The sequence below is a fragment of the Canis lupus genome, chromosome 3, assembly GCF_048164855.1.
Source record: "Canis lupus baileyi chromosome 3, mCanLup2.hap1, whole genome shotgun sequence".
Lineage (NCBI taxonomy): Eukaryota > Metazoa > Chordata > Mammalia > Carnivora > Canidae > Canis > Canis lupus.
This window is the reverse complement of record NC_132840.1, coordinates 26,502,271-26,556,692: the sequence shown is the minus strand read 5'-3', so window position 1 is coordinate 26,556,692 and position 54,422 is coordinate 26,502,271. Positions and strand designations below refer to the sequence as shown.

The 54,422-nt window shown below is 49.7% G+C and overlaps 1 protein-coding gene across 2 annotated transcripts; it reads right to left on the bottom strand.

Annotated features, from left to right (window-relative positions):
- Positions 1-20,037: 20,037 nt before the first annotated feature.
- On the bottom strand, positions 20,038-39,872 carry LOC140630131 (solute carrier family 2, facilitated glucose transporter member 5). 2 transcript variants are annotated; one of them, XM_072819766.1, is made up of 12 exons: positions 39,507-39,872; positions 33,087-33,185; positions 32,345-32,505; positions 30,258-30,382; positions 26,011-26,163; positions 23,014-23,139; positions 22,719-22,906; positions 22,489-22,599; positions 21,905-22,006; positions 21,480-21,555; positions 20,884-21,011; positions 20,038-20,790 (listed from the first exon to the last, which is right to left on the bottom strand). In XM_072819766.1, the coding sequence occupies exons 1-12, from the start codon at positions 39,537-39,539 to the stop codon at positions 20,587-20,589; spliced, it is 1,506 nt and encodes a 501-aa protein (XP_072675867.1). In that variant the 5' UTR covers positions 39,540-39,872; the 3' UTR covers positions 20,038-20,586. The 2 variants fall into 2 exon arrangements, with proteins under 2 accessions (XP_072675867.1, XP_072675868.1); XM_072819767.1 differs by lacking the exon at positions 22,489-22,599 and having other exon boundaries at positions 39,507-39,863.
- Between the last annotated feature and the right edge of the window lie 14,550 nt (positions 39,873-54,422).

The window sequence follows — 54,422 nt, the reverse complement described above, 5'->3', positions numbered from 1 at the left end:
TGGGATCACGCCCTGAGCCAAACGCAGACGCTCAACCACTGACTCACCAGGAGTCCCCTTTTCCAGCATTCTCCTTACCAGTTCCATCGGTCACTGTCTCCCCACCGGTTGCTCCACCGGCCTCCCTGTCTTGATATTCCCTGCGCACAACCAGCTTTGTGCCCCTGAAACTTGTTGTACCGCCTAGGAATGAAGGAAGGAGCCCTTCTGGGGAGAGGCCAGCAGGGAGAAAACAAAGAGCGAAGACCTTGTCCTTAACAGAACAATTTTGCACGTTCTGGCGTTAACAAGGGTTCCTGACTGTGGGCAGGATGGCGAAGAAGTAGCGAGGATGTATGAGATACTGCTTGTTTGTAGCTGTTTCATATTATGGCCACCCTGTGCATTTTCATCTTTTTTTTTTGAAGATTTTATTTATTCATTCATGAGAGACACAGAGACACACACACAGAGAGGCAGACAGACACAGGCAGAGGGAGAAGCAGGCTCCATCCTGGGAGCCTGATGTGGGACTCGATCCCCGGTCTCTAGGATCACGCCCTGGGCTGAAAGCAGGTGCTAAACTGCTGAGCCACCCAGGGATCCCGTCCTGTGCATTTTCAAAATGCTTGTGGAGCACAGGTAATAAACGAAGGCCAGGAGAGTTACAAATTAAAAGAACGTGCAGGTCTCCCCCGCTCTCTGAAAGCAGAGCACCCTATGAAAGATTTCATCAGCTGAAATCATGGGAAGCGGAGGAGCCATTATTATTAATTTCAACAGGCAAAAATTTGAACGTTCCCAGACCCCAAAATAACCTCTCTTAGGCTTTTCTGATACCTTAGGACACATCTTGCGTATGATGCGGGAAATAAATAGACCTAAAAAGCACAGATGTTCACGGATGTGGTTCAAAGCTCCAGCAGCTGGATGCTGAGCTGCTGAGACTATTTCCCAGGCGGAGGAGGCGGGGTGGCAGTGGGATGGGGGATGGGGGGTTCGTCCCACTAGCTGCTGCGGAGGGTGGGGTGCTGCTTCTCCAAGGGCCGGCTGCAAAACAAATACTTTTTCATAAAAGTGGATCTCTTTTGATTAGTGAAAACACATACTAATGCAGGTCTTTGGTAAAACAGAAGTGGCATAACTGGAACTTTCAAAAAGTGGGACACCTGCATTTCTTGTTTGGGGAGCCGATTATGTTTTAGTCTTACTCTGACACCACAGCTGGCCCTTGAGCAACACGGGTTTGAACTGAGTGGGTCCACGCACAGATGAACTTTTTTTGATAAACACGGTCCAGTGTTGTAAATATATTTTCTTCCTTATGACTTTCTTAATGACATTCCTTCCTCTAGCTGACTTTACCACTAGAATACAGCATGTAATACATGTAACACACAAAATATGTGTTAACCGACTGTTTCTGTTGTTGATAAGGCTTCTGGTCAATGGTAGGCTGTTAGGTTTTGAGAGTCAGAAGTTACGCTTGAATTTTTGACTGTGTGTGGGGGGTCGAGCCCACTGTAACCCCACATTGTGCGAGGGCCGACTGTAATCCCAACGACTTTTCAGCTTCTACGAGGTTCATTTCCCATTTCATTCCGATCTGGTCCCCGGGATGTTTTTAATGTTGCAGACGGTACATGGCTTGATGTGCTGCAGGATTTCGAGACGAGAGCACGGCCTCACTTTATAGCCTGGGGGTTCTTTGACCGACGCGTCTCTAAATCAGACCAAGCTCATTTGCTAGAACATCACGTCCTTCCTCACGTGCTCTGTCCTAACCTTCTCGGGTGCCCGAGTATCCTTTCCCCTCTCTCTCATCACAGATCCCGACACTTGCTCGTTTTGCTGTCCACGTCGGCTGCCACGCTCGCCCTCTAGTTCTGCTTGCGTGGACCAACTTCAGACCTGTCTTCTCCTGAGTCTACCCCAGTCCATCCCAGGGGATTCTTTCTTTCTTCTTTCTTCTTTCTTTCTTTCTTTCTTTCTTTCTTTCTTTCTTTCTTTCTTTCTTTCTTCTTTCTTTCTTTTCTTTCTTTCTTTCTTTCTTTCTTTCTTTCTCTCTTTTCTTTCTTCTTTCTTTCCTTTCTTTCTTTCTTTCTTTCTTTCTTTCTTTCTTTCTTTCTTTCTTTCTTTCTTTCTTCCTCTCTTTTTTTCTTTCTTTCTGAATTTATTTATTTATTTATGAGACACACACACAGAGAGGCAGAGACATAGGCAGAGGGAAAAGCAGCCTCCCTGCGGGGAGCCTGATGCAGGACTCGATCACAGGACCCCAGGATCACGACTTGAGCTGAAGGCTGGTGCTCAACCACTGAGCCACCCAGGTGCCCCCGGGCAGGTAATTTCTGGTAACTTGGTGCCTGAGTATTTAGCTATTGAAATTTCTGTTTTATGGAAAGCTCTTCTGTTGTGCCTTCATGTGATGGCCGAGCATCAAATGTCCCCACTTGTTCTCCTGTATGTGTGTAGGTGAGTGAAACTCCCACCGGCTTCCCTTCAGGACGGGGCATTACAGAGGACTTGTCTATGAGGGGCAGGGGGGCCCAGGGCTGAGGACCACCTGGTCTAGCGGTGCTCCAGGGACCCTCCCCACCTTGCTCCGTGCTCCCCCACAAATCCCATGGAGCAGGAAAATGGAGGTGAGCCCTGGAAGAGGAGCATCAGTGTCAGCAGAAGGCAGGCCAAGCCACAGATGTCAGAGCCCAGCAGCAGGAGAGGCCGTTTCCTCAGCCGGCCTGCAGGAGAAGGGAGGATGGTGAGGAGCCTCCATGGCCTGACCCCTGGCATTCTTGGGTCTAGGAGTGGCTTCTGGCTCCACTCCCTCCGCCAGGACCTCCTAAGTGACCACTGCCCAAAGGGGATGGTAGCTGCTTATCTTGGCAGGAGTGTGACGGTCATGTGGTCAGACTGTACACTGCTGCCCTCCCTTGTTCCCATCATCCACAGAGCCCAGATCTCCACTCCCTGACCCCCATGACCTCCCCACGGAGGAACACATGGGAAGGCAGAGGGAGTGGCAGGAATGTGGGCAAGAGCCTTTAGTGTGGTTTCTAGGGGAAGGCAGGCTGAGGACTGGCTGGCTTGAATGACCTCAGCAGGTTCTGGGGGTGCAGAGGCCCGCCCCTAGCTGTCTGGTACCTGCCCTGGGGCGGTTAGGGCTGAGGGAGAGAGGCTCAGAGTGTGAGATTCTGCAGATGTGCCTGGGTGTGTGGGCTCTGGATTGGCTGATTTCACGTGAAAGGTACACTTGCCAGTGAAGCTGTTTGCTCTTTCTAGAAATTGGCTAATCGTGGGAGGCAGGGCGCAGTCCCTCCAAAGTCAGGAAGGCCCCAAGGTGTCAAAGCATCATAACATCAAATACAGAAACTAGAACACGTCCCCTCCCTAGGGAGCTGTGACAAACTGTCCTTTCAGTGGCGGTCATCTTCCCATACCCAAATAGTCATAAAACTTGTATTTAAAAATAGCTCCCTGGGGCACGTGAGTGGCTTAGTGGTTGAGCATCTGCCTTTGGCTCAGGGCGCGATCACAGGCTCCCGGGATCGAGTCCCACATCAGGCTTCTTGCAGGGAGCCTGCTTCTCCCTCTGCCTGTGTCTCTGCCTCTCTCTTTATCTCTCATGAATAAATAAATAAGGTCTTTAAAATAAAAATAAATAAATAAAATCACACCCCCCCCCCCACCCCTCAATACCTGCTGCTTGGATTCAGTGTGGCCGTCTGGAGTCTGGCCTCCCATGAGGCCCCACTCACCTTGCACACTGCCCTTTCCACTCCCTGGACATGCATATTCCTTCTTGAATATTCCAATCTTGAGCCACGCTCTTTCCAACTAACTTTCCCTACATCCTTCTGGTTCCCATAACACTTCCAGTTCTACTCCGTACCTGCCACCAGCACCAACAGCAGTGCCCCACGGAGGGCCGACCTGGTGCCAGACCCTGTGTGGTCACTTCTAATCCTCCCAGCAGCCCTATGGACAAGGATTATTGCTGCCATTCAGTGAGGGCCCAACATGAGCAAAAAAGCAGCCTTGGTTTGTACAAAAAATTAGAGGAAGAAGACCAACCTCACGGTGTGGGCCTGGCACCCGAGGCTATTTCTCCATGTAGGTGTGGGTCCTGGGCAGGACGGTGGGCAGAGGGTCCTAGAGGGCAGGGTTCCCAGGAGGGGTCAGGCCCGCCCAGAAGAAGGGAACATGAAGGAGGGAGTCAGCGGGAGGTCAGTGGACAGGACTCCACGCAGGAAGGGTGGGGGCCGGGCCTGGGCTTACCCTTCCCATCACCCTCCTGCTCTCACCTCCTTAAATCCCCTGGAAGTTGGCTGGGGCTTAAACTGGCTCTGGGGAAAGTATGAGCAAATAATAAATGACTTTCTAAAATATCTTCAGCCTCACAGCTAACTCAAGAAACAGTAACCAAAACAATAGTACAACCCCTGGAGAGGTTCTACAGAAAGGAACTCTGGGGTCACGGCCACCTGATCTCGTGAACGAGCATTCCTCTGTTGATTTACTTTCTTAACGTGGCATATATAGCAAGGTGTGAGTGCTTCACATGTTAAATATAAAACTCTGAGATAAGTTTTACAGCAACAATAACTCCCACATCAGCACACTGGGTAGCGCAACCCCCACGACCACTTTACAAAGGAAGAAACTTGATTTGAAGGTAGCTAAGTGGCCTGGTGGAGGTCACACGAGTGGTCCGTCAGTATGTGGACATCCAGGAGTCTACGCCCCCCTAGTGACCCCAGGACCAGTACCACTGCACCTCTCAGCAGCCCCTTGGGGCTCCTGTGTGCCTGCCTCGCCCCTACAAGGGGAAGGGCACTTCCCCGTCACTCACCGAGGTGATGATCACCACTGTGTGGGTCCTGCCAACACCCACTGTTGCATACCGGGAGTGAGAGGCCTCCATGCCCACAGACACGTAAATCATGTCTTTGAAGGGCACCGGGGCAGTGAGGAGTGGCCCAAGGGCCCAGGCCCCTGGCTTACCCTTCCTGACTTGACAACAAAGAGTCCTGAAAGCCTAGGGGCCCCCTTGGATGGGAAGGAGTCAGTGGGTGGCAGGCAAGAAGAGCTGTGATCTGGAGTCCAGAGGCCTGGGGTTGAGCCTGGCTCTGTCTGGGCTTCCAGGTGCCAGCGGTGTCCCCTCTGAGCCCCTGGATCTGCCTCTCCTGGCCCTGCCCCCAGGACATGGGCACACACCGCACTTCCGAAATCCACAGGTGCTGTTGTGGCTTCGGTGGCTCGTGCCTGGGCTGTCCCCCACTCCTAACATCCCATGAGTCCCTGAAACCTGATGCCCCCTCTTCCTGACACGTTCCTCGAACACTAACTGGGCTAGCCGAGCACCCTGCGATGTTTCTGGGAGCGGCCCCCTTCCCCCCACTCCCTCCCTCCTGCTTTTTCTCGGATCTCCACCCTTCCAGCTGCGCGTGATAGTTACAGCAGAAGAACCATGTTCGCAGACAGTGAGGCTGCCATCGGCCCCACTGAGCAAGTCCAAGCTGGGCTCCTGACCCAAGCTGTGTCAACCAGTCCCCGCCCCTGGGAGCCTGACATGGGGTTGACCCCCAGCCCATTCCAGCCTAGGCTGGCCTTCTGCAGCGGAGGGGAGAGGACTGTTGGTAGGAGACTGGGGGGCTCTCGGGGACTGGGCAGCAAAGAAAAAGGGTCTGTAGCAAGAGAAGAGCAAGGCAGGCACGTGGGGAGAGGCAGATCTGGAGACAGAACCTCCCCCCGGGCTTCCTCCGTCCAGGGCCGACAGCGCGGCATGCTGGCACCCTCGTATTTCCAGGACACCGCACTAGAGCGTAGAACCCTGCCGCTCAGGGGGGCGCAGGAAATGTTTGGTGGGTGTGGTGAAATCAAGTGGCTTTCGGGGGACCGGAAGTTCTGAGGGACCAGAAGTTCATGGACAGGCCAGCAGCCCCCGAAGGCCTCATCCTTGCTGCTTGCCCACCCCCACCTGCTGCTGGGCACACAAGCCGCCCCTCGCAGCCCAGGTCCCACCTTGGTCCCAGGAGCTGCAGAGGCCAAAATGGGAAGAGGTTGGGCACCAAGAGGAGGCCTGGGCCTTCCTGAGGCTGACGGCAGCTCACCGGCCTCAGGGAGGCAGGGGGAGCTCCCCGCCAGCTCGGCCCACCTCCGGCCACAGCCCACTGTTGTCCTGGTGTGCTACTTGACCACAACGGGGTCCCCGACCCTGTGATGGTGCCCCCGTCACCACCACACCCACCGGGCCCAGCTCCCAGCTCCCAGCTCCCAGCCCTCAACATCCATCAATCATGAGGCTGACTCTGACCTTGACCGTGTTCTCCACCGGCCGCGCCCGAGCTGCCGGGGATGCACCCCCAGCCCCCCAACCCGCCATCATCCTGTCCCACTGGCGCCTGCATCTCCCGTCTTGGCAGCGGCCCGGCCTCTGGTGGGCACCGTCCAGGGCCACCTGCAGGCGCGGGAGGGGCGGTAGCCCACAGCGCCTGAATCTTCCCTCCCTCGCCAGCTGTTTCTTCCTCACCCTCGTGAACCAAGGTAAACGCGGGCTCTCGGGGAAGAAGGGCAGAGAGAGGAGCTGGAGCAGCGAGGGGCCCCGAGTGCCAGCGTCCGGGCCGGCCTGGAGGGAGCCAGCGCTCCGAGCTGAGGGGTGGGGGTCCCGGGGAGCTGGGGCACCCTCCGCGGGCCTCCCCGTGTCCTGACTCCCTCCTCTCACCCCCCATGAGAGTCACCCCCCATGAGAGCGAGGACAGCAGGGGCAAGTCCTTGCAGAGATGGGGCTGCCTGGGACCAGCCACAGAGGGGGGCCACACTCAAAATTGGAGAAAATCATCCTAATTTTAAAAAGACAGGGTATTCATTCACTTTGCAGGAAGAGCATCGTTTTTCTTAACAGGCCTGTGATTTAAAAGCATGAGCCCTGGAGGGAAGGAAGCTGCGCCTTGTTCCTACTGTTGTGGCTAGAGACAGCATCCACTCCCCCACGGGAGGCGGGGCCCAGCGCTGGGCCTATGGGAGCCCCTTCTGGAAGGTTCGGGGCCTGGGGTGCTGCCAAGGCTCAGGGAAGCCCCGCTAGCCAGGATGGAGAACGTGGTAGCCACCATGTTCGTCAGCCTCACTGAGCAGGGGATCCCATCACCGGAGCAAAGGGGACAGGCTGCTGCTGAGTGCCATGTGAGGGCACGGAGGGTGGGCGGATGGACGGATGGACAGACGGCACAGCCTGGGCACCGGGGCAGGCAGCCTCTTCCCAGTTTCCTGCTGAAGTTCAGCTGCACTTGGGAACCCTCACTGCCAATGGCCTTTCACTGAGCACCTGCTGGGCTCTGAGTCTCTTCAAGGTCCCTGGTGGTGAATCTACCCCGTGGAATTTGGGTAATTTGGAAATGTTTATGAACAAAACAAAAACAATCCCACGCTGTTCCTTTTTTTTTTTTTTTTAAGATTTTATTTATTTATTTACTTGAGAGAGAGAGAGCAGCACAAGCAGGGAGAGGAGCAGAGGGAAAGGGAGAAGCAGGCTCTCCACTGAGCAGGGAGCAGGGCTCAATCCCAGGACCCCGGGATCGCAACCCCAGCAAAAGGCAGCCACTTAACTGACTGAACCCCCAGACACTCCCCCTCCATGCTCTTGTAGGCTTGTTGTCCCTCCGCCCCACCTGCGATGGCCTGGCCTTCTGTTTTCCTGAGGCAATAGAAGCAACCAGAAGACAATGTCCAAGGGCCCCTCCACCACTGCTGGCTCCTGCACCCTCTGCCCTGCCCGGGTCATTCTGTCAGCAGTCAAGCACGCTGCATAGTGCCCTCTGGGAAACCCTTTTCCCTCTAGGCCCCCCCGCATCTTCTCTATAGCAGAATCCCCGAGCTGTGCGCCCCTTGTCTCTGAGGCTCTCCCTTCCATACCGGGGAACCATCTGTCCCCATCACCCACCAAAGCTGCCCTCCCCACCCACGTCCCCCGAGCTGCTCGTCACCCAACCACAGGTCACCTTTCGGCCTCACCTGACCATGTCGTCCAGTAATGTGGCAGAGCTGAGGGCTTTGGCCACCCACATTGCCTTTGACTTTGGCGATCTGCGGGACCTGTAGCCCTGCCCAAGGTGGCCAGCGGCCTGAAGATCTGTGCTAGGGAGAGTCCCGAGATGCTAAGGATGTCCACCATTGTTCCCAGAGTGGCCCTAAGGTCCTTGGGAGGCCGCCACTCCCAGGGGCATGGGAAGGGCGTGTGCAGGAGATGCCTGGTTCCAGCAAGACAGGAGTCGGAGGGGGAAGCAGTCCCAGCCTCCTGCGGTTCAGAGCCCAGAGCCCGGGATGTAATCCAGTCCCATCTGCTGCTCCCGGAGTCAGCCGCCCCGCCAGGCAGCTCGAGCACCCCCCCCCACCCTCCGCGGAGATGGGACTAGGCCCTGTGGCCTGCACTTATAAGGCAAGCCTTGCAGGATCCTCAGACCAGGGTGTCGCGAGGGTACCCTCCCCTTCCTAACTGCAGAGCTGGGGCTGCTGGCTACACACCAGGTGTGTGTCCCTGGGGAGCAGAACTTGAGGACAACTCCTGCTTTGACTTGCTTTCTGATTTTTCTAAAGCATGGATTACTTCTATCACTTTTTTTCTAAATAGAAAAAAATTCACTGGAGTTGAGAAACCTCGCTCCCCTGCTGATCGAGGCTTCAAATTCAGTATTCCTTTTGCTTGAAGCCCTTCCTCCTCAGGGTAAACGGTACAGCTGCCTCGGAAGATGCCTTGTAAAACCTTATCAGTTGTGTTTCCAGGTAAAAGTTGTGTTTTTTTTTTTTTTTAAGATTTTATTTATTGGGGATCCCTGGGTGGCGCAGCGGTTTAGCGCCTGCCTTTGGCCCAGGGCGCGATCCTGGAGACCCGGGATCGAGTCCCACGTCGGGCTCCCGGTGCATGGAGCCTGCTTCTCCCTCTGCCTGTGTCTCTGCCTCTCTCTCTCTCTCTCTCTCTTTCTGTGACTATCATAATAAATAAAATAAAATAAAATTAAATTAAATTAAAAAAAAAGATTTTTTTTATTTATTCATGAGAGACACACAGAGAGAGGCAGAGACACAGGCAGAGGGAGAAGTAGGTTCCCTGAGGGGAGCCCAGTGTGAGACTATCCCTGGACCCTGGTATCACACCCTGAGCCTAAAGCAGACTCTCAATTCCTGAGCCATCCAGGTGCCCTAAAAGTGTGTTTTTAAAGATACTTCCCTGGGATGCCTGGGTGGCTCAGTGGTTGAGCGTCTGCCTTTGGCTCAGGGTGTGATCCTGGAGTTCCAGGATCGAGTCCCACATCAGGCTCCCTGCATGGAGCCTGCTTCTCCCTCCTCCTGTGTCTCTGCTCTCTCTTTGTGTCTCTCATGAATAAATAAATAAAATAAAATCTTAAAAAAAAAAAGATAAGAAAAACAGAACTGCCCTGGATGTACCTTACCTACCCCCCAGGATCCACCACTACTTTCCAGAACGCTCCATGCTGACTTGCAACAATGGCTCCTTTGCCTACCTGCCCCCACTTTGGCGCGGGCCTTGCCAAAGGAGGTGAGAGAGAGCACCAGCTGTGGGGGGGGCTGCAGACTCTGCACCACCACCCTTTGTGGTGTCCCCGCTCTCTGCCCACCTTTGAGAACCATTAGGCCCCTGACTGACACAGTCAGCAGCGGGGTACCGGGGGAGGGGAGCTCTGCTGCCAGGAATGGGTGTGTGTGCATGTGTGGGTGTCTCCAAACAGAAACCCAGAAACCCCTCCTGACAGGTAGCCATAGGAGTTCTACGAAAACCATCTGCTAGGCAACGGTGAGGGCTCACCAGGTATGCACACGGGTTTTCTCAGCCACCTGGGGTGGCCACACCCCCCGAGAGAACTGCCACCAGAGCTGGAACTCTGAGAGCAGATGATCAGCCAGGTCTGGGGCCCGAAGAGAACAAACAGCGCACACATGGCTGCCCCACCTCCAGCCTCCTGAGGCCCGGAAAGCCTTAGCTTAGCTCAGGGCTGCCCAGATCCCACTTGGACAGGCTGGCTCCACCGAACCTCCTGGGCTCAGGGTCCTCATCTGAAGGCAGTGATGAGACCATCACTGAGGTCCCAAGGTCTGGGGCTGTGGGGTTCAGGCAAGAGAGTGGTGGCCCAGCCTGGGCTTCTAGAACAGCCCAATCACTGTTGGTGAAACTGAGAACAGCACAGTCTGAATTACAAAGAAGCCTGTGTTGTGAATCATTCCAATATGCTGAATGTTTTCTTCATTCAAATGTACAACATCTGGCAGATTGTTAATCAAGTACCTAGAGGAGGAGGTCCTGTGGTCCTGCTTTAATAAATAAGTAATTTTCACCAGCAATGTTTTCTTTAATGTGTGAAAATTGAATGGATATGGTTTTTTAAATGTTAGTTTTCTTTAGAGGGCTTTCCACTACCTCCTACAAACTGCCAACCTTGGCACATCAAGTGCTAAGTGTAATAATGAACTTTGAAGAGTGAGATCTAGGGGCGCCTGGCCAGCTCAGTCAGTAGAGTATGTGATCTTGATCTTAAGAGTTATCGGTTTGAGCCCCACATTGGGTTTTAAGAGATTACTTAAAAATAAAATATTAAGAAAACAAAAAGAAAGAGTGAGATCTGGTCAAATGGAATGCCATGGTGCCTTCCCTGAGACCTCGGCTCACACCCTTCCTTCTGGGAACCTTGACCTAGGCATCCTTCCTTATCTGCAGAGTCATGTCCTTGCAGCACCCGGGCTTGGGCATGAAGATTGCTGGGTAAACCAAGCAAAGTACAAAGAACTATATTCTTCTTTCTTGCACAAGGCACGAGACAGGAGCATGTGCAGTGACTCAGTCTGAACCCCAAACCTCAGAACAACAGTGGTGCCGAGGCCACCCAGGGAGGGGCTGCAGCTGTTATAACCTGGAGCCCTGGGTCACCTGGCTGTAACTAAACCCAGTGAACAAGCAAAGCACTTACTGCACTGCTGAGGCATATGCTAAGTGCCATCAAGCACTCTTCTTTCAAAGGCTGTGCCCCCTCCATGGGGTAGATGATGGAGGGAATGTTGTTCTGTGCAATGGACATGGGAAGAAGTCCCGAGAAATTCAGGGGCTTATTTCCAGGGCATGGCGTCTGTGGCCAAGTGGGAACTGGACTTCAAGCCTCTTGATTTTCAAGATCATACCAATTCCCACCACATGCACAATCTAGAGACAATGTGGTTTAAGTGAGGGCAACACATCTCCTTTACCTGCAACACCTGTCAAACAGCAGGCCAACTATCAGCGACCCCGGTAAGCCACTGAGAGGAAACAAGGATAGAGTGCAAGACCACAGGAGCAGCATGAGCATCTTGTCCATGAGTGTTCTGTGTCTTCCAAGTAGGTTTTCTAATGGAACCTATAATGACTTTAAGACATGGAAACCATTCTCTATCTGCAGCCAAGAACACTGGGCATCTCATGAGAGATGATGATGTAATGTTCTCAGCTGCCCCTTGTCATTGTACTGAAGGGTGTTTCTGCCGGTACCCCTGGGACACAATGGATTCTCTGCTGTCATCTGAGAATAAAAAAGCCTACTGTAGTGTGGAGTGAGATGAGGAACCAGACTGCACAAAAGGTTGCTAAAAAGTCACCCAGGGGCATCTGGGTGGCTCAGTCTGTTGAACATCTCACTCTTGGTTTTGGCTCAGGTCATGATCGCAGGGCTGTGAGATCGAGCCCCACATTGGGCTCCACATTCATTGGAGAGTCTGCTTGGGATTCTCTCTCTTCTTCTATCCCTACCCCGCCGCTCTCTCTCTCACTCTCTCTCTAAATAAATAAATAAAATTGTAAAAAAGAAAAGAAAAGAAATGTGCTTCAGAAGAAAGAAAGAAAGAAAGAAAGAAAGAAAGAAAGAAAGAAAGAAAGAAAGAAAATTACTGATTGTGTGACCTTGGGCAAGTGATCTTAACCTCCATAAGCCTTAGTTTCCTCATAGGTTATAGAGATAATATATGTCTAATAGAGAACTCGTGAGCATGCAGTATGATATGGTGATGGTACATTCATGACTGAAAAAAGATCATTGTAAGTATATTAACACACACTATGAGCAACTAGTACAGTGTCTCCTATAAAACAGTTGTGAATAAAATATAATTATAAACGAATGACATCATAAAGGTACAACAGAACTCATACCCAAATGAATGGTAATAGACCATGGGTCCTGTCCTTGATCTTTATGGGGCTTTCTCCCTGCAGTTGTCCCCTGTGTGTCCTGCATCATAGCTCCTTCCTTTTTTTATTGCCTACTCCCTCTCAGTACACAAACAAGACTCCTGCCCTATAAAAACCTAATATGACTCCCTCATCTCCCTTCACTGAGTTTCATTTTTTGTTCCCTTGTGCAATAAAACTCCTGCAAATAGCTAGCTGCCTGTCTTTGCTGTCTCTCCTCCATCCCACCCACTGGCCCTTGAACCCACTCCAGTCAAATGTTTGCCTCCAGCTCTCATCTCAGCTGTTCTTGTAAAGGTCATTCATGCCCTCCATGAGGTCAAAGCCATGGTCAGTTCTCCATCCTCAACTTGACTGATCAGAGGGGGCTGTCCCTCTCTCTTGACTCATATGCCTTACGAGGCCTTGGGGACACTCTGCCCTCAGGATCCTCTCCACCTAACAAGGACCCCTTCTCCTTTTCCTTTGCTTGCCTTCACCCCATCCTGATCCTTAGATGCTCCATGGTTCAGGGAGGAACCTGAACCTCCTTGACCCCAGTCTCTCTCAAGTGGTCTTCCCAGGGGAAGGGCAGTGGGACTGAGGCTCAAAGCCACAGGCAGGGAACTCAGGTGTACTTCTACCCCACCCCTCTGTCCCAGTATGCCTGGAAAGGATGGGGAAATGATTCTAAAATCATTCCCTGGTCTCCAGACAGAGGTGGGCATCCAGGCGGAGTACAAGGGGAAGGACCATGGTGGCAGCCTCCCACCTCCCACCTCCCACCTCGTTGGGCCTGTTAACCACAGCGATGTTGTAACTATACTGGAAGGTCAAGCCAAAGGCTGCGCTCAGGCTCACCAACAGCAGCGTGGGCTGGAGTCTTGGTGGGAGATGGGGCTATGGTCAGGAGCTCTGGGGGGTCACCCTCGGCCCCCGGAAATGGGGAGCAGGGAACCTACGCTGAGTCCAGCTGGAGGTGGCAGATGGCTAGGGGCAAGGATGGCCACCCAAACACTCATTCCCTCTGGAAGACCTGTCTATGCATGTCCTCTGTGCCTGGCCCTGGACCAAGTGGGGGCAGCTTCAAAGGTCCTCATGGAGCATGAGGGAGCCACCCTCAAAATTGTACACATATGCGAAATCCAAATAACAATAATGTGAGGACAGTAAGACGGAGTGATGGGTTGGAAGCCAATGGGGGCTGAGGGGCTGGGTTCGGTAGGGTGGATGGGGAATGTGCCTCTGAGGAGGAGCCTTTGGGCTGAGATCTGAATGGATGAGATGAGGCAGCCTGTGAGCTTCTGCAGAAAGAAAGTTCCAGAAGGAGGGAGCAACAAACTGACGCCCTGAGAACATACATGACTTGTCTTTTACTGCAGGACAGGCTCTCAGGAAAACCAAGACAATCACACTTCGCTGCTTGCTACAGCATCCAGGATAGCTCAGGGGTGGCTGAATTGGGGCAGGCTCTGTGGCTGCCGCCCAGGGCTCTAAAACAGCAGCTGGAGGGATCCCTGGGTGGCTCGGCGGTTTAGCGCCTGCCTTCAGCTCAGGGCATGATCCTGGAGACCCGAGATTGAGTCCCACATAGGACTCCCTGCGTGGGGCCTGCTTCTCCCTCTGCCTGTGTCTCTGCCTCTCCCTCCCTCTCTCTCTCTCATGAATAAATAAATAAAATCTTAAAAAAAAAAAAAAAAGGTAGCTGGACCATCCCCCCAAAACTTTGCTTGCCTTGCTGCTCCCCCGAGACCCACCATCCCCATCAGCTGCCTGGCCTGGCGCCCCTGGGAGTCAGCCTGGCAGACAAGAGCAAGATGAGGCACCTTCAGGGACCGGGGTGTGGGTATGGGGGGAGAACAGGACCGGGCAGAGGCTGGAGGGCAGGTGGCATCTCTGAAGTGCCCCAGCCTCCCACAGTTCACTAGCTCTGACTCAGCCCCCTGTGCTGCATCTGAGCTGAGATGTTAGGGGAAGCTACTTGCTCACCACCCCCAACCCCACTCTCTCAGAGCTGGCAACTCCCCAGGCAAGGCAGGAGCAGAGCTGTCCTCTCCTTGCTGGAAGCATTTCTGGAGCCTTCCTCTTCCCCCACAGGTTCCCTCTTCCCATAGGACAGAGATGGTGACAGTAGTCTCAGCACTTACCCCTCCTTGGGTGGAGTGGGTGGAGGAGTCCCTGTCTCCTTTATTCTCCAACCCTGTTCAGGTGAAAAACAGTGCACCCTGCTTCCGAAGCGGCACCTGGGTCCTGCTTCGCCCTGACAGCTTGTAGCACCACCCGTTTCTCCCCCGGGGCCTGCATGGCTTTATAACCCTCTGGCCTCTGGACGCTGCTGAGGGAGTGCATTTTCCTTGGACATGTTGACTGATAAGATAAGACTCACATGCTGCGTGAATTTTGTCTGTGCCTCTGCCAAGAGCCAAACCAGAAGCTCCGCAGGTGCGCCAAGGAGGGGAAAACACCATGTGCCATCGTCCCTAGAAATGAGGAGTCTTGGAAACCAGGTCGGGCCTGATGGCCTGGATGTGTTATGCTTCTCCTGTGTTATTTCTCCGTCTGCGCCTCCTCTTATGAACCTGGACTAATTGTCCATTTAGAGGAAAGAGCAAAGTAAATTAAAAAAAAATACAGTCTATTTATTTCTAATTACGCTTAGTAGTATTAAGCCATTAGAATTTTGAACAAAGGTTCATTTCAGATTCACTCTATCAGCTAAATAAAAAAAGCGGGGGTTGCCTGGCTGGCTCAATGTGTAGAGTGCACAAGTCTTGATCTCGGGGTGGTGAGTTCAAGCTCCGCGATGGGTGTAGAGATCACTTAAAAATAAAACTTTTGAAAAAAAGAGAGTGACTGAATAGCTTATGACAGCATCACCTGACTGGAAGGCCAGGCTGCTGTTTCAAAACAGAATTATGAGCATTACGTAGGAATGTGGACGCATACTGTGGACGTTATATGAAATGACCCAAGCAGAACACACGGGTGTGCGCAGGTCATGGTGTACCGAGGACATGTCACAGGGTAGAGGGGATCCTGAGTCCCTATTTCCCCTAATGCTCTGCTCATGACAATTTAGGTATTCTCTAAAGGACCAGGCTATGTTTTCTCTGCTGCAGCCCCTGCTCCTCCCAAGGCCTGGAGTCCTGATCCATTAGGAAGGCATGTATCTTTGGTCCCTGCTCTCTCAGCTGCCTAAGAACGGGCCCTGAGCCCTGGACATTTCCTTAGCGAGATCACACGGCAAGTCCAGCTGATGGCAAGACCAAGCTCCTTCCTGCTGCTCCTCCCGCTTAAAACATGCCTTCTCCCGATCGCAGGACGAATGTTGCCTCCCGGGAACATCTTCTCTGGGACCACCCTTCCAAAAGTAAGCCCCACTCATCACCTGGCACGCTCTGAACACTATCTTGAGTATTCTCTGCGATAACCTTAAGTATTTATTTACTTGTATTTTTGGCCACTAGATCCGTTATAGCCAATGCCTGACACATAGTAGGTGCTCAACAAATATTTGTTGAATGAATATCCTTGATTGACAATGTTCATCATCATGCTGCTCCCTCTTCCACTAGGTGCAAACACCTTTTCCACCGCACCTGTACAGATCTCGCCCATTCTTTTTTTTTTTTTTTTAAAGATTTTATTTATTTATTCACGATAGACAGAGAGAGACAGAGACACAGGCAGAGGGAGAAGCAGGCTCCATGTAGGGAGCCCAACGCGGGACTCGATCCTGGGACTTCAGGATCGCGCCCTGGGCCAAAGGCAGGCGCCAAACCGCTGAGCCACCCAGGGATCCCCCAGATCTCGCCCATTCTTGAAGGCTTGGCCCACTGTTGATCTTTTCTTCAAAGACCGTTCCAGAAAAAAAAAAAACAAAACAAAGACCGTTCCAGTTCACATTCATTCATTCATTCAACATCTGTGAGATGTCAGCAAGGGCCAAGCTCCCTGCTCAGATGATTAAGTCAGTGCTGAGAGCAGGCTCGGAACGAGACACACAGGTCTCCCATTCTGTCCTCTCTTATTGCCACTCCAGGGCAATGCGGTTTTCAGATCACCGGCTAGACTGTAGACTCTTCGCAGACAGAATATGCCCCACATGCGTCACCGCCGTGTTGCTCAGTCAACAGGCTGGGGAACAGCAGGAGGAGGACGAAGATGAAGCATTTGCGGGTAAGAGAGCCGAATCTCATGTGTTTCCACGGCAGCTCCCTGTCTCCTCATTCTTCCTCCAGGAACCCAGGAACCAGCCCTGGAGGGGGCAGATTTCAGATGGCAAGATCCTGTCCCACTCCCATGCCCGAGCAGGACTTTTTTCTTTTATTTTTTTTTTTAAGATTTTATTTATTTATTTATGAGAGACATACACAGAGAGAGGCAGAGACATAGGCAGAGGGAGAAGTAGGCTCCCTGCGGGGAGCCAGATGTGAGACTCGATCCCAGGACTCCGGGATCACGACCTGAGCCAAAGGCAGATGCTCATCCACTGAGCCACCCAGGCGCCCCCAAAGTGGGACTTTAGACACAGTCCACAAGCCCTTTTATAAGAAAAAGGGCCAATGTCACTGCCCTCCTGGTCCTGAAGCCTGCCTCCCAGGGGGGAGAGGGCAGTGTAGTGAGGCTTCTACAAAGAAACCTCTGCTCAGTTGATAGTTGATTTTGTGATCACGTCTTTTCTGTAAATTACATGAAATAATGCGCTTTCTTTTAAATGGTCTCTTTCTCATTATAATAGTAGTCTGGAGTTTCTCCTCCTTCTTTGTCATGTTTTTGCTTGCAAAAAAAAAAAAAAAAAAGGTGGGGGGGGAGTCCAGTCCAACGCAGTCCACTGAATCTTGTTTCTAAAGATTTTATTTTTAAGTAATCTCTATGCCCTCGAGGGGGACTTGAATGTGGGACTCGAACTGACAACCCGGGGATCAAGAGTCACATACTCCACCAACTGAGCCAGCCAGGTGCCCCTAGTCCACTGCATTTTCATCTATGAAATCTAGAAGCGTGGAACCCACTGGTGAAAGCCACCTGCCACCCGCCTGATGGGGTGATGAATGTGCTCGTTGCCTTGGGGCTGGTGACCTCTCTCAGGTATACTCTTTGCAGTGTCACCTCAGCCTCGCTCTGTTCTGCCTTTATTCACCTGAACTGCTCCCAGCAATACTCAGCCACTCAGAAAACATTCAGTGAGCCCCCGCCATGTGCCAGCCCCTGCACTTGGCACTGTGCACATTGCAGTGAGTAAACAGGGTCCGTAGCCCCCCTCTCCTCCTCCTCCTCTCTCACTTGCTAATTGCCCTGACCTTGACTGACCTTGGTCAGCATCCAAAGAACCTCCAACCTCCTGACACTTTGCAATTCTCCCAAACTATCTTTTCTCCTCCATCTTCACGTATCTTTGTTGCCACCTTGGCCCCCAGTGGTCTCCAAACCTTTTCTGTAGTACTATTCCATCAGTAATAAAGTTTTGAACACAAACCTCCAGTGTATGTGTATTTATTTTTTATAAGTTATGTACATGGACATGTCATGTGATAAAGCACACACTCAAATAGGAATCGTAAAAGGAGGAAGCAAGAAATACAGTAGCCCCCCATTATCCATGGGGGATCCACTCCCAGACCCCCCATGAAACTGTGGATAGCACCGGACCCTGGGTACACTGCTTTCTCCTATACACACATACCTGTGATCAAGTTTAATTTATAAATTAGGTACAGCAAGAAATCAACAATAAAACACAATAGTTTCACCATTATACTGTAATAGAAGTTATGTGAATGTGGTATCTGTCTTCTGAGCCCCAGAGCCACGTGTCTGATGTCCTTCTGGACATTTCTTCCATATGTCATGAGCTTTTCCATCACAACATGTCCAAAAATGTTACTATCTTCTCCCCAAACTTGCCAGTCTGTTCCCCACACCCTTCACCACTGGCATGTCAGAAACCGGGCAGGGCACCAGGTGCCTCACCTGTGAGGGCCAAGTGGTTCCTAAATCCTACAGGTCTCTCTCTGAATTCTCTCATATCTCAGCCCAACCACTGCTGGCTCTGGAGGGCCCCCCATCTCTTACCCACTGCCCCCCCCCTTTTATTACTGCCACAGCCCTCCCTCAGACCCAGTGATCACCCAACACCCAGGATGTGTGGAGGGCCCCAGACTCACTTTGACTCCCAAGGACACACACCTTTCTGGCTTCATTTCAGACAGACACGTAGGTCCCCTGAACACCTCCACAGTGCCATGTGGCTCTCACCTGGAACACCCATCCTCCACTTTCCTACTGCATCTTCTGCACTGGAGCGATCCTGTGGTCTTCCCTGGTTCTACACCTTCCTTGTGCAACCACAAGACCAAGCCCAATCCTCTCTCTTGTGTTTTCTGACCCATTAAACACATCTGTAAGTGGCTCTTTTTCTCTTTCTTTCTTTCTTTCTTTCTTTCTTTCTTTCTTTCTTTCCTTTCTTTCTTCTTTCTTTCTCTCTTTCTTTCTCTCTTTCTTTCTCTCTTTCTTTCTCTCTTTCTTTCTTTCTTTCTTTCTTTCTTTCTTTCTTTCTTTCTTTCGAGAGGGGTTGGGGAGGAGAGGGAGAAAATCTTAAGCAGGCTCCAGGACGTAGGGCTTGATCTCGACTCTGAGATCATGACCTGAGCCTAAATCAAGAGTCAGATGCTTAATTGACTGAGCCACCCAGGCGCCCCAGTATTTCTGTATGTAGCAATCTGTGTTTATATTAAGCTGAACGTGAGCTCATACTAGTATCTCCAACATTCATCTAGGGCCACATGGATCGTCCTAGGCTCCCTGTCTTGGCTTATTTGCACCAGTGAGATGGCTCCCACCATCTGTCATTCTTTTGCTTAATTGCTTAATCCCAGTTATACATGCACAGTGGTCTCTCACTGCATATTTACCTGTGGGTTTATTTGTCTTCAAGATCAATGCTCATTATCAAGCTCTTAAAAATAACTAAATACATAACGCATGCCAGCCGCTGATCTAAACACCATAAACATATTCTTTCATCCTCGTAACCATGTGAGACATCTGCTATTAGCTCTAACAGAGGAGGAAACTGACATACAGAAAAGCCGAGCAAGGAGCCCCTGTTGCACCATAACTGAGAGGCAGGACCAAGGACTTAAGCTCCAGTTTCCTGGATTCTGGAATCCCGGAGGGACCACTCCTCCATGCTAAAAGCTCCCGCGTGTGTGGCTGTTTCCTGTGCCCCCTTGCACACGGTGTGTCCCTGCAGCAGGAGGTCAAGGGTGGTCCAACCACAGTGGGGTACTATTCACTTCTGGACTCTCGCTACTCTTATAAGTTATTTAATTCATCACCTGTGGGATCCCCATCCCACCCCTACGAAAGCTGCTCCTAATTCCACCTCTGATCCACGTGGCCCCTGGCTCTGCCTCCCTCATGCGTGGGAGCAGGTCTCCATTCTATTCTCCACCCCCCTTGAGCCCCTACATCTCTAAGAAGAGCCTCTAGCTCTGCCTCATGTGTGGGGGCAGGGGCATTCCTCCTTCTCCTGACCCCTCACTTCCAGGGCCCCTTGGTGTTTGCTATGCACCTGAAGACATGCAGAGGAGCCCCAATCTTAAATTTTTAAAAATCACAACTTTGTAACCACCTCATCTCTTGCTTCTCCCCTTCTTCCTCCAAATACTGTCTGAGTGACTCCTCCACCCCAGGCTCTGTTCTAGGCAGAGGGATTCCAGGACAAGCAAAACTGGCCAAACTTACATCCTCGAGGGGCTGGTGCCGTAGCATATTTAATCTGCCTGAAGGAACAGGGAGCACCCAACCCCATGCCTTCTACCTGCTTTTAGGAAAGAAGTATGTATTGGTGAGAAGTGATCATACGTGTTTTATTGAGCATACAGAGGCAATGCCATTGTCCATCAGCGATATAATTCAGGATTAATCATCTCTGACTAAAGTCTCCACAGGGACCTGCCCCAGCTTCTCAGACATCACACTTTGTAGGACTGGTATTTCTGAAGATGGACCTGGCAAGAGGAAGGATCCCTCTGAATACAGGCCTCTGGCCCTGAGAAGACCCATGGGATTGCAGAAGAGTTCCTTTCTCTGGCCAGAGGCAGTTCCTTCCATCCCATCACTGTAGTGATGATTTTCTTTGTAAGAGCAGCTGTTATCGGGAGCTACTAACCCAGGGCTAGCCCAGCACAGCTAGACGCACCTGCTCACAGTGAATCGGGAATGGTGGGTCAGTCTGGAGAGAGACACCACAGAAGCCCTTTGGACAGTCCCAGTGGGGCCTGCATTCCACCCTGGGCTGGTCCTCATTCTGGATGCTCGCAGACAACTACTGGTCAGGAATAAAAGCCCAGAGGGAAGCTCCACACAGACCCGCTTGGCAGGCTCCTCTTCTGGAGTTACTGCCCCAAAGTAGAGAGCGGGAAGTCCTTTAGTTCCTCCTTTTCTGGGTGCACCTCTGACACCTTATTCATCTTGGTGAAAATCTGATTGATTTCCATGAATGTCTTGGCCTTGGTCTCGGGGACAACCAGGAAGATGTAGATGGTGGTGAGGAGACATATCACAGCAAAAATGATGAAGCTGTAAGCTCCAAGGCCCACCTGAGGGAAGGGGATCAGGGTTCACTTTCTCGAAAAGGTTCTCCCTTTCCCCCTTGGGGATTCGTGCATCTGGGTCCCCTGGGTCCCACTCACCTGAATGAACGGGAAGATCAAGCCCACAGTAAAGTTGGAAAGCCAGTGGACACTGCCGCCCACCATGAAGGCCGACGGCCGGGAGGACTGCAGGAAGATCTCCGTGATGAGCAGCGCGGGGATGGGACCTTGGGGGGTAGAGTGAGAGAAGAGGAAGAGCTGCCTCCTCTGAAAGCAGAGCAAGACCACACAGGGTCTTGGAGCCCCTACTGGTCAGGGCACCCAAGGCAACGGGCCCAAGGGCCAGTATGTCTCCAGTACCCCAGGGCTTGTGGAGAAGCAGGGTAAGACCAACAGCAAGAATTTGGCACCACAGGTGACACTCTGTGACGTCCCTAAAAGGGGCCATGACCACCCTCAAGGCTCTCTACGCTAATCATATGGCCCATTTCAACGCACACAGTCCAGGCTGCTTTACCACTTTAACTCTAATTATGCTCTGTCCAAACCCCTTTGCAATAAGAAGGCAGGGGGAGAAGCCTTTTGGGGGCTGTATCCGGTCTCCAAGGAGCCTCTTCCAGGGAACAGAGGTTTGTAGGGCTGATGGTGCAGGGGAAGAGATGCAGAAAGCATAGAGCCGGCTCTGGGGTACATACTGGGCCCAAGGGCGTGTCCTACGACGTAGCAGATGACACAGGCAATGCTGACATAAGGCATCCAGGATATTGTGTCCTGTGGGGAGAGAACAGAGTTGGATCACACCTGCAAAGCAGGGACAACCAGGGATGGGGAACGTCGGGGATTTGGGTCCTCAGAGGGCCAGCCGCTCTGCAAGGGCTGGAGGAGGAGGGCACCTGGCTCCTCCAACAGGCAGCACCCCCCAGAGGCCTCCAGAAAATCGGCCATCAGTGGCAGTGGGCTGCTTTGGGGTGGGGGCCCCGGGGGCTTGCAGATGGTCCCCAGGCATCTGATTCGTCGTAGCTGCTAAAAGACCATTTTGGTCTTCCCCCTCATACTGCAGTCGTGGGCTCAGGGGGTGGACAGAAGACTCCTGCCTCCGCCCGAGCCCCAGCTGCCTCACCTGCAGGGCCAGAGCGACCGTCAGCACGCAGCAGGCCGTGAAGCAGACAGAGAAGCCCAGAAGGAGCAGGAACCTGCGTCCCAGGAGCTCCACCACGAACGCCTGCAAGGGAGGGGGCGCAGGATGAGCAGAGAGGCTCAGAGCCCTGCGGACAGGAGGCCGCACCTCTGCCTGGAGCTGCCTTCCTGGGAAGCCCCCGCTCGTCCCACACACCCCTTCTGGAGGGACAGCTGTGAGGAGACGCGGGCAGGTCGTGTGCCCACTTGCCCATGTGTGTGCCCCCCAGTAGGCCCCCACGCTCTCCAGTCCAGGGGTCCCACGCATTCCTGGCACAGGTAGCAACCCTGAATGCCAGACATTGGGGAAGAGCCACTTCACGCAGTGGAAGCTTCCAGACTCGGGAGCAGGGGTCTCCACCTTGGGGGTGTTGCACAGGCTGCCTCCTAAGAGACAGGCTGTCATCTGACAAGAGCCAGAGGCTGCAGATGAGGAGACCAAGAGGCACCTCGGATCCGGCTCTTTCCTTGGCTAGGACCCTCCCCCCGCAAGATGTCCTCCATCCGTGGTGGCTGTCGCAGACTCACGGCACAGATGGTCATCAGCACGTTGACAGCCCCGGTGCCCACTGTCACATACTGGACATCATGATCGTTCACCCCGGCACTCAGGTAGATCTGGTCTGCATAGTAGTAGATCTGGAAGGTACCCAGAGGCTGGTGGGGCCCTCAGGGCAATGCCTGTGATGCCGCCACCCCCCTGATGACACCGCCCCCTGGCCCCCGAGCCCCCCAGCCCCCCAGCCCAGCCCCCATACCGCGTTCACTCCCGACAGCTGCTGGCCGCCCATGAGGATGATGATGGAGATGACCTGCCACCGCAGGGACCTCATGCTGAACAGCTTCAGCACGGAGATGAAGCCTGCCGCCTTCTCGGCCTCGTCCTCCTGCTGGATCTCCTCCATCTCCCAGTCCACGTTGTCCCAGCCTCGCAGCCTCTTCAGCGCTAACGGCAGGGAGCAGGGCGTCGGCTCAGGGTGCCCCAACTTCCCACAGCCAAGACGCTGCGGCCTCTGTCCCCTGCCCATTCTGCCCCACACAGTAAAGTCTCACCATTTCTGGCAGCTTCTTCATCCTTCTTCTGGATCAGCAGGTACCGGGGGCTCTCGGGGAAGAAGGGCAAGAAGAGGAGCTGCAGAGCCGCCGGGATGCCAGTCAGCCCGAGGAGGATCGGCCAGCCTGCAGGAGTGCCGGTGTCCACGTGAGAGCCGGCTCCAGCCAGGTCACCTGCCCTCTGCGCCCCCAGCACCTGCTCTCCCAGGTGCCACTCTGTCCCGAGACCTGGACTGGTTTCCTTAAGGGTTGGACACAGAGCTGGTGACACTGGATGCCCTCCCATGCTCTGATGCAGCATGCCACTCAGGACTCTGCTGGGGCCACCAGGACATCTGAACTAGAATGGCCTGAGCAGCACTGACCATCAGAATGAAAACCACAAACAATGCAAATGTCCGTGATGGTAGAATGGATGCACGAAACACGGTGTATTCACAGAACAGAACTCTACACTGTGCTGAAAACCTCCACAGAAGCCAAACTTGGTGGTGGGGGCAGTGGTCCACACAATGGTCCAAAACTGGATGAAGTCCAGGAATGGAAAATTAGCTTGATCTTTGCAAAAGGTGACAAAAAACTATAGGGAGATGCAAGGATGAGATGGTAAACGTCAGCACAGTTGGCTCCCCGTGGGGGTGGGAAGGCCATGGTTGAGGGGCATGCAGAAAGCTTCCAGTGGGGTGAGGTGTCTGGGAGGCCAAGTCGGTGAAGTGTCTGCCTTTGGTCCTGATTTTAGGGTCCTGGGATCAAGCCCCATGTTGGGGCTCCTTGCTCGGGGGGAGCCTGCCTCTCCCTTTGCCTCTGCCCTTCCCCTTGCTTGTGCTCAATCTCTCACTAACTCTTTGTCAAATAAATAAATAAAATATTTTTTAAAAAGCAAGCAAGCAAGCAAGCTTCTAGGGGACTGGCCTGGTTCTAGTTCCAGATCTGTGTCCAGACTGAGCACCGGTGTTTGATCTCTGACAGAGTGAAGATATGTCCATTTATGTCTTATGTGCTTCTCCTTTCTTATGTTATTTTGCACAATAAAAATGGTCCAATGAGTGAATGAGTCGTTCAGGCCCCTTCTAGGAGCTCTTAACACCTTGACTCTCCCCCGTTTCTCTTAGGGCTTGCAGTCAGTGACGATGGTGGACATCTGCATACCAGGCACTGTCCTAATGGCTCTCCGTGTGTTAATTCACTTCCCCATCACAGCCACGTCGTGAGGCAGGTGCCAGGACCAACCCCACCCCATGCCTACAAATGCAGGCACAGAGGCCACAGGCCCCGTGCCCAAGATCAGGGGCAAAGCTCAGAGCCAGACCCAGGCATGCTGAGCCCTGGGGACTCTTCACCACCTGTTATACAGACTGAGGCTCAGACTTAGGTGACAGCCTTGTGACAACCAGCGAGTCTCACTCCTGAAATGGAAGAGGAGTAAACAAAGAACACCCACATTTAGACGTCATCTTTTTCTCTCTCTCTCTTTTTAAGATTTTATTTCTTTGAGAGAGTGAGAGCAGAGAGAGCCAGCAGGGGAAGGGGCAGAGGGAGAGGGCAAAGCAGACTCCCCGCGGATTAGGGAGACCAACGTGGGGCTCAATCCCACACCCCAAGATCATGACCTGTGCTGAAGGCAGACGCTCAACTGGCTGAGCCACCCAGGCACCCCGACATCATCTTTTTCAAGTCCCATTTCAACCCCTGAACCTTCCCCCTAAGAAAATGATCCCGTGCAGTAGGTTCAGCTTCTGCCCTGCCCACTGCTCTGCTGGATGGCTCATCGTTTTCCCAACCTCCTCCCTTCCCTTTTCCTGAATCCAGGGCTCCGCTAATCCCAGACTCTGACTCAGTTGCCCTGTATAGCCCACCACACATATGGACTCATCTCCGATTTGGGCCACTGCCATCTGACTCTGGCCCCCACCCCACCCCCTACATGGAAACTCCTCTTGGAGACCCCAAACTGCCAAATCCAGACACCCTGTTGCAATCTTTTCAAGAAGATTGTCAGATCTCTTCACAACCACTGCACCGTGACTGCCTGCCTCCTGCACTGCTACTCTCATCTGGGCTTCCTTCCCTCCTTCCTTGTTCTTGAGCATCTGTTACGTGCCAGGAATTGTGCTGGAGATTCAATGATGAATAAGGCCAAAGTTCTGTCCAGAGGAAGGGCCCCAACAGGGAAATAGCCTCAAAAAAGGATGCAGGGACAAATGCAGTCCACACAACACTTGTAGTGCCCTGAACACACAGAGACTTTCTGCACTTCTGCCCCCATGCCCGTCAGGAATGCCTGTCCTCCTCTCCCGCCCGCCACAATCCTGGCTCCCAGCTGTACACTGGCAAACACTTCATGGGACACCAGGGCTCTGCACATTGCCCTGCATCCTGCTGATCATTTACGTGCCATCACTGGGAGACAGGAAGTTAGCCCTGTGACCCCTGGTCCCTGCTCCTTATGAGGGGCATTGAAAGGGGGATCAGTGTTTAACATGGACCTAGGCCCAAGTCACCTGAAGTGCATCCTAATGAGACTTCGGACATGTTATCCAATCTCTCTATGCTTCAGGTTCCACATCTGTAAAATGGGCATAATAAGTATCTGCCTTATAGAGTTATTTGGAGGGTTGAATGGAATTAAGATAAAGACATAGTGCCTGGCCCCCAATAAGCATGTTATACATTTTGGTTGGTGTGACTTTTTTTTTAAGGATTTTATTTATTTATTTGACACAGAAAGAGAGAGAGAGAAAGAGAGAGAGCACAAGTAGGAGAGCATCAGGCAGAGGGAGAGAGAGAAGCAGACTCCTCGCTGAGCAGGGAGCCCCATGCAGGGCTGGGATCATGACCTGGGATCATGACCCGAGCTGAAGGCAGACACCTAACCCACTGAGCCACCCAGGCACCCTGCAACTATCACTGCCTTTGCCTGTTACTGAGCACTTACTATATGCTGGGCTTGGGCCCTCGAGGAGGGAAGCGTGGGGTCTGCAGCCATCCTGAGCTTACCTTCTTTGTTTGCAAGGAGGTTCCGAAGACCAAAGATCTGGGCCACAAGAATGCCGACAGTGATGAAAACCTGAGGTACCACCCCGAGGGCCCCCCTCAGATTTTTAGGAGCCAGCTCCCCCAAGTACATGGGGACAACGTTGGAAGACAGACCTGTCAGGGGATGGAAGTAAAAACACCATCAGGAAACATTAGTCTGAGAGAGATCAGCTGCATCTCCAAACACACTTGTTCTTATCCAGTAATCACATTAGTTGGGCTGAAACTTTTGTCTCAAGGAGGCAAGAGTAAGCAAACACCTCTTTTAATTCTTCATCCTTTAAGCAATGGGGAAAAGAGAAAATAGTCTGAACCAAGGAAGTTCACAGACAAGCACCCTTGGTTTTCAACACGTGTCACCAGGGGCAGGGGACATGGGTGGCCTGACCTCTGGGCTGCCCTCCTACCTGGCTTCATGTCAGGGAAGAAAAGCCCAGGTGTGGTCTGGCACCTTGTCCTCTCTGGCTCCTTGGGAGAGTCTGTTCAGATGAGGCCAAGGACCCCTGCCCACCGGCTCCACCTTCTGAGAAGGTATATCACGTAACAAACTGATGCACAGATGCCCACATAGACACCGAAGCACTAACTCTATTTATTAGTAAGCATGACAAATGTAAATATATATCGTAAAATAATTGCTACCTCAGATTTCTGGAATCCCCACTATTTAAACTTTTAAGTTTTCTCATCTTACTGAAACAAGAAAGAATAGGTGGAACTTAATTTTATAGGCTCTAAAGTATTTTCACATATATCATCCCATTTAATTCTCCCAAAAGCCCAACAAGAGGCTGAGAATCTTGGATGGAGGTCAGCTGGGTTGTTAGTACCCCAAGGATGGGACACCCAGTCACGAGTCAGGCTGGGTCTCCAAGGGATGAGGGTCTAAGAGGAGGCTCCAGCCACAGGGAGGCCAAGGGGAACCGTGTAGGGCTCATGGAGATTGGAGCTGCTGGCAGCGGGTGGGTATTTGATGACATCCATACAGGAAGGAATCTTTTGAGAGCCAAGTGTTCAAGCCTTGCGATTCTGCCCAAGGATATCTGCTTAGTGTTTTAAAAGAGGCTTGCTGTTCATTCACATTGGCTCGTCCCAGTTGTCGGAGCAAAGAGGGGCAGCCTTTGCAGCAGCTCTGAGAAGTCTGGTGGGGTGTGCTGTGGGGAGACCCTTGCCGGCCTAGTGCCCAAAGGGCTGGGAGGAGGCAGGGGCCCTTGACGGGTGGGCTCCTTGGTCACCACTCAGAGCCCAGGGTGGGGAAGCCCACATCTCAGCAGCAAGTCACTTAATTAGGGACAAAATCAAAGAAGCAAACATCAAGAGGTTTGTGAAGAGATGGGTCCTCTTCATGCTCGTGCGAAGCAGTCTCTATTCTGAGACTCCACTGGGCAATCCCAGCTGGCCCATTCGGACAGAGTCCGGGAAAGTGGCTTTTACATTTGAAATTCCTTCGGTGAATGTGCCTGGCGCTCTTGCCACGCGACTTGGCCAACAGTGAGCCGGTGAACTGAGCATCTCAAGTCCCACTGTCTGTCCCTGCACTGCCGTTGTCCCATACCCCCTTTGGCAGAGCAGCTGTTCACTTCCTTTTTAGGAAGTCTGAGTAGCATGCTGCTGGCTCACACACCTTCCTGACTTTTTCCAGAGCCATGTGAAAGAATTAACTACAAATGCATTATGACCTCAGATCCAAACATGATCTGAGGACCCAGGAAACTCCTGACACCTTTTCAGGGGGCTTGTGAGATCAAAACTATTTTCCAACCATCCTAGATAGTGCCCTGTTCACTCTTGTCCTCGTGAGCACACAGTGGAGCATTCCAGCGTCTACACAACCAGCAGGGCACAGAAGCAGGTCTGAGAAGCCAGCTGTCTTCTATGAAGCCAGACGTTAAAGAGATTTGCAAAAAATGTAAAGCAATGCCACTCTTCTCACTAAGTTTTTTGTTGTTTTGTTGTTGTTTTGGCATACACAACTCTTCTCATAGAGACGTGTAATGGCTTTCTGTTGCCATTTAAGTCAATTAAATGAATATTTGTTGGTTGCAATTTCTAAATGGCAAATATTGACCAATACAACCCACATGAGAAAGAAGCTCTTTGGAACCCTCAATAATTTTAAGAGTGTAAGAAGGGCCTGAGGCCAACACGTTTGAGAACTGCTGACTTCAAAGTCATGCTTATTTAAGAGTAAAGGTTGGGAGTTTTGTGATTTGTTCTCTTTTGGAGTCTAACATTTCCCTGTTGGGACCAACTCTGAAGTGCCGGATGGTCAACAGAAAAGGGCCTGCCTGCACCTGCCCACTGCTGACACCTGCCAGAAATCAGCCCTGTTTCATTAGCTGAGTTCCAGCAGGGGTGGCAGGAGGCAGGAACAGGGCCAGGCACCCTCAGGGCTCAGGCCTCAGGCCATCCAGCGCTCTCAGGGAAAGCTGTACCAGAGTAGCTTGTCATGGGGCTTATCACTTTCCTTGACAGGACCTCTTCTCTCTTCAGGGATCTTATTTTCCTCTTCTCCTGGACTCCACAGTTCCTCAACATTTCCCCTAACACTACCTCCTCACCATCTCCCCCATTGTCCACTAGCACCAGCTGAGGGACTTGCTGGCTTCCAGCCAGCTCAATCATTTATCCTCATTCCCATACTTGAAGGAGAAGATGAGAGCTGCTGGCACTGCCAGGACCAGGTGCAAGGTTGCTGGCAAGGCACCCAGGATGCAGCATTTTGGGGGCGCCCACCCTGGATGCCCACCCTGAAGGCAGGCACACGGCCCCGAAAGTAGGTGTCCTGCTCACTCCCACCAGCCCTGGGAAGTACAGTCTACAAAAGAATGTCAGGTTGGGGAAAGGCCCCACACATAGATTTAACCCCATCTCTTCAGTCTGAAGCAATTATGGGGGAGCTTCCTATGACCACCAAAGGATGGCCTCCAAGGATAGCTTTGGAGGGTTTGCAAAATAGCTCTGGGACTTATGAAGCGAGAGACCCCAGTGAGTCATTGCCTTGGAGGAGTAAATGAAAACAAACCCCTGAAAAGCCCATCGCAAACATCACATAAAAGTTGTGATCACATTCCCCATAAAAGTTGAAAGGCTGCTCTCATTAAGAAGGATTCATGGGGGCAGCCCCAGTGGCCCAGTGGTTTAGCGCCGCCTTCGGCCCGTGGCATGATCCTGGAGACCCAAGATCGAGTTCTGCATCGGGCTCCCTGCATGGAGCCTGCTTCTCCCTCTGCCTGTGTCTCTGCCTCTCTCTCTGTGTTTCTCATGAATAAATAAATAGAATCTTTAAAAAAAAATAAAAGAAGGATTCGTATGTTGGATTGTTAGTCAACATGCTTTTTTTGACCAAGACCCACTAAAAAAACAGAAACCTGTTTTATATTGCAACCTGATTTTCACACCCGTATAGATAACCAAAACGAAAGTTGCAGAAGACAAGTCTTATCTCTACAGCACACGACACAGTCTACTCTGCCTAGAACAAGAAAATGCAGCTCACTAATCAAGGGTCACCACCCACTCACCGTCCCTCCTGCAGTTGAGAAAACACAAAGATAAAGGACCAGACGGGAAGCGAGCTTCTGAACAGAATTCTGTATTTCTGACTTTCACAGAACGGCTCTCTTCACCAGAAGCGGCACAGGGATGCTCTGCCCTTGGCCACCCCTGAGACTAAGTCCCCGATCCAGAGTCTGGTTCAGGGCAGAGGCAGAGGAGCAGCCTCCATCTCCATCCTTCAGGGGTCCCAGAATGGTCTGGACCCTGGTGCCTGCCCCTCCTCATTGATTATCCTTTTTTTTTTTTTTTTTTTTTTTTTTTTTAAGTATTTTGTGTATTCATAGGATACCTTAAACTTAAAGTCATATGAATGACATGAGGGTTGGGAAGGAGGAATTGGAAATATAAGGTTGCAAGTTCTTTTATGTAATGTGTGAAGCCGTTTATTATTGATTGAAAAGTACACTCTAACCATTTGTAAATGTACATTTTAAATCCTACGCTGACCACTAAAAAAATCTTTAAAATAAGATATAGAAAAAAATAAAATAAGACATAGAAATAATATACCAATAGAGGAGATAAGATGGAATTGTTTTAAAATTTTAAATAATTATTTTAAATTAAATTAAATAATTGTTTTAAAATTTCAACTCAGGTTCTCGATCATCCTAAATTACAGAGTGGTAGCACAGGGTAGTATCATTTACCTGCACATATTCCCACCAAAAGTCTGGACAAAATGATCATCTCAAACGACCGGGCGACCTCACTGCACCCCATTAAGATGGCGGGAACTATGGAAAAGATGTTGTTGAAGAGCAAGGTCCCTTTCCTGCAGAGGAGGAAATCTCAGTTAGCCTGGGTGCAGGATTCACTTATTCATTTAAAAGATAGATGTTCACCAACTGTCCGCCCAGTTACAGCATCAGGCTCTGTGGCTGCTTTATGCTCTCTGCAGTCGAAGACTGACAGGTCAAGTGCACAGCCTGGTGTGGGAACATTCTCTCTGTGAGACAGTGGAAATGACCACAGTGCACAGCACATCAGTGGTGGGGAGCAGAAGGAAAGAGCCACATAGTACAATACACTCAAGGGTTTTTGAAATCATTAACTCTCATGATGTTAGTGTAATCTTGAAACCAGATCGGATAAGGACATTAGACGGAATGGGTAGGCCAACCTCACTTATATCACATAGATGGAAAAATTGTGCATGAAATATTAGCAGACTGAATTCAACAGCATATATAAAAATCTTTTAATGTTTTAAAAGGCCAAACAAGGAATGCCTGGGTGGCTCAGTGGTTGAGCATCTGCCTTTGTCTCAGGGTATAATCCCGAGGTCCTAGGATCGAGTCCCACATCGGGGTTCCCAAATGGAGCCTGCTTCTCCCTCTGCCTATGCCTCTGCCTCCCTCTCTCTATGTCTCTCATAAATGAATAAATAAAATCTTAAAACAGAAAAACACCAAACAAAATAAAATGCCAAATCTGGGAAAAGCAAAATTGTAATATTTTACAAATTACAGACAATCATTGTGACTCCAGATAGATAGGGAAGGCTGTCATCAGACACAAAAAGCAAAAACCGTAAAGGAGAATTAAGTCTGTCCACTCGAACATTTAAACATCTTGTATGAAAAAGATGCTATGTGTGTGATTAAGCAATAAAGCAAGAGATCAAGAAAATACTTGCCTGATACAACAGTATTATTTGGACATGCCCAGAGATGGAATTTCCTCCTGGCTGTATAATCTTGGCTAAGTTACAGCATAGGAAAATGTTTTCCTATTTTGAAAAAGGAGACGGGGCTTTTGTATGGATTGGAAGAATTAATAACCCTAAAAGTGTTCAGGATAGAGCCTGGCACAGAGGAACCCATCAATAAATTGTTGGTTGCTACTGTTATATAAGGAACAGATCCTTAGGAAAACCACAAACAACTGAATAGCATTTATCATCTTCTCAGGCAGACAGCTGGACAAGCAACTGTCTGCTCCATCTGTGGACCAAAAGGACCAACGGACCAAAGTCCTTTCCTTAAAAGACTCATCCTTCAAACCTGTGATTGATTAACGTCCTGGCCCCCAGGGAAAACTGCTCAGTTCAACACCAAACTCCCAGGAAGACCTTAGGATTTTAGATCCCAAAGCAGAGGTTGTATGTTTCTAATCTCATACTCTTTTTGAAAAATATTGGAGAAGGCACTGGGTTCTGGTCTTGACTCTTGAGCTAAAGAGATCTGTGGCCAGGAAGACAATTTGACCTTACCTAGCCTCTGAGCTTGTCTGCCAAGGGAAAAAGCTGGTGGGGTGGGACTCTTAAATACTCTTAATAACAAAACCACTTTTTCATGCCCATGGAATTTACACCAGGGAGTGTGATGTCTTAAGGACCTTTTTTTTGGAATCAAACATTAGAGATCAAGAATCTCTAATGTCTCTAGAATTAGTGGCAAAAATTGAGTCTCAGTCAGTTAAGCATCTGTCTGCCTTTGGCTAGGGTCATGATCCCAGAATCCTGGGATCGAGTCCTGCATTAGGCTCCCTGCTCAGCTGGGGGCCTGCTTTCCTCACTCTCTCTCTCTGCTGCTCCCCCTGCTGTACTCTCTCATTCTGTCAAATAAATAAAATCTTAAAAAAAAGAAAAGAAAAGAAAAGAAAACAGAAATCATCAGAGCAGTTATTACCTAGTTTTACAAACAAACAAAAAAAAACCATTTCAGTTTTGGCTCTCGGTTTTAAATGGTTGGGATCTAGGAGCTTCAGGAGCTGGGAATTCACATCGCCTTACCTGCCAAGTTTATTCACCAAGGGGCCGACCATGAGGGATCCGATGAAACCTCCAAAGGGGAACATGGACACGGAGACAGACCACAGCAAGGTCAAGGAAAACTCATTTATGTAGTTATTGTTACGTTCAAAATAGGTCTCATTATAAAATGCTTTCATGAGCTGGAGAACAAAGAAGAAGAGAGTGCCACAATAACTTGACCTGGTTTTGCAAAAAGAATCCCGTAAGCTGGTGGGCCAACTGACAGATGGCCTGGGCACTAGTAAAGTGAAAGGGAAAAAGGATGAAGTTGTATGAACAGCAATTAGCCCGGGCACCAGCACAGGGAGCTGCCAGGCCTCTGATAAGCACACTTCCCCCCAAGTTCTGAATTCCAGTCCTCTGGTCCTTTGCATGAGCCCTGATCCTCCAGAATCCTCGGGACAGTGCAAGGCTGCAGAAGACCAGAGCCCCCACCCGTAATCCCGAGGCCAGCCCCAGCATGCACAACCAGGCCTGGCTCTCCAGGAGAAGCTGAGGCCGGGGGCACTGGGCCCATCCCCGTGGTCCTGTGCCCACCAGTCACTCTCCTGGGCTTGTGCTGTGTGTCTCATGGGTATTTCCCTCTCCTGTTACCTGAGGACACACTGTGTGCCCGGGTGTGCACCTATTGCCACCCTTGTGGACATGCCCAGGCCCAGGGAGCTCCAAGCCCCCCTCCTCGTTTGTGGGTGGCTGTGTCTCACTCACCCCAGGGACCTACCTCGGCAGGGGAGTTAACGGCAGCCACGTTGTACCCATACTGGAAGGATGACCCAAAGGCCGCTATCAGCGTCGCCAGTGAAAGTACAAGTGTCAGCCTCTGCGGGAGGAGGAGAAATCCTGGCTCAGGTCATAGGAGGCGCTGGGGTTCAAGGGAACTCCTGATTTACTCCGATGTCACATAGAAGGATGCCAGAGAATCTGAAGATCCGTAGTCTTTCGACTGCTCCCTATCTTGAAGCCTACCTCTACCCACCTAACCTGGTAGGTTCCCTGAACCGTAGCACTTAGGGCCAGATAATTCTTTGCTCTGGGGAGCTGTCCTGTAGGCACTATAGGGCCACCTGTCCCCTACCTGTGACAACCCAGAGTCTCCAGACATTGCTAAATGTCCTCCGGGCTGGGGGGAGGCAATTGCCCCTGAGAACCGCCGGGTCAGAAATACACCGAAGGCTCACCTACGCCAACACTCTACCTCATGTCTGAAATGCTTCCATAACATTCCTACCACGGGGCTGTATGTGCTGACAGTAGCAAATGCACTCAAGTCCTGCCTTAAACACAAACTCCCCTAAAAATCAAAAAGAAGAAAATGTGAACAATTTTAATTGTTTCTTGAGGGCCACTGATTAACTTTCTTTAGCCTCTGGACTTTTGATGGAACAGGCACACAGAGAGAAAATATATAAATCCAGGTTTCTGGGGACTCAAACACCGGTGTTCTGTGATCATATCCCCCTTTGATACATGAGGAAAATGAATACTTATTTAATGGCAAGAGGAAGTCATTAGCAAGATCATGAAAAGCTGGAGAAAAAAGTGGAAAAAGCTTCTCTTAGAATCTATGGATTCTATAATATGTTTGCCCATTGCCGCTTGCTAGCTTAATTGCAAGAATCTCCAGTTTCCTTATCTTCAAAAGGAAGGTCATCACACTCCCTCAGAGCTGTTACAAGGTTGAATTATGAAACTGTAGAGCTATGGAGGTGAATCCACAGACCAGGGCCTGGACGCAGCTCTCAGAAGCCTCCCCTGAGCACCTTCATCCATGTGCTCCCATGGAGGCCCCATCCAGGGGACACATGCCCCCCATGGCAGCCGAGGCGCTCAGGTCTTCCTCCCGGCAGTGCCTCTGCAGCGAGTTAAGTGAAGAGCAGGGCAGGGAGAGAACCTGTAGCCATCCCTGCCTTGTCCTGGTGCCCTGGAGAGCACGAGCTGGTGCTCCATACAGCAGGAGCAGGAGCAAAACCTGCAAGGAGCCCCCATAAATGAAACCTCGCCCTTCCCCTCCCTCCACCAAATGAATGAACAAATGGTTAATTCAGCAGGAAATTTCTGATAAGGGAGATAAGAGCTGTGGGCTCCAGTTTCCAGCCTCTCCTCAACCTCCACCATCCCCTAAAGGCAGGTGCATAAACAGGCACATGCACACACACACCCCACCCCAGATGCAGGACGGGGCTGAACTAGCTCACCTCCCACCTGAAGTGCTCTGGGCAGTCACTCAAATGCGAGCCAGGCATTGTTCTAAGTGCTGGGGATACAGCGGAGAACAAAACAAAGTCCCTCCCCTGTGGCTGTTCTATTGCTTGATTTCGTGGAAGGAAGGAAGGAAGGAAGGAAGGAAGGAAGGAAGGAAGGAAGGAAGGAAGGAAGGAAGGAAGGGGGAAGGAAGGAGAAAAGTGATAAAGTTTTCCTCTTCTAATTCTTTTCTAGGTAAATGATTAACTAGAAACACAACAGGCTTCACTCATGCCTCCAACCGCAACTCCTGACCACTTTCTACTTTGATGGGTCCTATGGTTTGAAGTCCTTAGCAAAGCTCTGCTGGGGAGCTGGCTGGTGCCCCAGAATGCGGGAGGCTGCCAGGCGTCCTGGACAGCCAGCAACCTGACAGCTTTTATGAGATCCCAGGAAACATTATCAGAAAGAACTCGGGCTGTAGAGTCCCTAAGCATAGGGCGCACAATTTAACTTCTATGCTTTTTGTCTTCCTCCTTGAATTCAAGAATGTGCCATAGGCACATGCAGGCATAGGGTCTATGGACCTGTAGGAGTCAGGGGTTACCCTCTGTCGAAACAGCAAAGACATTCTGGGTAGGTTCTCACTGACCACGCTGGTCCAAACGCCTTCATTCATTAAACAAATAGTGGTTGGCAGCTGACTATATTCCAGACACCACGCTACAGTCTGATGAGCAGATCAGCTGCCCTCAACATCATGGTCCAATGGGGAAGGTGGATATTTTTAAAAAGACATAGTATTTTAATAGTTTAACTATAACTGTAGTGAGCTCTACAAAGAAAAAAAACCCAGAAATGGTTTAAAAGAGGTGTCAGAAGTGTCAGGGAAGAGGGGCTCAGGTGGGGCATGGCTGAGCCAGGGGCAGAAGTACCAGCTCTGAGGACCATTTAGGGAGCAAAATCAAAGCACTGGTACCCCATCAGGAAAATGCAAATCGAAGCTACAATGAGATACAGCTTCTCATTCACAAGGATGGTTAAAATCAATAAGACAAGTAGTAAAAAGTGTTGGCAAGGGGAAGATTGGGACCCTCTCGTGTTGCTGGCAGGATTGTATGATGATGCATTCGCTTTGGAAAGCCTCACAAAGTTCAACAGAGTAACCGTACGACCCAGCAATTCCACACACAGGTGTGTACCCAAGAGAAACCAAAACTTGTTCACGCAAACAGGTGAACACAAATGTTCCTGGCAGCGTTATTCATAGCGGCCCCAAAAGGGAAACGATCCAAATGTCCATCAGTTGAAGAATACACCAACAGGTGCAGGACATCCATGCAATGGAAGATGATTTGCCCAAAGGAAGAGCAAAGGACACACACTACAAGTGCCCTTCAGCACTGCAAGGCGCTGAGCCTCGAAAGTGTGCTAAGCGAGAGCAGCCAGTCACACTGTCTGCCTCCATCTTTGTGAAATGTCCAGAACAGACAAATCCACGGAGACGGAAGGTAGATTGGTGGTTGCCAGGGGCTGGGGAGAGATGTGGATCACTGCCGGTGGGTACAGGGTTCCTTCAGGGTGATGGGAATGTTCTAAACTTGATCATGCTGATGGTTGCCCAACTGTGAATATTCATGGGTATATTTTATCCAAATTGCATACTTTTTTAAAAAAGATTTTATTTATTTATTCATGAGAGAGAGAGAGAGAGGCAGAGGGAGAACCAGGCTTCATGCAGGGAGCCCGACGTGGGACTCGAACCTGGATCTCCAGGATCATACCTCGGGCCGAAGGCGGTGCTAAAACCACTGGGCCACCAGGGCTGCCCAAAACTGCATACTTTCAAGGGGTAAACTGCATGATCTGTGAGTTATGTTCTCAGTAAAGGTACTATATGTAAAAAAAAGCATGTAAAAGAAAACCATGGTTTAAGCTTTCTTCTTTTTCTTCCATCTATCTTTCTTTCCTTCTTTTCTTTCTTTCTTTTTTTCTTTCTTTCTTTCTTTCTTTGGAAAAAGAAAAAGATCAAATATTGAGCTGGATTAGGGCATGAGCGAGAGCCACGCAGGTCTTCCAGCAGCTTATATAAATGACAAGTGGCCTTCAGACATGAAGGGGGGGGGGCGTGTATCCTCAGAGGCCAAGGGGAGCCATGACTCAGCTTATGCTTTTGGGAGAAATCGCACGTTCTTCATGCTCACAGTAAACTGGCTTCCTGTTTCATAACCATGAACACATTTTGAGACTTAGTAAAATAGTGGCCTTCGGGGTCCGTCTTCCAAATGGGTGTGATTCAAGGCTGCTGGGAAGGGAGCCCTGCCCCAAATGAATCCCTTTGGGAATTTGCTTCCTGGATCCATTCCCGCTGTCTGGGATCTCCCAGAAAAACACACACATCTCCAGAAAAATTAGTTCTTATGAATTATTAACTCTGAATCACTTTCTCACACTATTGATCCCAAAGTTCACAAACGGAAAGGGAGGGACAGAGAGGTGCCTTGTCTTGTGGCCATGGTGGTTTAGAGCACCGGGCAGAGTGAGGGGGGAGCCCACGAGCCTGGGATCGGATCCCAAGCTCCTGCTGCTCGCTGGGTGGACCTGGGCCAGTTACTGGACTTCTCTGTGTCTCAGATCCTTCACCTGTAAAAGGGGGAACCATACTCCCTCCCTCATAGGACTGATGTGAAGAATGGATGAGTTTATACCTGAAAAACACTAGAGCCACACCTGGCTTAGAGTAAGTGCTACACACAGGCTTGCTATCATCATGAGCAGCGATAGAGTCAGAAAGGAGGTTACCTGTTCCAAGATGCTAGGTGTTTTGATGGTGGATGTACCCTCTAAAATTATGTGCTTTCATTTTCTAAAATGCTTGGACTTCCCCCCCCCTCCAGGCCAAGAGTCCTTTCCCTTGGTAAAAAGTCCTTGATGCCCATTGGTTAGATTCTCGTCTTTTCTTTTTACTTATGAAGAACCCAAAGGCCAGTGAGCCCATGGTCACACAGCCAATGGGGGACAGAGAGCTGGACCCCCTCCATCAGCGCACACAGTCCCTGCTTTCTGCAGGCTTCCCAGGGGCTCCCACTTTCCCTCACCTCCTAACCGCCCCCCTTCACTCAATAATCTGCAGATTCTTACCAGCAGCCACCATGGGAATCATTTTGTTTTCGGGTATCCCAGGAAGCCCAGCACGTGTCCTGGCTTTTGTCCAAAGGGGCAGGTCTGCCCTCAGGCAGCCAGGAAGGGATAGCTTTCATCCCATCTGCCACTGGAGGAGGCTTCCTCCCTTGGAGAATCCAGGGAGCCTACACCTTCTGCTTGTGACCATTTTAATCATATCCTTTCAAAATGTGTTGCTTCTTTTCAGGGACCACCATGCGGGGTGTTCTTCTGCAGCCTCACCCAGGGGCACAGATGGCCAGCATGTTCCTCTTTGAAGAGAGGGCACAGAGCAGCTGAGGGCCTCTCCTGACCCCTGAGCCCCTAAGTTCTTGTCACCGCACAGTCCCTTTTATATAAAATAGGGGGGTTAACACTGAGCAGTATAATGATTCCTTAGTTGTCACGAGAGTCTAACAAGATCCACGTAAAGGTGCTCAGCAACCTGGAAAGCTCTGATTCTCTGGGTACGAGAACACCTCTAATGAGAAGGGACTAGGGATGTTACTCAACATTCTGCAATACTCAGGCCAGCCCCTCACAGCAAAGAATCTTCTGGCCCCTGGGGTGCCTGAGTGGCTCAGTGGTTGAGTGCCTGACTTTGGCTCAGGTCGTGATCCCAGAGTCCTGAGATCTGCCTCTCCCTCTGCCTAAGTCACTGCCTCTCTCTCTCTCTCTCTCATGAATAGATAAATAAAATCCTTAAAAAAAAAAAAAAAAAAAAAAGGAAAAGAAAAAAGAATCTTCTGGCCCCAAATGCCATTAGTGCCCTGCTCTAAAGGGTGAGCAAAGTAATATCAGTTATGGGGGAATCATGATGTACCAGGTAATTTGAGTACATTATCTCATTATTTGCTCCAGCAGCCCTATGAAGCGGTAGGGTTATCATTCCCATTTTACAGATGCAAAAGCTGAGGCACAGAGCAGTTAAATAACTTGCCCAGGTTCCCACAGCTAGAATAGGATGGAGCAGGAACGGAACCAGGTGCTTCCAGCTCCAAAACCTGCTCTTAACCCACGAGCTACAGAGCATGCTCTCAACTTGTCTGTGCTAATGGTCTCACATCCATGCCCGGTTCAGTAATAATCTGCACAAATATGTACCTCTGCTGCCACAAATACAAGCAAAAGCTGTTGCAGCAAATAAAATGCAAATTCCTTGAAAGCGTTCATAGTAAATTCATAATCTTTCTATCATTATGTATTTTCTTCAATGGGGAGACTCTCAAAGTACAATGGAAATGCTTTGAGTGAGGGGAGTGGGGTAGGAGGCAAGAGATCCAGAAACCAGGGAGCCTCTCATCTAAAAGGCTGGGAATCTCTGCTACAGATCTGAATTCGATTCGAGTCCCGCACAGTCTTTTCTGTGCCCACCTTCCTGCCATGTCGGCCCAGCCATGTGACTTGCCGAAAAACCTAAAGAAGATGTTTCTGAAGCCAAAATCCGAGCAGATCAAAATGCACCTCGCCAGCAACATGTAAGGGTTTTGTGGCTGGTTGCAGAATGCCTGCCCTTCAAGCTTTTCTGGGGGAGGCAGTGGGGACAACTTAACCCTTTGCATCTCTTCAATTTGGTTGCAGGGATTTTTCAAAGCTGTTCCAGTAGAATGATCCCCGAACAATCTCTACATCTCAATATCCCCTAAATCTGTCCTCTAGTCCCTGTCTAAGTGAACTCTGAGCAGCACCTTCCTTCCAAGAGAACCCCACCACCACCGCCACCCCCACCCAGCAATGCGGAGCAGGCCCCGGCAGCAGGCTGCTTCGTGCTCCCTCCTTTGCTGGGAGGCCCACTTACCCCCTCCTTCTTGGTTGGATCCTGTTGCTCCATCTTCGGTCTGCGAGCGTGGAGTGCTGCTTACTTCCTTTCAGCCAAAATAACAAATGCACTGAATAGAGGGAGAAGACATTCTGGCTGTACTTTGGCCGTGCCAAGTAACAGCCAATAGCATTTTTATAGCCAGCCCGAGACCGAATAACCCTTTCGGGAGTCCAGAGGTGCGTCTTCTTTCACTTCTTTTAAATGAACCGTCTGGGGTTTCGCTCAGCAAGCGGGCGCCCCCCCCAGGAGCGCAGGCACCGCGCCTTCCTGATTGGGACAGTCTGTGGTACGTGCTCCCTGCGAAAGCCTCCACTAGGCAGGCTCGTGATGAGTGACTGGAAGGGTTATTTCTGTCACAAACGCATGGAAAGCCGCTGGCCCCACACCATAGCAGGTAACCCGAGGGCAAGAGTTAGGGTCACCAGAGGTTTCTCAGAAGTGGTCCCTGCCAAGAAGCTTGCAGCAAATCCTTCCGAGAGGCAGCTTTTGCTCAAATAACCATGCCACACTTGCTCAGAGAGTTTATTTTCCTCTGGAAGAACCAAGCGGCCTAAAGATGTGATTTTATGTGTAATCATCCCTACTGTAAAGGCAGTAGTTAGTCTGGATGTCTTTATCTACAGGGCAGGGAAAGTGAGTCACGGCTGCTGGTTTGGGTCCTCCATGCATGACCAGGCCACAGCCAGGCTCCTTATGCTCAGCACGTGTTCAGCCACCATGGGGCACCCCCGGGTCAAGGGGCCAAAATCCAGAGCAGAGTCCCACAAGGCCCGCAGGCTTTCATCTTCACAGGATATATTTCCTGTTTTATTTGCTGTGGCAGAAATCCAATTACTTCAGCCGTTCCTCCCTCACAAGGAGAAGTTAATGGGGAGCCCGCAGCTGTTCCTCCCTCAGTAGCAAACTTGGGAATTGTAACCAGGGTCCTGTATGAGGGGGACTGTGAGGAGGGTGGCTGAGAGTCTCTGTGTGTGAGTTGGGGGTCCCCTGCCCCTCTCACAAGAGAGGATTGGCCATTTCCACCCCCACCAGCTCATTCCCTGTCCGTTCCCTGTGCCATAGCATGATGCCCGGTGAAGGTTTGGCAAGACCAGAGGTTTCCAGTTATTTCAGAGTTTTGAAAAATTCTCCAAAAAAATGCACTTTTGTTGGGGAGGAGGATGGGAAGGTGAAGGGAAGACACAAGTTGTGCAAACAAAAAGAATCAGCCTTAGTTGGCAGTCCTGGGTCATGCTCGGGCCCTCCTGCCCCGGCTTCTGTGGATACTGGGCATCATGGGCATGGCCGTGTGTCACCAGTGCCCAGTGTGGCCGGCCAAGGAGGCACAGACCCACAGCGGCTACAGTGGCTCCAGCCCCTTGCCTGGGCCCCTGCCACTGGGACCATCAGGGGAAGCACCCAAGGGCTCCAGCCTGCACCTCCTGCACGTGTTCTGTGTCCCTGCTTGGTCACTCCCACTCTAGGACCAGGCCCAGCAACCTAGGGTCTCTGGCGGCTGTTGGGCCCATGGCGAGGCCCTTGGGCTCCTGGGATCTGGGTGCTCAAATGGAGGAATAGCCCATTGGAGGAGGTATACTCCTGGCAGACCGACTGGGATGTATGGCCTGTGCCCTCCCCCTGCAAGTGGTCTCTGGGTGTAGTGGGGGGGCGGGGTGGAGGGGTCCTCAGATTCCGTCCTCTGGGCCTCGCCTTCCCTGACCAGCCCCAGTCCGGACTAGGAGAGGAATCTGCCAATGGAAGTCTATTTTTGCCTTGTGGTTTAAAATAACAGTAATGAACAACACTGATCAACCGAAGGACAGGCTGAGGCGTGTCCCAGGATCACGTACAAATATTTCCAGGAAACTGTATGCGTTTTGAAGCTACTTCTATCAGAGCCAAGGAACCACTCTTAAAGGAAAAGTGGATACTTGCAGGATATTTGGTATAGGCAGGGCCCTCCTGACTCTCTTCCCCATCTTCCATACAGTTTGGTTCATCATGGGGAAATTATATTAGGATTTTATCATTGAGGGAGAGAAGGACCCAAAGCCAATTTTCCTCCTTCTCCAGAGCGCCATATATTAGGTCCCCTCTAACCTCTCATGATGCTGAAAGTGCTTGCCGGGGACTCTGCTGTGAGGATTTGGGTCCCAGATCTCAACTCCCAAATTGTTTTTACTAACATAAAATGTAAGTATGTTAGCACACAAATTTAAAAGAATTATCAGAATCTGACTTGTTAGTTATTTTGGGATGTGAGATCACAGATGATTTTAACCCTAGTGTATGTTTACATACATACATTTATTTATTTATTTAAAGATTTACTTATTTTAGAGAGAGTGAGAGCATGAGTGGGAGGAGAGGTTGAGGGAGAGAATCTCAAGCAGACTCCCCACTGAGCACCGAGTCTGACCTGGGGCTTGATCTCAGGACCCTGAGAAATCGAGAGTCTGGATGCTTAACCAATTGAGCCACCCAGGTGTCCCTATGTTTAAATTTACTGAGCCTACTGTGATACTAGAAGGGGAATGCAACAGGGTTCAAAAATAAAAATCGCCTTCAGCCTCAGGAGGCTTAGACTCTAGTTGAGGACACAGCATAGTCAAATAAAGGCATTGATGAATTTGATGAATTTGTATCTATAAAAGAGCTCTAAAGGTGGGGTGGAGGCCTGGTCAAGGAAAGGTTCTTAACAATGTGAGCTTGAGCTGTGACAGGAAGGAGGGATGAAAAGAGCTTACAGAGGCAAAGGGGGTAGGTCTGGAGGGGTTGGTGGACAGAGCCTTCCAGACAGGAACAATATGTGCCAAGGCCTGTGGTTGAGTGATGCCCTCAAGAAATTGCAAGGTCAGTGTGTCTGAGGAGCTGAGAGGAAGGGTGGAGGGAGGAGGCTGGCGGGTGGGCAGGGCCAGACTAGATTTAGCACTTGCAGACCACGTGAGTTAAGGAGCTTGATTTTTGACTTAGGATAGCAGAGAGAAGGCATTAAGAGTTTTGGAGAATGATCATATTTGTGTTTCTCCAGGTTCATGGTGGCTATGTTGAAACCTGGAGGGAAAGAAGATTAATGGATTTGGGGAAGAGGAGAGGGAGCAGCTCCTTTGCTGTACAACCCATGAAGGGTGGCCATGGCCTGGTGCAGTGTGGTGGAAGAGGTTAGAGAAGTAAATACATCCCAGAAATATTTAGTTGCAAAACTGATAAAATTTGGTGACAGGATGAGGGGAGGAGGAATAAGAGGACTTCTATATTGCTGTTGTAATAAAGAATCAAAATGATCTTTCTGGAAATGAAGCTTTTCAGAATTACAAGTTTCTATAGGAAAATTTAACAAAAATGTAAAATGTTGAATTGGCACCAGAAGGCAGGCTGGCAAATCCCTGGGCTGTTTTGAGACCAGACAATGATATTGGGACTTTGGGTCACTGCTGGTCTCACCTCTACTAGCAATGGTCTGGACTCTTCAAGTTTTGCTGCAGACTTCTTTTGAACAGACTGCTGTAGCTCCCCCAGCCCATCCCCAAATCGATTATCTCAGTCCCTCTTCGACAGCAATAGAATGTGGGGAAGGACCTCTGGCTGCCCAAAATAAAGACTGCGTTTCCCTATGGCCCTTGCAGTTGGCATGGACATACGATGAAGCTCTGTATTTCACAAAGGTGTTGTGACCTGGTGGCTTCTAGGAACCTTGCTTTCTTTATCCCTTTCTCTTTCCTGCTGCCTGGAATCCAGATGCCACCAGCTTGGACCATGAGATCAAAGCTACATAAGATAAAGCCACAAGGTGGAAGGAGCTTGCACCCCTACCCTGTGGAGTGCTAGTCCAGCCCCAGACTACCTACCTGGACTTCCCATGTAAGAAAATCCATTTAGAATCTGTGAGGACAGGGACACCTGGGTGGCTCAGTGGTTGAGCGTCTGCCTTTGGCTCAGGTTGTGATCTTGAGGTCCTGGGAGTGAGGCTCCCCATAGGGAGCCGGCTTCTCCCTCTGCCTATGTCTCTGGCTCTCTGTGCGTCTCTCATGAATAAATAAATAAAATCTTTTTTAAAAATCTGACTTTGGCTGTTTTCAATGAAAACAAATATATATACATATATGAATGAAAATGTCCTTACAGCTTCTTCTTCTTTTTTTTAAGATTTTATTTATTTATTCATGAGAGACACAGAGAAAGAGAGAGGCAGAGACACAGGCAGAGGGAGAAGCAGGCTCCATGCAGGGACCTGATGTGGGACTCGATCCCGGGACTCCAGGATCACGCTCTGGGCTGAAGGCAGGCGCTAAACCGCTGAGCCACCCAGAGATTTCCCAAAATCAGATTTTAAATTTTGATGAGGGGATCCCTGGGTGGCTCAGTAGTTTTGCGCCTGCCTTCGGCCCACGGCGCAATCCTGGAGTCCCGGGATCAAGTCCCGCATCGGGCTCCTGGCATGGAGCCTGCTTCTCCCTCTCCTCTGCCTGTGTCTCTGCCTCTCTCTCTCTCTCTATGTCTATCATAAATAAATAAAAATAAGTTTAAAAAATTTTAAAAAATTTTTGATGAAACAGCTCTCTATTGGAAGTGAGAGGCCTAATGACCTTTGTCGTAAAGGAAAAATGGAACCTCTCTAATGCTGGGTTCAAATGTCAGTGGAGGTTTACCCAGGCTGCTGTTTTCATTAGGACTGGATTTGGTTTTGTGTTCAGATTTAAAAATTGCATGAGATTTGAGTGGGTCTGCCCCAACCCTTTTCCCCCCCATAAGCCCTATTATTTATATGTGCCACATGGTAGAACATTGGGGTTCTTTAGGAACATGTGTATGGCGTGATAGTAGAAATGCCTGCATGGGGACGCCTTGGTGGTTCAGTGGTTGAGCATCTGCCTTTGGTTCAGGGCGTGATCCCAGAATCCCGGGATGGAGTTCCGCGTTGGGCTCCCCTCGGGTGAGCTTACTTCTCCCTCTGCCTGTGTCTCTGCCTCTCTCTCTGTGTCTCTCATGAATAAGTAAATAAAATCTTATAAAAAAAAAAAAAGAAAGAAAGAAAAATAAATGCCTGCATGTGCCTCAGAGGGCACAAAATGAGGCTGCCTACCCCCGTGCTGCCAGCAGGCGGGATTGGAGGGATGGGTGGGAAGGGAATAGGTCATCTCCATCTAGGTTTAGATAAGGAAGGAGTGATTAACAGGTCCTAGCATGCACCCAGCTATCCAGGTGTGCCTTGCACTCTGACTTTGCACAGGCAGTGCTCCTGGTGCAGTGAGGGAGGCAGAGGGGGTCTGGTCTATTGACATAAAACTTTTCAAGCCTAGGGCTCAGTGGGGCCAACCAAACACCACTGAGGCCTGCCACCTGGCCATCAGAACTCAACTCAGCATGGTGGGTAGAAGGAGGATGGAGAAGACATTATCTGATCCAAGCTAACTTTCTTGCTCCTTAGGCCAGTTAGGAGTTCTGACACTTAACCTGACTCAAGATGCTATCAGGTATCCCAAGGACAGGAAGGCTGCCCATCACGCTCTGACAAGCTGGTGAGTAAACTTCAGACACTTTACAAGGTTCCCCTGTGTCCTTCCAAGAATAGAGTTTGACCTTGCTTATCAGAGTGTACATATACAAACAGGTGTGTCCCCCAAGAACCATGGACAGAAAGCGTGCAAGCCAAGGGGGGGGTGTGTCACGAGGCTCCCTGGGGACCCAAGTGGCCTCTCGGTTACACATTACCTTAGGTAGACAACTCTTTGTTTTTAACTGTCGTAAAAAAAAAACAACAAACACAACAAACACAACAAACACAACAAAGCTTCCTATTTTTAGGCATACAGTTCACTGGCATTACGTATATCCACGTTGTTGAGCAACTGAGCTCCTGAACTTTCTCACTTTGCAAGATGAAGGCTCTATGTCTACTACCTGGCAACTCCCCATTTCTCCCTCCCCCCAGCTCTGGCAACCTTCACTCATCTTTTTCTTTCTGTGAATCCACCCACTTTAGTTACCTCATATACGTGGAATCATACAGTACCTGTCTTTCTGTGACCGGCTCATTGCCCTTAGCAGAGCGTCTGCACAGGTCATCCGTGCGGTTCATCCTTGTAGGCAAGGCTCTGGAGAAACTGGAACATCGCTGGTGGGAATGTGAAATGGTGCAGCTGCTCTGGAAAACAGTCTGATGTTTCCTCCAAAAGTTGAATGCAGAATTACTTTATGACTCGGCAATTCTACTCCTAGATATAGGCCCAAAAGAATTAAAAGCAGGTACTCAAGCAAATAGACATATACACATGTTCATAGCAACACTTATTCACAATAGCCAGAAGTGGAATCAGCCCAAATGTCCATCGATGGATGGATGGATAAGCAAATAGTGACATACACACACAATGAATTATGCAGCTATAAAAAGGAATGAAGTACTGCTACAACGTCGCGTGAGCCTCTGAAACCTCCTGCTAAGTGAAAGAACCAGGCACAAAAAGGTCCATATTGCATGATTCCGTTTATATGAGAAATCCTGAATAGGTAAATCCATAGAGACAGAAAACAGATTAGTGGTTGCCAGGGGTCAGGGGGAGAGGAAAGTGGAGAGGGACCGCTTAATGGGTATGGGATTTCCTTTGGAAGAGATGAAAATGTTTTAGAACTAGTTGAAGTTATACAGCACGGTGCAGAATTGTACACTTTACAAAGGTTAATTTCATGTTGTGTGAACTTCACCGTAATAAAAGAATACTGAGACATCCTCTAATGATCTGAGAGCTACTGCACATCTTTGTGTGTCTAGTGACCACATGTTAATAAAGATAATCCCCCCCAAAAAGTTAAAAATTATGATTCTTGTACAAATCAAAAAGAAGCACGTGTTAAAGGTTTTTAACTCATGATTGAGGGACCCAGGCAGATGTTATGACTGGTTTGAAAGAGAATCCAAAGAGCAGACACATTTTATAGATCCGGAATGTCGAAAGGGATTTGCAAGTGGATTTAAGCGACTTCCAGGGAGGGAGGGAGGACAGACAGTCAGGGAAAGTCCCCTGACAGCATTCATTTGGTGTCTATAGACAATTATTTTGTGCTAGCATCGTTGTTGACAACTTGCAGAATTGTAAACTCAAAGGCAGTATAGGGGCAGAGCCCTGTGGAATCAGGAAGTGTGCTGTGGTAATACATGGTTTTCCACCGAGGCACGTTTCTCCTACATCGTTTGAAACAGGCCTTGGCGGGAGCATCACAGATATCAGCAAAGGCTAAAAATCAACACACACCTCCAGTCCAGTCCATTCCTTTGTCGAAGGCGTACAGCAGCCCCATGGGATCTAGCACCATATGACACCCCAGGGCCACATAACGCATCTTACCAACCTGAGATCTTGAGGAAGAAGCCAGCAGCCCTACAGGGGCTGCCTAGCCACTCCAGTTCCCCTCAAAGCCAAACCCTGCAAGCACCAGTCCACACTCTCAGAGCTCCCAGAATCACAGTTTCCTTCTAGTTCTTGCTGGTTTATGGACAGGCAACAGCCCCATCACCTGGGAGCTTGCCAGAAATGCAGACTCTCAGCCTCCACCCCAGACCTGTTCAGAACCTACATTTTAACCAGAACCCCAGGTGGTTCCAGCTCTCCCTACCATCTGAGAAGCCCTGCTGTGTGGACGCCCAGCCCTGAGACTTCCCAGATCTGTGTCCCACCAGAGCAGACTTACCCTCTGGCCTTGTGTGCAGAGTCCCCAGGGCTCTTACCTGGTGGTGGTGGTGGTTGGCTAACGTCAGACAGCACTCATCGCCTGCTCTGACTCCCCGCTCTCACATCCTTGCCTTCTGCTTTTCCTCCAGGGCTGGTGGGGCGAGAAGCAGCACCGGCTGCAGGGAGGCCACCTTCTCCCCAGTGCCTTGGGCCCGGACAAGCCCAGGGACCCACTGTCTGCCAGGAAGAAGAAAAGCTACCGAAGGGATTAGAAGGGAGGGTTTCCTCCCACCTCTGGCAAAATAGTCATGAGGAATGTCTCAAATGCTTCATAAGCTGGGACTGCCCAATATTCTACCCTCCCAAGGGCCACCAGGACTGCTGGGCCCAGGGCGTGGAAAAGATGGAACTGGCTGTGTCGGGCGGGGCTGGGAGTAGAATCTTCAGTGACATTTAGATAACACAAGAAAGGCCAACGTGAATACAATGACTAAGCATCGGGCCATTATTCCCATTTTAGATGAAACTGAGGCCAAGCCAGGTCACAGTTTTTTGCCCAGAGTGAAGCAACTATAAATGGTAGCATGTGGTTGACCCAGTTTCTCCCCTTCCAGAGCCTCATCATCCATGAGCATGGTTGTTGGATTCACCTGTGTCTCCCAGTCCCTTCCCACGGCCTGCTCTCACACGGCTTGAAGATGATATGGCCACTTGCATCAACATCACTTATCTCTACCCTCGAGACTCTGGCCTAGAAAGATAGAAGCTGCAAGTAACTTTATTGTTCACTATAAGGACTTCCCAGAAACACTCAACAGCTCTTTAACAGAAAGCCTCAAGCGACATTTACACCCCAAACTCTTTATTTTTTTATTTTTTAAAGAATATGTTTATTCATGAGAGACACAGAGAGAGAGGCAGAGACATAGGCAGAGTGAGAAGTAGGCTCCCCACCAGGAGCCTGATACAGGACTCTATCCCAGGACTCTAGGATAATACCCTGAGCCGAAGGCAGACACTCAACCACTGAGCCACCCAGGCGTCCCACCCAAAACTCTAAATCCCACTTTTGAATTTTCACCTCAGATGCCCACTAATCCCAAAATTGTGATATCATCACCCCAGTGCCTAGCTGGCTCAGGCGACAGAGCGTGCGACTCTTGATTTCAGGGTCGTGAGTTCGACCCCCACAGTGGGCAGATAGATTATTTAAAAAAGGAAAAGAAATATATATATATATATATAATATGTGTGATATTATGACCCTTGCCCAGTCAAAGTGCATTGAGACACCCACCCCCCACCACACAAGAGCAACATCACCTACTATCCCAATGTAGCCTGCTCCGGCTCTGAGATGCAATAAGGCCCATTGCAGGAGTACTTTTCCTTACCCAGGCCTGCAATCTGTGTAGTTAATAGAGGATAATCAGAAGAAAGGCAGGCAGGGATATCGGGGCCTCCTGGTCCTAAGAGGAATTTACCCTTAAAAGGAAAAAGACCCCATCCTCTTATTCTAGGCTTTCTTCGGGGTCCCAGCTTTAAGTCTTCCTGTGGGGAGGACTTGGAACTTGTATATGACAAGAAGGAAGGGAATAGTTTCAGGTGTCCTAACCCAGGCCTGGGAGTCAACTCAACAGCCCCTGGGATATCTAAACAGAGCTTAATCTGGTGGTGGCCTGTGGCTAACCAGCACTCCTTAACGCAGTGGCAGTCACCAACCCTCTTGATCCCCAAGGCTGCAAAACACCACCCTGGAAGGTGTCCTCCACTCTTTCATACATGAACAAGGACCTGATAGGTAGAGGAGTACGTGGACAAGAATCTGATTGGGTGACAGGTGCAGGGAGGATTAATCAGATTGAAACAGCCCACACCAAAGAGCCCACAAAAAACCCTAGATTTAAACACTACATGGGCCACCCTCTTGGGGCCCTCCCTCTTTGGGAGCTTTGTACTATCACTCAGTACACTTTGTTTTGCTGCCCACCATCCTTTGTCCAGACTATCTCTTCATTCTTTGAAGTGGTGTGACCAAGAACCGAGAGGACCAAAGCAAAAGAAATCCTGCTACATTGTCATCCGGGGCCCCGCGCTGAGAAGCACTACCTCATTTGGCCCCAAACATAGTAATGACGTGCAGAACAAAGCAAATGAAATGTGTACATTTATGAGTTCTTTGTCATTTATACTTACTGCTCTGATGCTCTTGCAAAATGAGTTTTTCTTCAAGGAGATTTATAAAAAGGGCTTTTGACAAATACAAGTATCTGACATCTTTAAGATCATAAAACCGAAATGGGTGAAAATTTCCAGAACTAATGAAAAAACTACATTTAAACTGAACAAGAAATAGTAACATGGGACTAAGTGAACTGAAGAGGATGATTACAGTTTCATGACTCATTTGAAACATTGCTAGTTCTCCTAATATTTGCTCTTCCAGATTAAGGAAACTTCTTCTTAAGATATCCATGATTTATGGAAATATGGTAAAGTATTCATTTGTGAACAAATTTTAGCATTTCTCTAGGCCTGAACCCTCTGAAATTCAAAAGGTCTCAGTAAGTATTCTTTCAATGAGAATCTGTTCTCCTTGTAACAGGACACCATTGGAAACATTGGTTATTTTTACCAAGGCTTTGACTGGAAAGTTGTATTTGAGAGACATGCACTCAGATATGACCAGACAGCTGTAAGGAATTGAGGCTGATTTTATGAAACATGGAGCCAATAAAGCCCCTTGGAAATGTTGGCCTGATACCTTGCTCAGAGCTCCCAGCAGGCTTACCTGGTGAGTAAAGAATGTCACTTCCTGGCAGGTATAGGAACCTCAGGATATTCGGGGACCTCAAGAAGAAGAATGCGGCCAAATCTATGGGTGTTGCAGGCATGTCTGATGGCAAGGGTTGGCTTGGTTTCTGGCCTAAAGAGGCGACTGAAAGTTCAATTGAGATTCTTTATGAGAAGTTCCAGCAAAGCAGATTTTGAAAGATCTATGCGATCAGTCACTATTCTTGCTGAGCTTATGCAAATAATTAGGCCACGTTTGTTCAAATTGGCCTTGCTTTACAAACAAATTAGTCTCAGTTTGGCTATCTCTGGAAATAAGGGTGATTTTAGAGAGGAAAAAATTATTTCAATAATGCATCTTTAAGATGTTAAATTCTAGCTCTGATTGTCTTTGAATGTTTGTTTGCCTAAGCTAGACAACTTAAGGTAAACTTCAGAGGAATAGCTCATATACAGATAGTCTTCATGCTTGTTATTCTGTGGGAATAATAACAGGACCCCATGGGCATTTCATTATTTGAACAGCTGGAAAATGGGATGAATTTCCCACCAATTGTATAACTCAGCTACACCCTGACCAATTCTACGTGGCTGGGAAGACCATAAAAGCCAGAGCATATGTGGTGCCCGGGAGGCTCAGCTGATTAGGTGGCTGACTCTTGATTTTGGCTCAGGTCATAACCTCAGAGTTCTGGGATCAAGCCCTCAGATAATCTCTGCTTGAGATTCTCTCTCCCTCTCCCTCTGCCCCCACCCCCACCTCTGCATGCTCTCTCTCTCTCTCTCTCTCAAATAAATAAATAAATCTTAAATGAAAATAAAAGTTGGAGCATACCCTACTGCATGAGATTATGTACTTGTGGAGATAAAAGGTAGCCCCACTTTCCTTATGATTGGATTGGATGATGCACTTGGGGATGCCCATATTCCCAGACAAGTCTCCTTGCATTTTCCAGTGATTCTTTGTAATTAAGATATTGTTGAGGCTATACCTCAAACAAAGAGGGCTTCCTGATGGTATTATCCCATAGCCATATTTGTCCTAGGAGCCACCTCTATTGATGTAAAATTATAAATAGAGGCTTTAGCCATGCATACAACAGCCACCTTTAACCAGATCCACCTCTAACTTGTGGCCATGGCTTCCCCCAGGCTGGATTGGGTGCTGTACTCTGGGTTTTGCCGGGATACACGGATGCGTTATTAAAACCACTACACCCAGCCAACCTTCCAAATTTAAAACAATGGTGGACATGTTCCATGTTTCACTGGTATGACCACCGAGCATCCATTTTTATTCCCTCTTCAGGACTGGAGGATGTCGTTTGGCACATGGAAACTTCACAAGGACACAGTCAAAGCCCTAAATGACACTCAAAATAACATTTCCCTATTAAATACTGAAGAAACACAAATGCATGAAGCAGTTTTACAGCATTAGATGCTTTAACTGCTGCACAAAGAAGAGAAGGAACATATCCTATCATTAAAAACAAAATGCTGTGTACACATTCCAGATTACCACAAAAACATTTCTGGGTTTCTAAGTGACATGAACACTCACCGTGGCGCTTTAAATGATCCTTCTCCGTCCTTTAATGGCTGGTTAAACTCCTGGACTGGAATGGATTCAGTGGCCTCTGCCTTTCGTAACTCCTCGTATAGCAGCCCAATGGGGACCCTTCTGATTCAGCAGGAGGAAGTTAGGAGAGGGAAGACCTTCCTCCCTCAGCAATCTTAAAGATTTAAGGGTCAAAATTATTCAAGGGGGCAGTTATGTGGAAAACAAAGCAAAAGAAATGTAGATAAAATTAAATCTCATGACTTGCAGCCCATTGACAAGCACTTGGGAGAGGCAGAATGGCCTTCCTCAAGGAGCTCAGTGATGATGCTAATACTTCACTAGAGGCAAAAGGTGACCTTATCTTTTTTTTTTTAAGGTGACCTTATCTTAATATTAACCACTCCCTCCCCCGCCCCCGCCAGGATCCTGTAAGTCTCCTTTAACATAGGACAATCCTTCCAGAAACTTCCTTTGTCTTTACTTCCCCCCACTCCAAAGTATAGAATCAGCCACTCCTCACAACTCCAGGGCAGCTCCTCCTACCCACGGGTCCTGTTCTCATGCTTTAATAAAACCATCCTTTTTGGGGTGCACCGGGCAGGGGGCACCTGGGTGTCTCAGTGGTTGAGCATCTGCCTTTGACTCTGATCGTGATTCTGGGGTCCTGGGATCAAATCTCACATTGGGCTCCCCACAGTGAGCCTGCTTCTCCCTCTGCCTCTCTTCTATGTGTCTCTCATGAATAAATGAATAAAATCTTAAAAAAAACACACACACACACACACACACCCCTTTTGCACCAAAAACATCTCAAGAAGTCTTTCTTGGCTGCTGGGTCACAGACGCCCCCTGAAAGCACATCAGTAAAACCTCAGGAAACACTAGCTATGGTTACTAGAAATGTCCTGAACTCCTAACAGTAGGCGCCCTTACTTCACGGAGTGTGGATTCTGGACTCTGCTCCAGTAAGTGATCCTGAGGGGTTTGTTGGTTGGTTGGTTTGGACTCACATGCTTCATTCAGAAAGCAGTTCACCTCTTCCCCAAAGCTTCTCTCTTGCCAGGTGTGTGCTGGGCTGACCCAGATGGGGGCCCTGATCTATGTCGGGAATCAGGCAGGCTCTGGGGGAACAGACGCTGTGGCATCCCAGAGGTCTGTGTAAAAGGCCGTGGAGCCGAGGGAGGTGCCCTTTGGTGTGTCAGCTGGTTAAGGGCAGAAATGAAAAGCCAGGCAGGAAGGGGAGAAAAAGCTTTCCAGGGAGAATGAATAGCATGGGGACAGCACTCTGATATTGTGATTTAATAAAGAATATATAACTGGTCTTAGTTCGAGTCCTGGCAAACAGATCCTAAAGTCCTTGGAATTTCCTAAGCATCAAGAATGGTAAAAGTACCTTTATGTCCATATGATGACTTTTGGAAAAGCCCCCAGGTAACCCAGAGACGAGCAACTGTGTGCCTGTAAGGAACCCTCCAAAAAAAAAAAAAAAAAAAAAGGAACCCTCCAGATAAACTCAAAGAATGGGGTCTGAAGGGCCTCTGAGTTGGTAGTCCAAGGAGAGCAGTACCCTTCCCCCATGCCTTTCCCCATGCACCTCTTCCATCTGGCTGTTCCTGAGTTATATCCTTTTATAATCAACCAGTAACCAAGTGAGTAAAATATTTCTCTGAGTTCTCTGAATCACTCTAGCAAACTCATCATACTCAAGGATGGGGTCGTTGGAACCTCTGATCATAGCTTGGTCAGAAGTACCAGTGATTTGAGAGTGGCATTGGAGGGGCAGGAACAGTCTTGTTGGACTGAACCTTTCACCTGTGGGACCCGATGCTGTCTCCAGGTAGACAGTGTCAGAACTGAATTGTCAGACTCCCAGCTGGTGTCAGAGAATTGCTTGTTGGCATTGGGAAGAAACATGCACATCACAAACATGGCCCAGCGTGTTGTGCTACGGGTGGTGCACAGGACCTCTCTAAGCAGGAAGAGAGGGTGCGTGGGAAGGTCAGGAGGAGGTGACAAAGGAACACTGAGGGGAGATAGGACAGACTGGGAGAAGCATGTGGCACCTCATGAAGAGTGTAGGGTGGCAAGAAGGTTCCTCGACATGGGCAACAGGGAGGCTTCTTCCATTCTTGCACAGATAAGCATGAAGCATCTTGTTTAGAGACTTGAAAGAATGGCAAAGGAAACAGTAGCTTAAAAAAAAACCCAAATAACAGCCCATCACAGTGGTTGCCTAGAAGAGTCAGGACAAGTGCAGTCCTATTTATATTTGTGTGTGTTGCGTCTTAATAGCAAAATTAATATAAAAAAGATGCAAGCATTTCTAGGGGCTAGTCAATGTATTTTCAATTTGCTAATTTTATTAGGACTGATTTTTGGAACAGTTAGGTTCACGGCACAAGTGCAGGGAAAGTACAGAGGTTTCCCATATACCCCTACTTCCATACTCCCACACGGCCTTCTCCATTATCAACACTCTCCACCAGAGTGTTGTGTTTGTGACCATGGATGAACCTACTGGCACATCATCACCTAAAGTCTGTAGGAGATCACTAGGGTCTCCTCTTGGTGTTGGACATTGTGTGAGTTTGGGCAAATGTGTATTAACAAGTATCCATCATCATAGTATCATAGGGGGTGGTTTTACTGCCCTAAAAATCCCCTGTGTTTTGCCTATTCATCCCTCCCTCCCCAACCGCTGAGCCTTCTACTGTCTCCATGGTTTTGCCTTTTCCAGAATGTCTGATAGTTGGAATCATACAGTATATGTAGCCCTTTCAGATTGACTGTTCACTGAAATGCATATCATCCATGTCTTTTCATGGCCTGATAGCTCTTTTTTCTTTTTAGTTCTGAATAATATTCCATTGTCTGGATGGACCACAC

Excerpts from the sequence above, each read along its gene's own strand:
- LOC140630131 (XM_072819766.1), bottom strand. The coding sequence starts at position 39,539 with ATGGAGCAACAGGATCCAACCAAGAAGGAGGGG. Across the intron at positions 32,506-33,086 it reads CCGTTAACTCCCCTGCCGAG|CTCATGAAAGCATTTTATAA; the intron begins GTAGGTCCCTGG and ends TTTGTTCTCCAG. Across the intron at positions 30,383-32,344 it reads TTGGTGAATAAACTTGGCAG|GAAAGGGACCTTGCTCTTCA; the intron begins GTAAGGCGATGT and ends CCTCCTCTGCAG.